This window comes from Colius striatus, chromosome 7 (assembly GCF_028858725.1).
Source record: "Colius striatus isolate bColStr4 chromosome 7, bColStr4.1.hap1, whole genome shotgun sequence".
Lineage (NCBI taxonomy): Eukaryota > Metazoa > Chordata > Aves > Coliiformes > Coliidae > Colius > Colius striatus.
Genome location: NC_084765.1, coordinates 2,959,482 through 3,031,212, shown reverse-complemented (window position 1 = coordinate 3,031,212; position 71,731 = coordinate 2,959,482). Strand labels below are relative to the sequence as shown.

The following is a 71,731-nucleotide window of genomic DNA, read 5'->3' as shown; positions in this document are numbered from 1 at the left end:
ACATTTCCCAGGAAACTGACCATCAGCAACCATTCCCATTCAGGCAACTTCTTGAAACAGAGATGTAGGTGCTGCACAAATTTCAAGTATTTGGTTCAGGGACTTAACAGAAACCAGGAAGAATGAAAAAGCCCCTTTTTTATCCCTGCAATGTAGCTAGAACCCTTTTACCTACTGATGTGCCAAAACACTCTTTAAAATTAACATTACACTCTTTCCTCAACTTCAGCTTCCTTCAACTAGCAACCTCTGCACACAGTCAGCTCAAGCCTTTTCAAAATGCAAAGCAGAATATCGCTGTGTAAGGATAAAAGAGAGGAAAGGGACTGGCCTTGCACAGGGAGGCGAGCAAAGGGAGGAACTTGGACAGAAGATCTAGGAGAGCTGGACTCGTATTCCTGCTATCAACAAGATAAAACAAAACATTGTAAGCAGAAGCCAGTGCCTCAACTTTTGCCTTTGACCTAGGCAAAGCCAAGAAGGAGACAGGCTGTTTTGCCTTTCTCCAGCAATCCACTTTTCCTCAGCACTATCTGTTCCTTTCCCTATTTTTGTTATACTTTAATGTGAAAGATTAAGGATTCTGCTTTGTAAAACACCCCAATTCGGGCAAAACTTTGTATTGAAACTTCAGCACATGCTGAGATCTTTACCTGAGTCAAAGAGCCAACTGGGCACAGAGAGCACCTATGCTCTGTGTTTTGCAACTACAGCTGGCTTCAAACAAGGTCAGATTCAGATTAAACATTTCTTCTCCAACGAGAAAGTGAGGGGAAAAAAATGAGAAAACTCAGATTAAAAGTCTTTCCAGCCATGAAGAGTAAAAAGTGACCCCATCCACACCTCCGATGTGTCAGGTAAAGGTAACTGTAGAACTGAGATGTGAACTGTTCCTGTTTTCTACAGTGAAAATGCTGACCCTGACATTTCTTGCTTGGAACACTGACATAATCCATGTGATATTTACATTAAGTATGATGAGGATCATTCTTTTTTTTCCTCTTTTCTGGCACGTGTTGTCACCAAAGGAATTAAAATACCTGCTTTAACTTTTCTGCCACCTTAATTTGCTTCCACCATGTCATCTCCCAGTGTCACCTGATTGCTTAATGTCAGCAGGGTCACTTTCTGTCAATATCACCAAGTAGAATTGTCCAGGGTATTAAATATGCTTGTATTATACATATAAGAGGAAGAGAAAAAGTGATCCAAGCGTTTCCTGTACAGTGAAAAAAACCTGAACATTGTTTCATTTTCATTGTGACTAACTTGTCAAAAACGTTGCACTCTAGAATAGCCTTTAGTCCTGACCCTGAATAACACTAAATATCAGTTTTGCATTAACCATAACTAAAGACTGTAACCACCTCAGAATCTGACCATGTGGCAATGCCACCAGCTTTCACCTGATTCTCTACTAGGGAAGTTACTTTACCCCTTTCTCATGGCTATACAAGAAGAATCTGACCCAGGGCTTGTAACTGTAGTGTGTCTTGCACACTACACTAGTGACTCAAGTCACTCCTTCAACCGACCTGTTGCAAAACACTGTATGTGAGGGCTTCCTGATGTGCTTTGGGCAAAACCAGATAGACTATTTCAATCCTAGCCTGTATTAAATGGCAGCCCTTCAGTAAATTATGTCTACATCTTCTAGTGGTCCTATGTGTGTCACATTTCCTGCACTCTTTGAGAGATCCCATCTTGCTTACTACACTATGAGTTTCAGAGCACAGTCACAACCCTTTACCTGTGAAAGCAGTAAGTTGTCCCAGGTATCCTCACAGTTCAGTTCTTTCTTGATGAGCTTTGGTAAAGTTTATTATGAGCCTCAGGAAAAACTAATTTCCCTGATAATTAGATTGAGAATGGAATTTAGCAGAGCTAATTTACCCCCTGTAATTGTGAAATCCTCATGCTGCCTTCTCTGTCAGCAGATCGGTGGAGGACCTCTTAACAAAGTAATGGTAAAAGGAGGAGGGTCTCCTCTAAGCACATCTGGATTAAGAGGATGATTTACTATCCCCACCCCAAACTCCTATTGAAATGCACAATCCCGCTCCTCACAAAGGACTAGTGTTTCTGCTGCATATTTAACTGGAATGGTAATATAGTCAGTCGCATAGCTGAAGATGTAAGAATTATATGATTGAGCTAATTGCTTCCAGAGGAAGGAAACAGAAAGAAAGCTATAAAAAGGTATGCAATATTTGAAAAACAGAGAGATTTTTTTTCCCCCCAAACAATATGTGCAGAGCTTTAAATGTCAGGTGGAACATAAATTATTAACTATCCTTTCTTCTAAACATACACATTTCGTATCTTCTCCACCTATTGCTTCATGCTAATAGCTTCCCCAGTAAACTGCAGTACATACAGGTGGGCAAAATGACTGTGTGTTCTGACTAATTAGTTGTGGTTAGCAACTAACTGTTGATGCTGTTTTCAACCTTGCAGCTTTCTAATCTTGAGTCACTGAGTGTGCAAAGCTGCATTAACACTTCTTTTCTAATAGCTGGACCAGTAGCTGGTTAAAGTCAAAGGAAAGATTCCCATTAACTTTAGTGGTCTGTGAATCAAGTTCTTGATATATATATAGAAGGCCCCTGAAAACAGTTTCATTTTTTTAATGTATTGTCTCATTTGTTGAATAGAATGGCTTACTGCCCAGTGTTATGGCACTTCACAATGACTATTCTTCCCACCCATTCTCCTTCTCCTCCTTCCATTAATCAGTGATGGGTTGAATTCAAATGTTTTGGAAGTTCTGTCTGGTTTTGATGTGATGGTACATAAAAATATCTACAAAGTAGTTATTAGAGTGCTTGGTGTGGCTGCATTTGTCCTGGAGAAACCTCCCCCTCCTCTCTGAGAGCAGCAGCACATTTTGTGGGAAGGTTGGCAGCTCTACAAGGTCTTCTTTGAGGCAAGCTCCACTCCCTCTGCCCCAGTGGTACATCCATCATTTTTGGTTTTCCTTTCCAAAATGCTTTTCACAAAAGTCACTTCCTTGTTTCACATTACTCCATGCTTTGTGAATTCAGACTGAAACATGCTGTGAACCGGATCCGTATCTGATGTAAATCAGCATCGTCCTGCTGCTCTCAGTTGAGCTACAAAATCTTGTACCCATGGAGGATCTTGCCCACGAACTCTTCTACAGAAAAACCCAGTTTTGATGGAGTGAGAAAGGGTTCATGTGTTTTGAGATGCTGGCACACGGAAAATACCACCTAAACAGTGCAGTGTTTGACTTCGGATATTAACATTTCTGTTCTGCCTAATGAGATAATTCTGGATGGTTGTTGGGTTTTTTTTTTCCCTGACAACCCTCATATTGTCCATTTCTGGGTATTAGAAATTGGTGCAGAGCAAAAATCAACCAGGCTGCTGACTGCATATGCGAGATCAACTAGCTAAACTAATCTTAGATAAGCGTGTCCACTTCCATTTCCTTATATAACTCACCACATCAAGCACCTTTGAAAAGAAGTTGGTCTAAGTTTATTCAAGGATGCATTTGGTTAGATTTACAGTATTTGTCACTTGTTGGCCAAAAGTGACATAAGAGATTTCAATGGGAGGCTTTTAACGTGGTGACACTGCCTTTAATTTAGCGTAAGTGATTATATATGTTTGACTGTCAAATCACTGTATGTAGCTTTTGTGGTTGAGGGCTTGTTTTATCAAAGAATTCTGCTGAACCTCTTCCAAACCAGAACTCCCATGTGTATAATTATATTGTATTTTCATTATACAAACTTTAAGACTGAAAACATATGAAATGATTATGGGAATGTGCGTTCTACACAACACCACCACGTACTTGTGGGAAGAGAAGTTTATAACATAAACCAAACGTTGTCATTAATACACAGGTACAAGATGCATCCATGACACCCACAAAACTAATGATGGAATAAAGGGATCTGGAAACACTTGCAACTGCACTTCAGATTAAAAGGAATCTATGGCAACCTTGTTTTTGCATTAAATAGCACCTACTTGGTACTCCGTGGAAGTAGATGTCAAAGATTCATAGCCTGTGGCTGAATGGTATTTGTATAGTCAAGTGAGGTGCTTCCAAAACAGCTTTCAAATTAGACTTCAAAAAAATTTATTACTTTGTTAATACATCCCATTGGTGCAAATATAGCTCTGTTAGAGACCTGTTTTAGAGACCTACTTTGTCCTGGGACAGCTATCGTGGTGTTTTACCCTAAAATTGTACACTGGCATTATGTCCTTAGTTTAATTTCATTGTCTTCTGTCACAACCCAGTGAGGCCCTAATTCCAGTTTGAATAGGTGCCAGGGAGACCAATGCTTTAAGAGATTTGCAACAGAATATTGTTTAAAGCAGGATCCAAAATTGTATTCAACAGCAAGGTCTAGCTGGGAGGGATAAGCTGTGTAAGTTCTGAGCAAGCTGTCATCACCATAAAGTCCACAGTACATATTCATTCAGAGGGTTTTTATTAACAAGACTGATGTCCCTGTGTTATAAAGGGGGAACTGAATCACCATGTAGATTAAGCACTTTACCAAGAACATACTAAGCATGTCCACATGATACTTGAATTAAATTCTCCCTCTGCACTCTCATTCCATTGCACTAAATAATAAACTGCCCTTAATTTCAAATATCTTTGGTAGCTCCTTATGTAATCCCCTTTTTTTCTCTCTGCCTCAGTAACTTTTTGACTAATGGTGATCCACTAAAAAACAATCCTCAAAAGAAATAAAGACTCTAAAGTGTATATGCCATGAAAGCAAACCATTTTATGTACATATATATATATATATATGCAGATACAAACATACTCACATAGAGAGTGAGAGATACACACAGGACAAACCAGAGGACATATCCATCATCAGAACAATCTATGAGTCACCTAAGATAGATGCTAACTCTTTCAAGGCAATCCTATACAATAGATCAATAAACAGTATCTTCAGTTAGTGGCTGGGAATGTAGACCCAGTCATCTACAAGCTACAAAATAGGTCAAGGTATAATGGTGATAACTTGCCTTATCGTCATGACTGTCATCATCTGTAAACCACTGACAAGCACACTCATGTGGGCTCTGATTCTTTCCTTGGGGTGGCACAGAAGTCATCGATGTCACAGTGCTGTAAACCTGAGTGGAAAATGAGGGCCAAGCTCTAAAAAACCTCTTTGGATTATAATAAACTTTTAAAAGGACAACAAATGCAGAAAAATATCTGAGTCAAATGAACACAGGACTTCCTAATCACCTGCAAAGCCATCTGAAGACAGTCTTGCAGCCCCCATGTAGTAAATTCCTCCATGGAGTTCTTAAAGTCCCCGGCCTGAGTCACTTTGAGCTCGACCCCTCTTCAGCGGAGATCGTGGAAGCCGATGAATCACCGTTGAGCAGTATGAATGTTTTCATAATCTTCACTTGAAGGAATGTCCACTCAACATCTAAGCTAATGACAACTGGATAAGGGTGCAGATGGAATGTGGTTCCCACATTTGGAAACACACAGTGATGAATGTGTTCTTTAAGTGTGTTTATGTTTGAGAGACTTTGCATGCAGGCTGTCTTCTCAATAGCATGTTAAACCCTGCTCTCCAAAGAGAAGAGTGCAAGAGGTAGTAGAGAGGGAGGACAAGAATCCAAGAGGATGGAAAAGCTGCAAAACACACTTCTTTAGAAGCGGTGAAATTGATTTTGCAAGGTTTGAAGAGCCTTTCTCAATTAAAGGAAGAACAATAAACTCTGATAATTGTTTCAAACTCACTACAAATTGCTAAAGGTTGAGGGGTCTGGCGTTGCAAAACAAGATACCTTGTTTTCCAGCATCTCCACAATTAATCTAATTTCCCAGTACATGATGTGCTCAAACACTGAAATCTCTGAAATCTTTGCAGATGACATTTTTTTTCCCAGTTTTTAAAATTCTACTGATTTTACACCCTTTCCTTCCCTCTCTTCCATATCTCCATGTACATGCCGATGTCTGCTGTCACTGTTGACAGTTCAAATTTGTCTTTCAGACAATGATTTTTGGTATCAGGGAGGAGTTTGCAAGCATGCTGTATTTTAGCATGGCATTTAGGCCTGGCTCCCATTGTGTGAGGATTTCCACTGAAGACAATCCATTCACATTGGGTATTCTGCAGAGCCAGTTCTGCAGTTTCTTATCGTTTCTAGAGAGAGGACAGATTAGAACTAGAAACTTAACAATGGGCTTGCAGATAACACATTATTATCCTCAGCTTTTCTCCCCAAGCTCATGTAAACAACTTCCTCACTCCCAAAATAACTGGCAAACTACCTTTCCCCCTCCTCATGCTTATGTATTCCTCTGCACTTCCTGATCTCGTTGGGGATATTTCAGAAATAGCGATTACAATGGTGTTTCCACTCTGAAAGAGGAAACACTGGGTGGGAGGAGTTATGAAAGGCACAGAGGAAGCAAAGCTGGTTTTATAACATCTCAGGCTTCACTTTTATAGCAAATAGGTGGGAATGTGCCTGGGTGAAATCTGCTATTGAGCCATCAGAGCCCCATCGCTGTACAGTACAAGGCCAAAAGTGAATATGCATAAACCGGAGCGTGTGTGGCTCCTTGCATCATTCAGCACAGCTGACGCTGACAGGCAGCTCTAAACTGTTGAACAAACTGAATGAATCAAGGTCAGGCCAGAGTCAGCAGCAAGCAACCTCCCTCCCTCCCTCTCCCTCCCTCCCTCCTTCCGCGGCTCACTGATAGACGCAAGGTACCGACTGGATGGCTCTTTAGCGCGGCTTTGTCGCAGAGCCACCCTGCAGTAGAAGCTACTCCGCCACGTGTTTGTCAGCAATCCAAAGGGTTTAATTCCGAGCTTCTCCATGAAGCCAGCAGCAGCGGCCGGGCGGAGGGCTCGGGCAGGGCTGCGGGAGGCAGAGCCGCGCCGAGCCGAGCCGAGCCGCGCTGCGCTGCGCCGCGATCGCTTTCGTGCGTCTCCACCTGCTGGCTGCCGCTCCTCGGACCGCGGCGGGGGAAGAGCGAGGATGAGCCAACCCGCACGACGTGGGGGGCTGGGGAAGGGGGGCGGGGGGGGAAAGATTGTTTTCTCACCCGATCAAGAGCAACATCCGACATCGCGAGGGACAGGTAGAAGGTCACCGGGATCTTTTTTCAAGCCGAGCTTTTCAGCTTGTGAAGCGTCTGTTGAGAAGATAAGCACTAAGGAAGACCTTTTTTCTTTTCTTTGGAAGGATGGAAACATTAGTGTTTTGTTTCACGACCAGAACCAGATGCTTAAGGATGTTAACGTGCTCTCACTGACACGCTGAAAGAGGGAAATTGTTTATTAATATCTGGAAGCATGATCATTCTGGGGCCCCTAGTTTAGTTTCTGTGTGGTTAGGAAAGCAGTTACTTAGCAAATGCAGGCGGGCAGCTGTTTCAAATGGAAAGGAATAGAAATGATTAATGACTTCTATGCTTTAAAGAAATGAACCCACAGGATTTCTTTCTTCTACTGTGCTGCCCCGCTTGGTCATTTCTGTCATGTGCCCTGGGACTTTTTTTGGAAGTTTTCAATGGTCTGCCGTGAACTGCTCTTTAGAAACTTACTGGACCAGATCTGGAGCCAGACAGATGCCAGCTGTGGATCTGATCCATTTGTACATACATTTACAGACTCTGAGCACAGATTATCAACACTTGATATTCCATGAACTTTGTCCTGCAGCAGCAATAGTATATCTTGCTCTCAGGCATGGCAGTGATGAGCACAGTATTAAATCCTATTAAGAGCGGGATCAGTGTTACCTCTTTCCTTTTGTAGCCACATTTTATTCAGGCTATATTAGACAATGGAGAAAGCAAGGGGCACTCTCAGGAACTGAATACAAGGAATCAACCCTTCCTCTGTTAGTCATGTCAGATATCAATATGGATTATTGCTATTTTATCATCTTCTACACTTCCAGCAATAGCTTGGTTTTGTCCAGCCTGAGCTGCTAACTCTCATCTCTTTCTCATGTATGCTTTCATTTAAGCTTTCAGCTCTTCCATGCATAGCATCTGAAGGTGGAAAAGGTTAAAAAGAGAATGAGGAAGAGAAAGAGGAATATGGAGAAAAGAAAAAGGAAGGCTGTACAAAACACAGATGACATTTTCACTGAATTGTTGACAGCAAATCATCCAGCCAATTTTGTTAAAGTAGTATTTACTAGTAAATTGTAAATTGTAAAGTAAATTGTCCTCTGACTTGAGGAGATTCATGGAATTGATTGAATTTACTTCTGTTCAAAAAGGTATATAATTTGAGCCACTAAAGGTTCTCTGAAATGTGAATGTTTGATATTGCAAAACCATTTCAAAACCAGTGGTTCATATTCCCAAGCAAGAGGAACAGGATGGTAACCTTAGAAAATGGTGAAGGTGTCCATATCTGTATAATCAAACACAGCTAAGCACATTTATTACATACCCATACAAGTAACGTTCCTGGCAGTTCAGCCTATTCAGTTGTTGTTAGCACTAGAAATCTGACTAAATTAGCTAGCTGTGGGAACTCAGAACCATCAAGTAATTCAGAAGGTATAGGAGTTTAATACATCCTGATTGTGTCTAATACCTCAGCTAGGCACAGGCATTCAGCTATAGAGAGTTCTCAAAGATTACTTTAAGACACAGCAGGACTGGAAGATGATATTTCCTTGTCTGCAAGTATATCGCTCTCAAGTCATCTTTTCAACACAGGAAGTTCTCTGCTACCTGGGGCAACAATGTGCACTTGGACACAATTACCCTGCTGTCTGATGATATTTAAGAATAAGCCACATAAGGCTTTCTTACAAAGCTGTCAAAAGGCTCAGCTGATTACTTGAACTAAGCCTGTTTAAAATACCTGAATAAACTGATGCAAAATAGAGGCATTTTTTTTGCACATAAGAATCACATGCTCCCTATTCATCACTTATTTCCAGTGTAGGAATAAAAACCAGCTCAAATGAACAGTGTTTCTGTATCTCCCTGTATGTGTCTGTCAGGTACACCCAGGTGAATTACTACTGATACCCTTCAAAGTTCATAGACTAAGGATGAGCTTCACACATGTCAGTACACAAAAGCACACATGGAGGTAGAAATTCAGCTCTGTGTTCAATCCACTGTACTGAAAGCAGAAGTTGGTCCAATAGCCTGAATCTCCTTTCACAGGCTATTTTTGAAGCTGATATAATTCTGGCAGGAAGTACAAGCGCATGCATGTGTGTGTGTGGGTATCTGTGCTGCTGAACGCCATGTGAGGGACGGATCTTTGTTTTCTGAAGTTGATTCTTACTCCTGGTTTTCTTTGTTTGGTTTTCTTTTTTCATTGTGAGACACTTCCTGAAAACTTCTCCCTGATAATCCTAGAAGGTGTAGTGTCAAGCACTGAGGTTTTATTCCTACCTGGATCAGCCAGCTGACGAGCATATGAATGAATTCCTCTCTTGTTTTCCTGACTCCTTTTATCTTTCAGGCCAGTGCATCACACAAGAATTTAGTGTGTGCTCTCATTTGACTCTGTCTCAGTTAACACAGTATTTTACTGTCATAATACAAATTCCTTTAAAATAGTGCTCAATTGAAAGTCCCCCTGTAGTACAGTATTTCTGCTCTGCTCTCCATCCATGAAAAAGCATATGAAAAAAAACCCAAACAGGCTGTGAAATACTTCTTTTTGTCCACCAAAGCATTTTGATGCTGAGCAGAACATTAGGCAGGTGAACAGTCATGTGTATCATTTGCAAATAAGTCATACATCAGTTGGTGTTCTCAGGCCACAGGGTTGCACTCCCAGTGAAGAAATACTGATTTTGAACATTTCACTAGGAGTGCCCTTATTAGTGTTTGTTTTGGCAGGAGTATTCTTGCCTACAAATCCTTTGCCAGTCTGAGTATAATTATAATAATAATAATAATAAAGTATTACTATGGAAAATAAAAGTCAGTGGGAAACTGATTGAGAAGCAATTCAGAAGTGTCTGGTGGGCTGTACTTTAGCTTAGTAGTGACTGCATCGTATTGAATGAGAGACTATGAAAATGAAGCAAGGAAATCAGTATGATGTAACAATCTGTGGAGAAAAAACAAAAACATGTCTAAAGCTGCCGAAAAGTTCGTGCATTGCTCGTGGTATTCATGTAAAAGATACCTGACAAGACAGGCAGCCATGTACATCTCTGTAAAGTCACTGGCAAGCCAGTGTGAATGAGTGACTGTGAGGTGACTGTTTACCATGAAACTCTTCTTGGGGCTAGAGTGGTCTCACTTGAGCAGCACGAGGTGTCAAAGGCAGCACAATGCCAGGCCAGTGACACCTTGCTTCTAGCACAGACCCTGCCCCTCTTTTTTTCTATTCTGCAAGCTGAGGCCTGTAAGCACAAGGGGAGAAGTAAGCTTTAGTCTAGCAGCGTAAATACCGAAGTAACTTACTTCCCTGGCTGCAACAAGGAGGAACCATGGAAGGAATTGCAGCTCTCTGAGTCATACTTCCTCCTCCTCAGAGTTTCTCTTGGAGTAGTGCAGCTCTGCACCATGCCTTAGGCTGACATTAGAGTTAAGCTTGTCCATCCTCTTATCTGCAAACTGATAGTGGGAGAAGGAGAGAAAGAAGGGAAGACAGTAAGGCAGTGGATTATCATACCCTCAAATCTCCCAATGGCAGCTCTAAATATAGCCAAACAAGTAAAAATCTGTTTCTGGAAACAGCACAACTATTTAGCTCCCAACCCTTCAAACAACATACATTTAAAAAAAACACAACCCCCAAACAAAAACCCAAACCAAAAAGCCCCAACCAGTCCTCTCCCAACTGAGATCCTGTATGTGGAGCCATGTTAAGCACATTCTGATCTCCAGCCAGAAAGAGAAAAATTCCCAACTGCCACACCTACCAGGGTGTGACTAGAGACTATCAACTAGTTTATATTTGCACTTTGATATCCAGCACATGCTTAACATCATCTGGTGTATCCTTGGAAGAAAAAAAAGAAAATAGCAACAAGTTTCAACATAGAAATTGTGTTAGATTAGGAGGCCAGAATAAATACGAGCCAATGAGTTGTAGGATGACTTGAGGTAGCGTAGAAGATCTCATCTTAGAAAAATAACATGAAGGCAAGCACACTGGGGATGAAACACACAATGAAAAAACATTCCAAACTTCTAATTTGAGAAAAGATTACAAATAAAATAGGCTTGGGCATGCCAAGTGTAAAATCTTTTGATATGGAAATGCAGTAATGGTTAAATGAAATGGGCTGAAAATCTATGTATCAACAGGCTGTAATGCCTAGTTGGATCGTCCCATGAGAAAAGCAAATAAGGAGTAGTAGGAGAATATACAGACACTGTTAAAGCATATACATACCTTCTGCTTTCATACCTCAAGATAGAGTCCTTAGCTAGAGATTCTGAGAAGTTAAAAAGCCAGTATGAAAACGCACCTCAAATAATTCAGGAAACATGCCCCGAGACCCAGATTTTCAGGACTCATCTAGTGTGTTCAGCCTGTGATATATTAAAGGGACCTGGTCTCCAGAAAGTGAAGAGGAGCACTCTGGCATCAGGCTCCCCTCGTGAGCATCTTGGGCTGATATCCCCAAACAGCTTCTGAAAACCTCAGCCCAGGCCACCAGCTCCTGGGAGGGTGCTCCATAAGGTACGTATTCATCACACTCATGACAATGCTGCTGTGAGAAAGACCACCAGATTGTGCTCTGTGTGACACTGCCCAACTTCAATGGGCCCCGTGTGCACCCAACTTGAATGCAGAATCCAGCCCGTTACCGTTACCTCCAATTCATTTCTCTCTTTACTCACACTAGCCTTCTATTGCATTATTGCCAATGGGCATGTCGTTACTGCGCCCTACGTGTGAGTCACACATGCAAGTGCCATGGAAATTAAACTTCTTGACCTGCTCCCATTTGCCTCTTTGATGTCAGTCTGAATAGGCATTTTTGACTGGAACATAGTTTTAATTTTGAGAGCTGGCAAGACGACCACAATCTTTTCTGCAAGGAAGTTCGCTGAAGAATTCTTTGTTGTTCTTCCCGAATTACTTTCCTGAAGAAAGAGTGTCAGCAAATAGCACTACAGGAGGCCCAGATTATATTTTCCCCATGTTCAAAATGCAGGAAAGAGGAAAAAAAAGCAATCATGTTCCTGTTGACACCAGCAAATACACAGTCCTAGCCATATCGGCCTGAGCAAGTGGCAACATTTCTATTAATCTGAGCTGAGAATGGAAAATGGTTTTGATTCAATGCTGAGGACTTTTCTCCACTGTGGCAATCGTGGACATCTTGGCCATGTGCAACCCATGGGGCAGCTGGGATGAGCCCCAAAATCCAGAGGGGAGCTGGAGTATGAGAAGGTGTTGGGACCTGAGAGCTGCCTTCCAGTGGGAGCTTGAGGAAGGTGAGAGAGGAACAGCAACGTGAGTGCACAGAACTCCAACCCTGCACTCGGGACCCAGGCCTGAGAGATGGAAAGATCCCCTGAGAAGCAGAGCTCCGGTCTCCTCTGTGCTGTTGTGCAAAGCACTGTAAATCAGGAGGTGCTGCTACTTCAGAGACTCAGGGCTCCCACTGCCAAAAGGATAGGTAATGTGCAAGGGATCCAGGACCAATATTAGATTTCCATTGGAAATGATGTGATGTTTTGATGAAACACCGTCGAGTCGTCTGCTTTGAAACCTACAGTTTCCCATCTCACTGTTGCTGACTTGTTTAAAATAATAAAAACAGAAAGCTTTCCAAGATGGACTACTCAGGGGCCAGGGATCAAAACCTCACTTGTGTTTCTAAAGGCTCTTTCCATGTTTGGAAACCTGGTTCTGGCATTCATCAAACATAGAAGACTCTTTTTTTTTTCACTTAGCCAGCCAGGAGATCTCAAAAAGGGAGATGTCTAGGCCATCTATTATGCTGCTAGTATTTTCCCTTGATTCACAATATTATTCTTAAAGCTGCAGGGTTTCAGGTAAATAAATATTCTGGGACTAGAAAATAAGCAGGTATTAAAATTATACATCCATGCTATCAAAAAAGAAGACTTCTTTTCAGACATATGGCTATCTGGGAAAAAATATTGTTTGATACACTGTTCAGTAATTTTTCAGTTAGGCTTTTCCTAGAATTTTCAGCCTGGAAAAGAGGGAGGAAATAATTATTGTATATTAATTAATAATAAATATGAATTATAAGTTAATACTACATATTATATAATAATGATGGCCAGGAAGATGGCACAGGTATTGACTTGTTGGAGCTCCAGAGGGACTCAAGGACTCACATAAAGTCATATTTTATAGCCAAACTGCTGGAAAAGTAGATTTGCATTACCAAATCATTACAAATAACTCTGCAGTTAAGGTTACAAGAAGAACAGGCTCTACTTTGAGCCAATTTTTCAAACCTCCTCAAATCCACATGTATAACTGATTGACTACAAATTAAATCTATTGAAGCCTGGAATAGAAATTTGAGGTTGTTTTGTAAAGATGTTGGAATATTACTTTTGAAGCCTCCTGATGTTCAGCCTTCTTCTGAGATCTGTTTTCTGCAGAGAAAGGGGGAAAGGAACTTTGAGAACCATGAACTAGTTACATCACTGCACAGCTTGTCTGGAGACAGAAGATGAAATTATAGATGAAGTTAAAACCAGCACCATTTTATCACTGATTTTGAAAGAACCAAGGTTTATAGAAGGTAGAGAGAGAAAGGCAAAAGCAATTATCTTGGGTTTAGGTCTATAACTCTTGAAGATGCCACTGCAGGTTGTCTCTTTAAAAACATGATAGAGTCACCATACACTGAACACTCTATATTTCTATTTACCTATTTTCTTTAGCTGATAGAAGGAGTCAGCAAGCAGACCAATTTCTGCTTTGATACTGTATTCTGTATTCTATAGGTATGAGCACATAATGCAGAAGAAGCTAATCAGGAAAAGGTAATGGTGACAAAAGCAATTTAGCCAAAGTATTTGCAGCGTAAGTTTTTGAGACATTTCCAAGAGATGAGGCTATAAGTTGCTTTGATCTACAAGAATGGGCTATTTCTGGACTTACAAGATACATTTGTTCCCCTTGCAATGAGATTTTAAAAGTTTTCTCTACACAGCTGATTTCCAAATGTACACAAAGAAGGCAAAGCTTGGCTCCAGATTTGAGGAAGAATGTACAGGAGCTCTTAGACCAAGTGAAAGCAGTCAGCAGAAACGTGGATGCCCAGGGATTTGTGCCTTTCAGGCCTTGCATTTTTGCTAGTGAAACGTCATTCGTTAACACAGAGAAGTGATGTGTCTCACAGTGGTGAGATGGACAGGACACAGGCTCATCAACAAGACCAAAGCTCTAGCTACTTTGTACTGTGCTGCGTTCACAAAAGAAGGAATTTGGTGTAGAGAAACAAGACTTGCAGAGCAGTCCTGGGTGTGAGAAGCCTTCTGGTAAAGGAGTTTGTGTTAGAGAAAGGGTGGGTAGACTTGTAAAGTGGATGCTGGGGTTCTCTGCTTCTCAGTCCTGCCAAATAACTTTTCTACAGTGTTGGGCAAAACAATTCAATTTCTCTGGGCTTGCTTCTGTGACACAGAGATAAGAAAGAATGATTTCTGTCTCCAGTCTTTTGTTTCTTTTGTCTATATGAACAGCAAGCTGTTCAAGAGCAGGGCTGTATCCCGACTGAATGTATTTGCAGCGCTTAGTATGGATGGCTCTCCGTCTCAGCTGTGGCCTCTAGGCACAATGGTATTACAAAAATAATTAACCCAGAATGTGTATTTATTTAGTTAATTGTAAAAACTTCAATCAGGATATTGGACCTAATTTTAGCTCAGTGTAAGTCAGTTCATACTCCTTGATTGGTCTGTTCTTTCTAAGCCTATTTCTTGTGACAATATTAGTTCACAAGCAGGATGTCAACATGCACATGGTGACTTCTATTGTTTGGGGTGGTTGGGTTTTTTTTCCTGTGAAATGAGCAGGTGAGGATGCCTTACTGCCTGGAAGTTAACTGACTTAGAACATGTTTTAAATATATACCCGATGCCTATCTATTTCTGAAGATGTAGAAGGATACAAATAAACAAGTTCAGGAGGAATTGCTTAATTACTAAGAGGTATGCTCAATGCATGCTGAATCACCTCCACAAAGGCATCCTCTTGTGCCTTATCTCACTGGCACAATGTATTTATCTTACTGGGATAAAACCGTATTTTCCTTGAGAAAATCTGTCAGAGTACAAAGCAACAGTTCAGCACCCAATGAAGCCAAGCAGAATTAGTTCTGATATTTGATACCAAGAAGCATCAAGGACTTGGAAGACTTTTCCTGTGGCTGCTGAGCACTTTCTCTCAAGTGCTGAGCATCCTCAGTCTCAGTTGTGTTTTCGTATCTTAGCACATACTGTTACCTCACAGTTTTCACTCCTGACATATACGACTCTTTCCTGTTCAGTTCAGAAAGGTCACCCAAATGTTTAATTACAGAGTGATGCATATTACCACTGCTTCCCAGAATGCTGTGTGGTATACTGAAAGAATATAGAAGCTCACCTTTGACGGTGAATTAACGTTTAACAGAAGACTTATCACGTGGTTCCCAGTAGCATCTCAGCTTGGTGTTGCATCACACCTATTTTCTGGCTTTTTTAAAAAGAATTCGATGACTTGTCCTCTCCAACAGTGTTCAGCAAGCTACAAGTTACACAGAGACATCAGAAGTCTTTAATGCAGGTTTTCAGAGTAAATGAAACCTTTTTTCGGTGTGGTTGCCTTTGTAATAACAGTCTTCTTATTTGTTGGATACTTATGTAACGTAAGATGAAAAGACATTTTATAGCCTTCTGGCAAGAGGACTTAAAATTAACAGCATACCTGTGGCTGCCCTAAGCCAGGGAGGGAGTCATTTTCAGGCCATGGGAAAACGGCAGTTTTGCATCCTTCACTTCAGACTTGCTGGTATTCAGTATTTCCATAGACTTGCTTTTCATGAAAGCATCATTATCATGCACAAAGAGAAAAATTAAGTAATTGATCCTGATGAAAGAACAAGAGACCAAGGTGATAACTGTCAGCCATTAGCATTTCCCCAAAGAAAGTGGTGGTTTAACTTATTCTTCTATTTTGTATTTGCGTGCCTGGCTAGGCTCTCACATCACACAGAGCCCCATGGCTCTCCTGGCAAAAGCTGTTGACTGTCTGATTACCTCTGCCAGCAGAGCCAAAGAGGTGAGGTGCACATCCAGAGGTAGGAATCTTCAGCCTCCCGGTGGCTTTATGGGCCATATCCTGCCAACCATCCCCAGGCAGGCAGACTCCCACTGAATTTAAAGGGTGTTTTTACAAAACAATCAATGGTCCTTCCAGCTGCCTCCCTCCCAATATGCAAAAAGGAAAACCACAGAAAGATAAGGATCTGGGTTTTGATCTCAGCCTTACTGGGCTAACAGTAGGGTAATCGAATTGACTTCAGCTGATTTATTCCTTCAGCCAACTGACTTTCACAGGCTTTGGGCTGGGCCTTTAAACAAAGGTAAACTTGATCAGAATCAAGCCCAATCACAGTCATGCCCATTCTTGCTTTGAGTATTTGCCTTCCACAGCACAGCTTCTACCTGGAATCCAATTGACCTCAGCATAAAGTTTTCTTATTTAAAAGGTAGTTGACAACTATTTTTTTAAATGTAATTAACTCTCCATTATAAATGCAGAATGCTTCTAATCCTTAAAAAATGAGTGTGCTTGGCCACAGAACTTCCTACTCATCCCCATCGATGACCAACAAATAGATACGTCAATGCTCCAGTCCCCAAAGTAATGCAGCTCCTGAAGACATGCCTCAGCTCGTGGGCTGGGATATTGCTGCCTGCAGTGTGGAGCACACTGTGGCCAGAAAAACCACCCATGCCCCTGGGTAAATACTTGGCCTAGTAGCCTGTCCTGAGCATTGGGCTGCTCTACTTAATGCTGCTATCAATACTTGTGCTAGCTAGTTTGGAGCAGGTCTGGGGAGCTGTTAGGTGAGCTGCCATCACCTCAGGGGAAAGACAGAGTTCATCAAAGTGGCTGAATCTAACCTTTGACTTCATCCCAGGGCTTTCAGCACCCACGGAAGAACCCGATGGGGACGGCAGAGGAAGGTTTTTTGCTCTTCTTGCCCTTGCCACTGGAGGCAGGAGGCAGAACGTGGAGAGCACAGTTTACATGAAGGATATGTCAGGCCTTCAGCTACCATCCTGTCTGGAAAAACAACTCTGCTTTCACAAAAGCCTCGGGAGATCTGTAATGACCCCAGATGGCTGAGACCCTGGTTTCAAGGCTCAAGGAAGTACGCAACTCGTCAGTATATTGCATCCACCAGGGATCAGACAGGCTAAGGCTAATACTCCCACATGAGACATGCTAATACTCCTCTGCCTCTTCAGCCTTTGTGTTGTTTGAACCTCTTCTCTCAGCAGCAACAATTACCCGAAATACTAGAGATGGCAGCGATCAGAAAATGACTCATTATTGAACTAGCCCTGTCAAGCAAGATAAATACAATTTAGTTGTTAGCTAATCTATTTTTGTTTGTGTTCCCAATTCATCCAAGACACTGATTACATTGCAGTCTATCATGCTAGCCTTAAGTGTAGGTTGTTACAATGCTCTTTGCTTTGTGGAGAGAACATTTATGAATACAATAGCTGTATTTGTCTGTCAATATGACACGACTGCTGATGTTCTGTGCATCAGCTCTCTGTGTCATAACATGTAGAATAACGTTTTGGGTTTCTAGGAGTTAAATTTCCTCCCTCCATCTCTATAACTAAAGTTTTGTGGCTTGATACTGCATTGAATCAATCAGCTTTGGGCTTTGGCCTAAGAAAGAAGGCCTTGTAGGATGCTTTCACACCTCCACTCCACACTTTAGCAATGCAAGGAGCCCTCAGGGGTGCTCAGCACCTCCTGAGTTCTCCTCCTGAAGGAATTCAGGCTTTGCATTTGAGTTATTTATTTGCATTGTACTTCCTCTCACTGTGTTTTTAGTTTTGTTTAGCCTTTGGGAAGGCTATTTATGGAAATTTGAAATTTTCATGATAAAGAGAGTGTTTTGCAATTAGAAGACAAGGAAACCATTGATCTTGATAATAGAGAGAGAAACTTTCTAACTTGCAGGGTTGGGAAATCCATTACAAATTGTCAAACTTTTCAAACCAGTAAGTAGGCAAAGCAGCATAGTAAAAGGGAGGTGAAAAGCATCAAAAAACATGCCATCTTCTTCTGTTTGAATTTAATACCAAGCAAGTTGCCATACCAGATAAGGCATTCATCAGCTGTCACATTGTATGAGTCTTTACAGTCTCAAGTAAAAGATCTCACTACAGTCACTTCACTATCAAGCCTTTTTCTGAGAATCAGAGGAGATAACTGATTCTTTTGAGCAGGCTGAGAAAAAAAACAACCAAAACCCTGTGACTTTGCAAAGCTCCATCATACATACAACAGGACTTCCACAGTAAAGGTTTCTGTTGCTTTTCCTAACTCTGCCTGCGATATTATGCAGAAAGGACTGAAACTAAAATGTTAGCAATGCATTTACAATACTTTGCACCCCAGACAGCTGTGGACATTTTTCAGGAGAGGTATGAACACACACTTACTGCCCATCATGCTCTTTGCCTTCTACTGTGGTCCTTTAGGTCTTTTGTTGCATTTCTACTGATTGCGAGAAATTCTTGTGGAGCCTCCTGGTTAATCATGATATATGTTAAACAAGCTGCTAACTGATGTGGGAAACCATTGCAAAGATATTTAGCTGAGACAGACAGCCTATGCTATGTGTATAACCTCTTTCCATCTGATAGTACTATCCTTTGGTATGGGCTGTGTGGGAGCCTGTAGTTCCTATCAGCCTGAGCTGATGGTTCATGCCACATTTCTCATGCAGATGATTCTGTCTCCCAGATTTAACCCTTAGGCTAGACAAGACTCAGAGGATGGCATGAAAATGAGTGAAGTAATTTTAGTCTCCCTCTTGAGTACATAATACTGCACTGTATTGCTTCTTGGGTACATTTTGAGACAAGAGTTTATTTTTCTCACCTATAGCACAAGATATCATGATTGTTATCATTACTACTATTACATGATATCATTTAAACTAGTCCAAAACTGCATACCTGTGTGCAACTCCATCTCTGCCTTGATCAGCTGAGCCAGATGGATGAGATAACTCTGCCATGAGTGAAGCCAGGGCCCCAAGCTGGTTGGGCTCTGTCAGCCTGGAAATCAAGGCAGCACAGAGAGTTTCTAAAGAAGAGGCAGGTTTGGGAATAACAGTCTTAATCTCCCTTAGGTTTGGGAATAACAGTCTTAATCTCCCTCCTCAGCAGACAGGAAAGGAGATCCAGCTTGATTTGAGGACCTGGTTTTCCTAGTAATGAGATGCATCAGAGCACAAGAGATCTGTGTCTGACTGTCTGTTTCCAGACAGCTCCACTGGACTGAGGGCTGGAAGGGTGACAGCACTCTCTGAAACAGCCCCTCAACAGCTTAAAGAGGTGTAACAGACCCGTGGCCTGATCCTTGCCTTCTTCCTACTCCTGCCTGTACTTTCTAGTAGGTAAATCTTCAGAGTGACTTTTCTTGATGGTGACTTGTGAAGGTCAGATGCCTTACGGGCTGTCTGCTAGGCATGCAACGAAAGCCAACATCTGGCTTGGCAGGTCTCCTCTTTATCTTCAGATTGATACCATCACAGGTCACAATCTATTCTGGTTTGGCACTGAGTCTCACTAGACAGTGAATGACTTGAAAAAGTGACTAAAGTGTGGACTTCAGGTGGGTTTAGGCACTGATACACTCACTACTGTGGTTTCTAAGTTATTGAGGACTCAGATATTTGAAGACTGCCTCATAGGTCCTATGGTGTGTGGTCCCTGGAGTGGGACGACAAACTGGAGCAAATTGGCTGAGCTGTGTGCAGAGTCCAGCACTGAGGATAGCACATGGAGCAGCCAGGCACTCTCCTGAGGGCGTTTGGTCCCTCCTCATGTTCCTAACTGACCCCAGATGCCACATCCTTCTCAGGACAAAAGGAGATGAGGTTTCTTGCAGATCTGTGAGACAGCCTCCTGAAGCAGCACGCTCTGGCCTTTCCCTCGCTTGTTGATATTTCAAATAATACTTTGTTGCTCTTACATTTCTGCTGGAAGGATAACAACCACTAGTCAAAAAATATTTTTGCAGCACAGAGGGTGGGCTAGGAGCAAGGGAAGCTGCACTTGCAGATTCCACACTTGAATGTTCCCTTCTCGGTGCAGGAACTGTGCACTCAGAGTCCCACGGGGATTTTTGTCCTGACTGTTTCTCCTTGTGCTGCCATGGGGGAGAACTTCAAGGACTCCAGCACTGCACCACAGTTATCAAAAGGGCTGCTTAGCACCAAAGCATCGGGCATGATCCAGTTCAAAGCTTCAGAAATGCTGGAAAAATAACAAAAGGGGTCAAAATAGCTCAATGTCAGAAAGAGATCCAAGATCTCAGTGCATTCATCAGTGAAAGTCCTTCAGGCTGCCAGGCAGCATCAACACCCTTTACTTCTCAGGGGAAGCCATGCTGAGATTTGTGATGTTTTCTCCTCCCAGATGCTCTGCTCAGAACTGAAATTCTCTTTTTTCATTCTGGCCCTTGATCATCCCAGGACACTTCTCACCAGAGACGGAATTGACTCCCGTGAAACCGTCCTGATCTATGGACTCTGTGCTGACTCACTGCCACGCTCTTCCCCAGCACTCACTGCATGCCAGCGCTGCTGCATTTATTAGTTTGTGAAGTGCAGTGGGATCCTGTGTGAAGAAGGTTACTCTAAACTGCTGCCTGTGCTATAGATCCATCGTTAGCACTGGCAGTTTTCTGTGGAAGAAAATCCCGTGGATGTCTGTGTGGGTTCCTGAGAGCTCCCAGGGAAAGCTGAGAAATGAACCCAAGGTACAGGATGGCAACTTTGCAATAAAAATGAAACCAACTCCTATTTTCACCTGCCTTTTTGCTTTCCACTGAAATGGTTCCCACTATGGAAGCATCGGCAAGGAAGAATATGACCTTCATTCTCTTTTATGGGACAGGAACAGTTGTAGTGAGGGGAAATCGATGCAAGACCTTTTATAATGGTTGGACTTGATAATATCAAAGGTATTTTCCAACCTAAATGATTCTATAATTCTATAAAATAACACCAGAAGAGCCACGGTCAGGAGATAACAAAGAAGAAACACGTCAAAGTCCCCATTCTTTGGCACTTACAGGCTTAATTAAGGAGTAATGTAATCAACCCAGTGATTAATCATAAACTTTTTATCAATGGAGAATGATAGGTGTACTGGCCAAAGACCCCAGCTCACATTCTGCTATCACTCTGCCTTCACTGAGTACATTAACTCAGTCTTTCCCCACTGGCCCGACATGAGTCTGAATTAGCTTCACGGGAGCCCATGGAATTATAGCAGGGGAAAATCAGCACGAGGAGATAATCAGAAGGTAACAGGATCCTTTCTCATACTCTGATACCTACACAGAGTCAAATAAATGGATCTGAATCCATATTCCTCCTGGGTGATATGAATTCTTTATGGCACAAGTAGTGCAGTGCTTTATAGATAAACTACACGTTCCTTAAGGGCACTACATTTCTAATTCCTGAGGCAAGGGTGTGCTTCATCCTTGCTCCCAACAGAACAGAGCGGCATGAAAGACACCAGTGAGGGAAAGTCAGACCTCATCCTGCTGGATAACACTGTTACTGCAGCAGGAGGGAAATGGAGAGGTGGTAGTTTGTCACAAGCCAGCAAGGGTCAGTTTGTCACAGCCAGCAAGGATAAAATGGCCAAGAATTTACATATTCCGATTGTCATGAAAGGAAAATAATTGCCTTCTCAATCCCTTCCTATAGGATCCCTCCTGCTATTGCAAGAACTCCACTGCAAAGCTAAAAGCTGGTCTGTATGTGAACATAAACAAAGCCAGAACACCATACTTTGCAGCAAATAAAGCCTGAGGGGGAGGGAGGGGGGAAAACACCTCTAACTTAAAGTCTACTGCTGATGTAAGAGGGTCTCATTGTAAGAAACTCCCACGCTGCAGCCTTAAACCTTAATGGTCTGTGAAAGTTATTATGCGATGTTTTCAGCGTGCAATTTCATCCCGACAGGACTTTATGATGTGCATTACAGAAGAATACTGTTAAGCTAATCATATTAATACCAAATCTTTGTAATATAATAGCTTCAAACATTTTGAGCAAGGCACAACTTGACTTCTCATAAATACAGAAACGCAAATCTTTTAATGATGTTATTTTCCTACCGCTTCCCCAAGTCCATCTGTTAGAGCTGCTAAAGATCAAGGGCCATCATTTCTGGGTTTTTTTTTTCTACAGACTGAATGGTGGAAAAGACACTGAGCTTCCCAGGGCCTAATTCCACACTTTTTATTCATTCCTAGGGACAGTCTCTTCAGGCGTTATCGATTTGTCTTTCCCTTTTTCTTTTTAAGACATGCCTGGTGCAAGTCATGTCTGAAACAGAATCCCTGATTTCTGCTGCTGCTGACAGATTAAATTATTAAAAGGAATTTGAAAGTTCTTTTTGGGTTTCTCCTTTTCCCATTACTGTTCTTTTCCTTTCTGCATTTCATTCAGTTTTGGTAGCAGAAGGAGCCTTATTGGAGTCACTTTTTCCTTCTGTTCATTAAAATTCATTCTACTCCGTTTGCCTTTGATGAGCAGTTAAAAGAAAAGGAAATAAAAACACAGGTAGTAAATACTGTGAAACACTCATCACCACAGAACTGCATAGATATAAAGAAACACTGATTTTGCATCCTAAAACTGACAAGAAGGGCCCTTTAAGCTTGAAACAGGAGCAGATTCTTTGAAACTTTCCCAGAGAATAGCAGTGACCTTGCAGATCAGATAACCCATGGTCTACAAGAGTTCAAATATGTCATCAAGACTTTATTTTACTGCTTGATGTTCCTTGGCCTAGTTGCTCCAACCAGGCTAATTGCACCCCCACCCCCTCCCCCCCAAAAAAAACCCAAACCCACAACAGGACTATACAACCAGAACAAATGTCAGCAAAGCAGAGCTGGTAGGAGCAAGGATAAATGAGACACTGTGTCGAAGGCTGGATTTTTGCTGAGTGACTGTAATCTGATGGGTACAATATATTAAAACTAAGGGAAACATTTCATTAAAAATATTCTAGGTCTTTGCACAGAGTCTTATCACAAAGCTGTCACAGGCAGGCAGCCAAATGCGTTAGCTGCAGCACAAATGACCATGATAGAAATACACAGGCCCCCATCTTCCTCCTTCCACAGAAATCTTTCCAGAAGGATACCTGGGGCCCTCAGACCTTCACTGCCTTTAAATGTTTGCACTGAGAGACCAAGATCTGCTATGACCACCCTGCAAGCATTGCCTCCCTAAGCCCATGACTTCCTGGTGAACGTCCAGGAAGCCTTCACCTTCCCAAGGGGTCACCTGCTTTTGTGTCAGGTCTTCTGAACAGCCTTGGGTTTATTCCAGAGACATATCAATACTTGCCAGGAGACAGTGTGGTCCTCCTGCTTGTAGCAAAACCTTCACAGCGAGACAAACAGAAGGGATGAAACCCTAGACCTCTCTGCTGTTGGTTTCAGGGAGGCTGAGAGGCCACCAGTGATGCTGGTGTGTCTACAATATCTTCTGCATCCCACAATGAAGGGTGAGCACCTCAAAACACCCCGTCTCTTCTCACTTGCTTTACAGACAGCTTGATTACAGTGAGGTATTGGCTTTGCTTACGCTTAGTTATCACCAGGGGGATGTAGGAGCCCATAAGGACAAGAAATAGATGCATCCTACTCATCATGAGTACTGCTCCTCTTGATTCTTTTACTAACAGGCTGTAGCTTGTGAAATCAAACAGCGATTGAATGTTAGTACAAAAACTGACTTCAGTGTATCCCTATTGATTTCAGTACTAAGACCTCTACTTGGATTTTGATGATTTCCTCAAAGTTGTTGAGGAAGGAGCAGTTATTGTCAATGAACTGCAGTTGTTTCACTCCAGCGTGGGCCATTTCAGGGAAGTAAACCAGGAGAAGACTAAATCCCTTTCAGCAACAGTTTCTGTCTAGATTCATTTAGCTTTAACTTCAAACTGTACCCTTAGGCTCCAGTTCAGCAATGTCTTTCAACATCTATTTAATTTTTAAGCATATGAGTAATTCCAGTGTCCTTATTTAAATTTAGGCACATGTTTCAAGTCTTTTCCTGAATTAGCTTCCAAATCATTCCCAATCTGGCCTCATTTCCATCAATGCAAGTCATTGTGCTACATCATTTGATTACTCCAGAAGAAGGAAAAAAAATATTTTCAGCATTTCCTGAGAAAGATTTCTTGCTTTTCAACTAACATTTTGTTGAGATTCAGCTTCTTTAACCAATCCAGCCCCAGCCAGAGTTCAAAATCAAAGCTGGGATTCGATGGAATACTTTGGTTGTGGACAAAATATGCTCAAAGTCTACACAGATTTCAAAGAGGAGAGATAAAGTATGGGGGCATAGCTTTATCATCCATTTCAAGCCAAAATGCAGCCATTCTCCCTTTCCCAACACAGTATTTTGGGAAAATACCTGCACATTTCAAGAAATGCTGCTGTGCACATGTCTTAACACCCATGCATGCAACACAAGCTTGTGTCTGGCAGAGACCTCTCTGTATATTTTGGGCTGGAAATAAATATGAAGGTTTACCTTATTTTTTTTCTTCAGGTGTTTGAATTGTTGGCTCTTCGTGCCCTGTCACTTTGCAGTTGAGAATCTCTTGTCAGATGATCTCACCCAACTTCACTGCATTCATCCAGACATCCCCTCAGCCCCATGCAATCATGATTAAGAGATCCCAGGAAAGCACCCTCTGAATTGTTTAGCTGCATGAAAAAGACCTTCCTGACATAGTCAAGAGAAAGGAGGTTTTACACACATTGACTGAGCTTTACTATTTTCTGAATGACTGGGGATCCCATCAGCAGGTAAGAGCAGACTAAGCAACTTGATAAATCCACCCAGGACCCAAGCTAGGAATCAAGAAAACATAAAGGACAAAGAGAACTTAGAATGGAATGGCATCACATTTTCAATTTTGAGCCTTCTTTACTTTAACAGTGGACACTGATGCTGCCACAAGCTCTAGGCTCTTCCTAGGCCAAAGTCATTTAAGACCATAGAGAATGTCACTATTTTGGAAACCCAGCACCTCTGATGTAGCTGTTTGTTAATCAAAGCTGACATTCCTGTTTTATTTTGACTTTTTAACTTTAATCTCTCTGAAATGGAATACACATTCAGAATGATGATTCCTCCTTTTTTTCCCCTCTCCAAGAAGCAGCATCCACAGTTTAAGGCTGTAAATCTGAGCAATTTAGAAAATGATGTAAACACAAGTGAAAATTAGCCAACAAAAGAAATTCAATTGAGTTAAACAGGAGGCTATTATCATACCTTGCATTCTCCTCTGTCACTAGTTGTACCTCGGTGGAGACCAAGCCAAGTAACAACTAACCAGAGGGGACAAAACAGCTACCGCTGATGTTGCACTATTCCAGACACAGCAAAAAGGATATAAAGTAAATAATACACAAAGATGTAACTCTAGGATTATGTATTTCCTCAAAGATACACTATTCCATACTCATCTTTAATCAAATTGAGCTGCGCTGCAAGTAAGTAAAAAAAAAATACCAGTTGCAACAAGGAGATCAAATTAAGTGTAAATATTTCCAAAGACTTCACCAAGACTGTAATCTCATCCTTCAAGGTTTTCAGTTCTTCACTTTACTGATTTCTGGAAACAAGCAGATCAGGTTCCCCAAGGCCTGTCACCCTGTATCGTTATTTGTATTTTTACCAATCTAGTGTAACCCCAGATTCAAAAGGGTACTGTTCTGGATCCACTCCTTTGGCACACACATGAAAGTGCACATCCACACACACACACACAAGGCAAAAGGTGGTAGAAAACCCGGGCAATAGAAGTTTGTTTGATTGTAGTCATTAGTGCTATGCATTACAGGTTCAATCCTGCTCCCTTTGATGTCGATGGTTAAACTCCCATTGAATTCATGTGCTCTGAAAAATGCCTGAGTTTTGCAAATTTATCATTTTGTCATCTATGCTTCAGGTCAAAATTATAATCCAGTGTTTTAGGCTTGGCTTTGAGCCAAATGATTTTTACTAAAGGTTCAAAGAACACATGCTTGTCCTTCAGAGAGGTGCCAATTCACTTTACAACCAAGAAGTAGAATGGTTGAGGTTTTCAAAACCATCTGAGGGATGCAAACATCTTGCAGGTGACTACAACAATCTCAGTTTCCAGGGTCTCACTGCAGCAAACAGTAAGGCTCTCCTCTTGCTGGGGGCATGACAGTGCCTGCCTGCTTAGAAAGAGTTGGGAAAGTAATTTGCAGAAGACCAGAAGCAAAAGAGACTTTCCAGGATTGTTCATATAACTGAACTGCAGCTCTTCCAGTGAAATATCCTCAGTCCTAATCATTTACATCATCCAGTCCACTCCTTTCAAAATGAAGCAGGTTTCCTTCCTTATCCTCACCTTCTCTCAGTTCCTGGTGGAGAGCATTGCGTGGTGAGATATGTGAGGTACTAAGAGGTAAATTCTTCTGGTCATCATGGTTGTTCATCCAAAAGGATTCAACAGCAATCCTCAAGAACTTCTGAAACAAGGCAGACGAGTTTCCTGAAGATGAGACTTCATGTCCACAGGAAGGATGAGACAACAGAGAAACAGTTTAGGTGGGTGATAGATGCCGACAGCACTTTGATTTTGAAAACCTCTCCCTCTGTCCCAAGTGAATGTACCAAGATCTGGGATCTTAAAGAAGGTGAGATTATAGGGGAGCAACACACCCAATTTACTCAAGAAATTACCCCTAGAACTGCCAGTGGCTTAAACCAGAGTTAAGAAGTGCTGAGCACCTCCAAGAATCTAGCCCCAGAGGTTATTTGTACCGCTTTTACTCTGAGAGTTTGTCACAAAGATGTGGTGAACAGATTTGCCACTTTCAGGCAGGTGGAGAAAGAGCAGACAGGGCAGTGGACTGAAATAAGAAGTGGCTGGATAGACTTACTTCTGGGCTCTGGGACTGCTGGAGAACGGCGATGTCTCATTTGTATTTAGACCAGAGGGTCACAAAATAAGCCTCTGTCATCACACCTTTTTACTGTACAGAAAAGTGCACAGGGACGTGTGCTGATCCCTGCAGCTCTTTCTGGAGCCAATGTGTTTAGGCAGGAAGCAAATCTGCCTCCATGGAGCTGCCCCACCAGCCCAGCCTATCTGATAGTCTGGATCACGTTACTAATGCATCTTTCCTGGCAGGGGGAGATGAAGAAACTGTCAGAGGATCACACCTAAGACATTCCTGAAATAGCTTTTCTGTAGTGTATGTGATACATACTGATTTACTGGCGCTTAGCAGGAATTATTCAAGGTACTGTGCAAAATTTGATTAAGGCTTTGCCACTAATGACTAACACAGCACGGGGATCCTTCCAGTAATCTGTCCCCTTACCCCAAGCACATCACCACATCAGCAATCTGCCCTGTTACAGCAAGTGGCTATTGACTTCAGTGGGAGCAGAACCAAACCTATAATCACCACAAAACATCTCCTCATTTTTTGTTTTGCAATCTTGGTGAAAAGAGATATGAAAACCAGTAACACCATGCTTCAATATGCCACAACAATGTGCCTTTAAAACTGCCTTGCAATGCTACATAGAGGAAGTGCTGGTTTGGGGAATGGAGAAAATGTTCCATCTTGTAAATTGAGTTTAAATGCTCTATGTGGCTAAGATGGACTTTTCCACAGCTCACAAGTCCATATCAAACACCGTGGTCCAAGCTGGTCATTTTCATGCTGCAGGTTTACTAAAAGGTACTATCAACTGAGAGCTCTGGGTTAACAGTTCACAGCAGAAACTGAAGCTGCTGTTATAAAAAACCAAAATGCTGTTATAAACCCAAAATGTTTTCCACTGAAACATTTCCATTTTGAGGATGTTGGTGCATAAAGATATTGGCTATTTACCTTGACGCTGTCTGTCAGGCTTCCTTTGGTACCTCTCCTTCCACTGGCTCATTTCTGGCATAGCCAAACATGAGGTTTCCCTTGGTGAAGAAAGAAACAAAACCAGCTCTTGTTTCCTTCCTTTTTTCTTCCCCTGTCCTTAGCCCTGTTGCCTCCCTTGTCCACTCTCTTACCTCCACTGTCCAAGCTAAACTCTGGAAGGCCTGTCCCTGCCTGTTAGCTCCCATCTCTTCAGGACGCCTGGACTGCTCTGTGTCGGGCTCACCCTTGCTCCCACCCAGGCTTCTGCCTCTCCCCAGCTTGGTGGTACTTCCCTGCACAGAAATCCTCTGTGAACTTTGCTCCTTCAAATCCCTCTGCAGGCATCGTATGTTGTGCCTCCATTGGGGCCAACATTGTGGTCAGAGCTGGATGGAAACGGGCGACAGCTGCCCTGCTGATGGAGTTCACAACCTACTTCTTCGGTGATGCCTTGGAGGAACATCTCATCCTTCTCTGCCAAGGGCAGATGGTCTGTGGATCTCTCAAATCCATACCAAAGATCCCACTGAAAAACGTGCAGCTTTGGTGCGGGCACTGTGGGTGCACGTTCCATGGGAAAACATGGCAAGGGGTTGGGGGAAGCTGTCCTCGGGCCACTCTCCTCACTACAGCCTCCGGCACTCCAGGGATCTCATCGCCTCTTCCCCCATCGTATGTTAGGTCACCTCCTGCCTCGTTAGCAGGATATAATGAGAGGCAGCGGCGATGGGAAGCAGGTGACAGGCGGGAGAGCCGGGGTGGAGGCGCCCGGGGTTGGAAGCCGCGGCCAGAGGGATGCCGCTCCCCCGGGAGCTGCTGCTGTTCCCCTGCCCGTTTGTGCCGGTTTAATCCGCTCTGGGCCGTTTCGCACCCACCAGAGCTCTGTGTGTGTGTAGGTCTCGTTTCCCCGCCGGTGCCCCCGCGGCAGCGCCGCTGCGCAGCTTTTCGGAAGATTACGGCGGGCGGCGGGGGCGGCACGCGAGGAATGCGCGTCCCCGCGGAGGGGGCGCGCGCGCGCAGGGCTAGGCGCACGGGAGCGCGCGCGCCCGGCGGGGGCGTTGGGACGGGACGGGACGGACGCCCTTCGCTTTTTTTTTGTTGTTGTTTGTTTTCTCGCTTTTTTTTCTTTGCTGTCAGCGGGGCCGGCGCGGCGGCGGCGGCGCGGGGCGGGATGACATCATGAGAAAGTGCCGGCCGGGAGCCGCGGCCCCGCGGGGAGGGGAGAGGCGGAGAGAGGCGGCGGAGGCCGGGCAGGAAGGAAGCGCCGTCGGAAGCCCCCGGGGCGAGAGCGACGGCGGCAGCTCGCAGCCTCCCCCCCACCCGGGAGCAGCGCGGCGCGGGCGCGTCGGGCAGCGGGGCAGGAGGCGGCAAGCCCGTTAAACACGCACCCCGGGGCAGGCGGGAGGGGAGCTGCCGTGCAGGCGCCCCCCTGGTAGTCGGTGCTGCCACGGGACGCTGCCCCGGGGGAGCTTTGGAGAGCCGGTAGCGCGGGGCGGGCTCAGGCAGGGACCCGGCGTTGCCCGTCCCGCAGCCGCCGAGCGCGCAGGTAGCGGCAGGGGCGGGACCGCGGGGGCTGGCGGTGCCGCCCCCGGCCCGGGCAGGTGCGGGGCCGCCCGGTGCGATGGGCCGAGCTGCAGCCCGGAGCTGCCACCAGGGCGAGCGAGGTGCGGGGGCCGTCCCGCCCCGACCCGTCCCGTCGCGGCTGCGGCGCTTCTGACCAGCCCCTTTGTGTCGGCGGGACCGGGCGAGCCCCGCTCCGAGATCTGCCCGACCCGCCTGGTAACAGCCCCGCGCCCCCATTGGCTCGCGCTAATGGCCGCTTCCTGCGGCCGCGCCGCCCCGCTCCGCTCGCCGGGGGCTACCCCGGGCCCCGGGCCAGAGCCGCTCCCGCCGCCGGCACCGCCCGACGGGGAGCCCCGGTGCGCCGGGGAGCTTTTATGAATGAAACGCCGGCCTCGTGCTGAAAGGACGGGGGGGAGGGAAACCTATCCCCCGCCCTTCCCCCATTGCTCACCCCGACCAGGAAGGCGAGGATGTCAGAGGTGTGGGTGCAGCGTGGGGCTGCGACAGGGTGCACCCCCGCGCCTGGGCACAGGCAGGCGACTCGGATGATGGACGTGGCCGCCAGGAGCTAATGTCTGGAGGCAAAGAGATTCAGGGGCCTGAGGCCATCCATACCAAAATTCCCCAAAAGGCTGTCTCTGCACCCCCGAACCAGCTTTCCCAAGAAAAGTGTTGGAGGTGCAGGGATGTAAGTTAAACAGGATGCCCTGGTTGTGCACCTTGGGCAGACCGAACTCCGTTCCAGGACTGCAGGGTCATAACATGTTTCTTCATTAAAAATTAAAGTCTCCCTGGCCAACTGAAGTTGATGCATGTCCTGGGTACGAAGCACAATAGGCAGGGGACAGCTTCCTTGCTGAGAAGCCTCCCCAAGTTTGCCCCACGGGCTGCGACGCACAAGGGGAATTGAGATTCCCCAGCCCTCCGACATCCTCCTGACAGGCGACGGCAAAATAGAGACGAATGGTCAAGCAAACGGGTAAACTGGGAAAGATGGGCAGAGATTTCATGCAAAAAGCTTACGTAAACACACAACTGTGCAACAACATGCCCTGTGATCTTTGGCACTGCTTTCCCCACAGGTCATGCAGAAGAGATGCTATGTGACTCCACGGCATGTTCTCCACAGTCAGGAGGCCCTTCCGCTGCCCCGATGCCCGCTGGCAATGCCACCACCTGCGCCCTTCCACCGGTAAGGGATTCCTGCTGGCTGTGCTGCACCCAAGTGACGCCAAAGCACCCAGGCCGAGGTTAATCCCAGTGCTCAGGTTTTGAGGGGCAGGCGAGCAGAAGGCAGCGTGAGTCCCAATTTATGGCCTCCCCACTTCTCCCCACTCCGTTTTAGTGCCGGACCAGTCGTTCCCGCCATGCATTAGCGCGTTGGCTTCATCCTTCGGCGGGCCGCAAGCGCTCTTATCAAGCCCCTCAAAAAGCGAGGAGTTTAAAAGAGACCATGTTTTTTCCTTTTAATTAGAAACCACGCAAAGCAAAGTGTTTTCAGGTCCAGGCAGTTCAGCGAGGGAACGGGAGTTATTTACGGTGGGGCCCTGCCATCGCGCGTCACGCGTGGACAGGCCGTCCTGGCAGCGCGGCGCGGCAGATGAGGCCCCGGCGGCTGCCGGCACCTCCCTCACCCTCCCCGCCCCCCCACACTCCCTCAGTTCAGTGCTGGAGGAAGGTCTGGACACCATTTTGCTGCTCTGCTGGGATCTTTTTTCCCTTCTGGGTGGCTGTGAGCGGTGGGGATGGGGGTGGGGGTGCAGAGCGGGGCCTGCCCAGCGTGCGCTGTGGCTGGCATGAGCTGTCACCCAGTCCCCTGCCCCGTTTGGAGGGTGAAACTGTCACAGTGAAAGGAAAGACGTAACCCCTCCCAAACCCATATATAAGAAAAAGCACCATCTTGGCAAAGGGGGCACCCCATCTCCTTTAAAATTCCTGGTGTGCAGCAAAACTACCCAAGGCTGGGAAAAAAAATATAGGGCTGAGGAAATGGGAGAGAGCGTGTCCCTTGGGATCAGCTGCCAGGGCCGGGAGTGCAGGTTGGGAGCCTTTTGAAATGACAGATATCACAGGTACACGTCCTTGATGGCAGAAATAATAACTAAGTATTATTAATGCTAGGTAAGGAACAGCCACACAGCGGTACTGCCCTGCTCCCCCTCCCCAGCTCCCCCAGGAAAACAATCCCAACGGAGGCTCCCTGCATGCGTATCCCTGCGTGTCTGTGTGTGGCCTAGCCCCATTCATCATTTGGCTCCCACTGCAGAACTCGCTCCATTTTTAAAATTATGCATGATACACTGAAGAGACAATTTGGGTTTCCCCCACCTCTCTCTTGCCCTTGAAGAAAGCAAGCCCTTGTCTCATTTGCATTTGCATTAAACCCCTGCTCTCTATAAGCTAAGCAAAGGGGAAGGACTTGAAGCCTATGGGATGGCTTTAGGGCTCTGCCCCTTGCTTTTGGCTCTCTCTCTCTCTCGTTCTCATTCTCTCTTGTGCTTTGATCTCTGCTTAACAACAGTAACGTCACAGGGACTATACAGGAGAGTTTTGTTGGAAGTTAGAAAGTTTTGCAGCCTCCAGAGGGCTGTAGCGGCAGTAGCAGAAGCAGCATCCAAGGGACTCCTGGAAGGGGAAGAGAGAGGGCGAGCGAGCGACTGACTCAGTCCTGCTGCAGAAAACTGACCCGAGACGACGGAGGCAGACATGGAACATCAGCTGCTGTGCTGCGAGGTGGAGACCATCCGACGAGCCTACCTAGATGCCAACCTCCTCAATGACAGGGTGCTGCAGACGATGCTGAAGGCGGAGGAGACCTGCTCGCCCTCCGTCTCCTACTTCAAGTGCGTGCAGAAAGAAATCTTGCCATATATGAGGAAAATAGTTGCCACTTGGATGTTGGAGGTTTGTATCTTGCGGGGATTTTCTTTGCAAGCTTTCGGCACCGAAGGGCGTTAAAGCCGCAGAGCTGCTCCCTCATCTCCTGCCGCTCCCGGCCCCCCAACCACCCCCCCCCCCCCTTCCCCCCCGAAATAAGCTCCCCGGCGTGGCACACGTTGCTTTGGCTTCGGAGACGCCCGCCTGTACCGGAGGGGACACGGGCCGGGGGCTGCGATCACCGCCGCCGTTATTGCCGCTTCTTATCCCCGCTGCAGCCGTCCGGTCTGGCTGCAAAGGGGCAGCGGACGCCCCCCTCCTTACCCTTTCCCCCGCGCCCCCCCCCCCCCAACATCCCTCTCCCGTCAGAGGGGTCGGGGGGTGCCCCGGCACCTTTCCGGCCGTCGGGGCACGGCGGTAGCGGCGGAGCGGAGCGAGAGCTGAGCCCGCCCGGCGGAACCCGCCGCCGCGCCGGGGAGCGGCCCCGGCTGCCGAGCCCCCGGCCGCGCCGTTGCGGGGCCGCCGGGAAAAGCTGCCAGATCAGTTTTTTTCTGGGGATTTTATTTAAAATTAATATCCGTGTACACGTATGCAAGTGGCTGCCGGTGCCAGTATTATGCGCCATCTTTGTTCTTTATTTTTTATTTGCAAAGCAAAAGTGTTTATTAATTGAGAGGAAAAATTAAAAAGGGGGGAGGATGAAAAAAAAAAAAGTCCCGGGGAACAAGCCAAGGGTGGGTGTTGCGGGGGGGAGCGGGGGAAGGAGGCCGGGGAAAGAAGGTCGGGGGCGGGGGGACCCCGCTGGGGCTGCGGACGGGGGGGGGACGGACCGTCCGGAGGGGGCTCCGGCATTTCTTGGGGGGAGCTGCAGGGTGAAAGTTTCTTTGTTCGGCGCGAAGAGAGGCTGGAGCTGTGGTCACCCCTCAAAGGCATGCTTGTGCCGCGGCGGCTATCGGCGAGGTCGTCTGGGAAAAGCGAGTTGGAAAGGGCCTCGTTCCGTGGCGGGACAGGGCTGGGGGGGTCCCCAGCGGGAGCCCCAGAAGCTGGGCTACATTTTCATGCCTTTTCCAAAGCCCTGTGCGCCCGCGATCTATTTTTAATTAATTTTTGAAAGCGCAGCGCCCTGCCTTGCTCTGCGAAATGTCGCGGCCGGCTGTGCTACAGGGCGAAAGAGGGAGGCGGTGGATTTCACTTCGGGGGGCTTCCCCGGAGCCCCCCAGCAGGACCATCGGCACGGGGTTCGGTAAAGGACCCCCGCCGCTTCATTTTCAGCCTTTTTTGAAAGCTCTAAGAATTTTTTAAATATTTTTAAATATTTTTTGAAAAGATGACGTCTGGGGAAATGAGGCTGGACGCCACCTTTGTGTCTCGAGCAGAGAGAGGAATCGGCAGCACAACGGCAAATTAAATGAAAAAAATAAAGCGGAATAAATAAATCCGGGGGCAAGGCTGGCTCTGCACCCCCTTCCCAGACACGGGAGCTGGCATTTTCCTCGCCTTTTCTTTTTCTTGGCTTTTTCAAAACTTGGTCTAGGGGTTGGAAAGATGGGGATAGATCTCCTCATCGATACTCCCCCCCCCCCCCCTTTTTTTTACCATGAATCGCCTGCGGATTTCTAACTCCACATTTCTCCTCACTTTGTCACTCGTGACTTTCTCTTTCATTTTCTTTGATGCCTTAAAATCCTTTCTTTACCCGTTTCCCCCCCAACTGCATTTTCCACTCTCGTCTCCTTCAACCTTGCCCTGCAAATCCTGGGGGGTGAGGGTTGGGGAGGGGTGAGGAAAACCAGGGTGGCACAAGCCTGGCTTTCGCTTAGATTCAATTATTCTTCAACGATTTCTCTTCTTTCTTGCAGGTTTGCGAGGAGCAGAAGTGCGAAGAGGAAGTTTTCCCCTTGGCGATGAATTATTTGGACAGATTTTTGTCATTTGAACCCCTCAAGAAAAGCCGATTGCAATTGCTCGGAGCTACCTGCATGTTTGTGGCTTCAAAAATGAAGGAAACTATTCCTCTGACCGCAGAAAAACTGTGCATTTATACAGATAACTCCATTAGACCGGATGAATTACTGGTAATTTTACGTTTAATCACCTCAGGAAAAAAAAAATAGTCCACAACACAAAACATACCCCCCAGAACCAAAGCAAAAGCAAAAGCAAAGCAAAGCAAAGCTGCCGGTTGCAAAGCCCCCGACAGCGGGGCAGGCGAGGAGGGGGCTGCCGCCGTGCCGGCGGCGGGTGGGAGCCGTTCCCCGGGCTTGCAAGGAGCTGGAGCCCCGGTGGGAGCGTCTCGGGAGCGGTGCGGAGTGGGGTCGGGACGGGGGTCCGGGGCCGCCCCCTCCCCCGCCGCCCCCCCACCGGGGGCTGCCCCGGCCGGACCCGCCGCCACCGCGCGGCTTTGGCGCCCCCTGGCGGCGCCGCGGGGAGGCTGCGGCGGACGCTTCCCGCTGCCCCCCGCCCGCGCCCCCCGCTCGGGACGGGGCTCCGGCGCGGGAGGACACCTCTCACTTCCCTCCGTCCAATCCCACCCCGTCCTAAAATCAGCCTCCCCCGGCCAGGGAAGCGGGCTGGGCTGAGCGCTGTCCGTTCCGGCTGTGGATGCTGCTTGTGTGAGCGGAGCTAACCACATTTTCCCCTCTTCTCCTTCCTCTTCTCTTCTTCCCCCTTCCCTCCCTCTTGTCTTTGCAGCAAATGGAGCTGCTTCTGGTGAATAAGCTGAAATGGAATCTGGCTGCAATGACCCCCCACGATTTCATTGAACATTTCCTTACTAAAATGCCTCTGGCAGAGGACACCAAGCAGATCATCCGTAAACATGCTCAGACTTTTGTGGCTCTGTGCGCTACAGGTATGAGCCCTGCACGTTAAGCAAAGCGTGTTGCTCCCCTACAGGCACCTACCCCCTGGCTTGTAAAGCTTCCTATAGCTGTGGTCTAAAGCGAGCTCACAGAGCTGCGGGGAGGTAGTTTAAGCCCCGATTATTGCCCCTTGTTTGCAGAAGGTGGATTACTTTGCAAAGGTAAGTTTTCTTCCAGAAGATATTTTGCTTCTGAGTTGACTGTGTGTTGTTGTCGGGGAGGGAGAGGTTCTCCCCCTTGTCTTTGTAGCTTAGCTGTGGAGTCCCAGCTCAGCGTGGCACGATTTCTTCACCTCTGTACGCCGGGTTTTCTCTGGGGGCTTCCTGCCCGTACGGGGAATCCCTCCCCGTGCAGATTCATTCTTAAGTTTTTAAAGGCCAGGGGAGTTTTTGCTTGTGAATAGCTCCGCGTGGGGGGTTTTAAAACTTCCTTCTTCGAGTTGCCTCTTCCCCCCTCCCCCCCCCAACCCCGGCCCATCCTCCGTGGCTGGTGGATTGGAGGAGGGCCACGCGGCGCAGAGGCTTTTCCTGGCACAGGACCGAGCCGCTGCCATCTGCACCCTTCTGACCACGTGCTGTGCTGAAGCCATGTGCGGGGCCGGCCTCCAAAGGCGCCGACTGCTCGCCAGGCCAGGTTTGCAGAGGCCTGATCTTTGGTTTCAAGGGCACGGTGCGTGTGTGTGCGCGAGCGCGCTGGCTCTTTGAAGTCCCATGTTTGCATGTGGACCGCGTGTGTGTGCGTTCGTACACGCACCGGCTTTGCCCGCTGATCCCGAGCAAGTGGGAAGGAAAAAAAACAACAACAAAAAAGCCAAAAAGATCTTTTTTAGAAGAGTCTCTCTGTTCTCCAGATCGAGCTGTTCCCACAGGACAGAGGTGGAGGAGCAGGGACAAAAGGAGTTCTAGAGGGAAGAGACTCTGTTTAACAAACAAAACGTGTTCAGCGCGTTTCCTTTTAGTGTGGCGGGACCAATCCGGGGATGGCAAAAGGAAGAAAAAGCAGCCAAAGCAAATGTTCTTTCGCAGTAGCACGTAAAGAGGAATGCCAGACGCTCTGTTGACACTGATAAAAAACTTAGTGTAAAGGAGATACCAGTGCTTTAGTAAATGTTAATATTCAGTAGGAGTTGTGCTAAAATAAAAAGAGATCAAGCCTGGATTTGGACTTGAGAAGAGGGATCCACACTTGAAAACCTCGCTGGGATGTGTGTGGTCAATGGCACAAATTTATGTTGCGTAGTTTTGTTTCCCAGAGATGGATTTGGTTATAAAAAGATTGAAGAAAGATTGCAGGCACTCAAGAAGAAAAATTTTATTGCACAGAATCAGCCCTACTGCAAGGCCTAAAGATAGAACGACCGAGCCTTAAAAGAGAAATTTATGTAAGCACTGGCATTGCTCTTCATCTGGGGCCTAAAAAACGACAGCGTAACGGGCAGTTTGTAAGTTAAGATTGCCTGTGCTAATGCTTGGTGTTCGGAGCACTACAACCTTCAAACAGCCTTCAAACTACCTGCAGCAACAATTTGGGAAAAAGCAGACTGTTAACTCTCCGTGCCAGATGCTACCAGATAAGGCTGCTGCGGTTCCGAACGCGTCACTTGCTCAGTTCGAAGCTTCCTCGGCTGTTAGCTGAAAAGAACAGCTACCCGGCCTCCCCGTTGGATATGGGGATGTTTAACCTAGGTTGTTGTGCTGGCAATGACAGGGATGAAAACAAGAGTAGTTCAAAGGTTGGACACTTGCTAAGAGTCCAGTACTTTGATCTACTGTCGGTGTTGTTATGTTTCTTTTAGGAAGCACATCCAGAGCCTTTATTTAACGCTGCTACACGCCACAGCTGGAGAATGGATCAGTAAATGAGAACCATGTTCTGGGAGTTTTACTTAGCTTTTTAAGAAAAGCCAGTGCTGAGCTCACCAGGATTGGGGCCCTCTTCAGCTCCCTACTGCAGTTTGGGAATATTGCCTGGGGAAAAGCGCGCTCAGGAAGGCAGCCGCTAGGCTCTCTCTGCTTTTACTGTTATTTTTGGATGTCGGGATTTTCTCTACCTCTCGCTTTCCTCATGACTTCTTTGTTGGCTAGTGAAGATCACATGTGGCTTAAGTAGCATCTGGACTTTGCTTTGCTGTTGCTGGGTTGTGTTGTGTTTCCCCCCTTGCCAAAATGAACCTAGATGGACTGCAAATGCGTTGTGCTGCCTGGATGCTATGGGGCCCGATCCAAAGTCCACTGGAAACACCAGCACTTGCTTAAGTGGCCTCGGGGGCAAGCGCAGTATGTCCTTTGCTTGAAGTACAGCCCGTGTCCTCTGCTCTAAAGGAGGGTGTCCTAAGAAGAGACAGCAAAATAATGGCTTGCTTAGAAAGTAACCCCTCCCTACCAGTTGGCTTAGCAAGGTGAAGGCTGTAGAAGTGTTTGCAGATGAGAGTGTGTGTGTTTGCTTCAGCCAGAGAAGGTTACGCTGCAAGGTGAAGTTGAGGGGAATTCCTTCCTGAGCTCCCTCTTCAGTTGTCTGGATTTGTTTTGATTTGGTTCGGTTTTGAAAAATCCATTTTTCACCAAAGGATGTCTTTGTGCTGTGGTAGGTTTGGGAGAAAAAGCAAAAAAAAAAAACCAAACCAGAGAGAGAAATTACCAGGGGTTGTTTGAAGTTAACACATAATTGAGCTTAATGAATGGGGCTTTGGCATGGCCGAGCAAGGCAGGGAGAGCTCAAAAGGAAGCAGGCCTCTTTTGGCCCAAGTTAAGACCAGTGTTGAGGGAGAACTGCAGCTCTATACAAGCATGACAATGAATAGCAACAAATATTGGAGCTTCAGCATTTCATTATGTTCCTCTGGTTATCAAAACATAACCAGGCTCCTTTTATATGATTATTATTGCTATTATTATTGTTGCTGCTTTCCTCCTCTCGGATGGAGAAAGAAAGATCCCCCTTTGAAACAAGCGGGTTACAATTCTCCTATTCTCTGGCCTTTACAAAATTGGAAGTCTCAAGGTATGTGACCAGTTGGAACCTGTTGCATCTTGCAGCAAGTGATTTATGTTTGCAGTTTTGATTTGCCTCAATGAAAAGATTTTCATTCATAGCCCCCAGCTCTCCAGACGGATGGAATTGCTGCTCCATTTAAAAAGGAAAAGGGGTGACTCGCCTTGTTAGGAATTTTTTTTAAAGCGCTGCAGCGCCTATATGCCTGCTTTGTCCTCCCTTCAGGGTGGCTGGCATTCTTCTCTCTCCTCCCCCTCCTCTCTCTCTCCCTCTCTCTCTTTTTAACAACGCTGAAGTTGTTTATTCTTTTTGGATGAAGTCTCAGATAGGCTACTGGGGATGTGTGCTTCAATTGATGGGGCCCCCTACCCCATTGTGGCTGTGTCAGGTCTAATTCATCTCACCGAAGCCCCCTTGTTCCTGAGCGCTCAATAGCGCAAGATGAGGCGATGGAGGCTGACAATGATGCCACACTCTTCACTTGGGGGCATCCAATTACAGGCGAGAGGGGCCCCCTGATTAATATGCTGAAATTAGTGGCCTCTGCCACAAATAATTCCTTGTTGAGTTGCAACAAAAAGGCAGTCCATGCTGCTTGTCTGGAGTGGTTATAGGGACAGACACAAACTGGTCATTTAAACTTCATTATCACTTTTCCACCTTGGAAAGAATGAGGGTGTGACTATGAATTCATGTTCTTGTTTACTGCTCCGTTTAAAAGAAGAACCCAAATATTAATCCCAAACATGATCCCGTCAGAACAGACTCATTAAACTGACACATTTTGGTCGTGTTCTGTTTGTGGAGCTCAGTAAATAGAGTCGCGAAGGCGCTGCCACTGTTACCCCTCTTGAGCAACCCGGCCTTGGTGGAATACACCAAGGGCCCACTGAAATCCCTCGTCTCTGAAGCCCACCTGCAAGTCTGTGTTGGTATTTCAGTTAGGGGGCTGCTTTTGGAAGGTGTACGGTGTGGATAAACGGTCTGGACTCCTTGGATATTGGGGAGGGTCAGTCAGAAGGTTGCTGGAAGGTGGGTGTTCTTGTGCCTGCCCAGAAACGGGTCATTTTCCAAAGGTTCACAGAATGCTGGGTGAAACGCCCCTTTGAAGGTGGGTACTGGTCTGGGCTACCACAGAGCGTCAGAGGCGTGTGAATAGATTCGGGAGGTGACTTTTGTAGAGTCCTTAAGGTTTCCGTTTCGCTGGTAAAAAACATTGCCGCACGAGTTGTTTTACCATCATGGAGACGCGTGATTTCATACTTCAAACTTCCACTGAGCCCTCCAAGCTGTCCAGCCCTTTGATTTCATTCAAGGGTTTGACAGCTGGTTTATATTTTTTCAAGCCAGAGGAAGTTGTATTCTGATAAAAAAACCTGAAGGAATGTATCTCAGGTTCTTGTGTATAACGTGGCGTTTCCCTTTCTTCCTCCCCAAAACAGACGTTTACTTGTGCCACTTCCTTTGGGTCTGATTGTCCTCCATGGTGTACGCTGCCACTGATCAAACCCATCCCCGTTGGGCAGCAAAAGCCTTAGGGTTAAAACGAAACACCCCAAACAACCAACAGACCAAACCAAAAACATGCTCAATGGCAGAGATAGCCCCTTAAGGAATCATGGGAGTGGCTTTGTGGAGAGACCTACAGCAATGCAGTCTGGAAGGGGGCCCAGCCTCTTGTCAGCATGGTGTCACATCAGAATGTAACTGATTGTCCGCCAATTCTTGGGACCCCCGTCACTTAGTTATGCCACATTTACATTAAATCCCTGTTGCCAGGATGGATGGCAGCCACTGACAAGAGACTAGGTTGAGACAAAGCATTTTTAAGATGAAACCTTAATTTAAATATGGATTATTTGCCTCCTGACAGGGTTAAGCAGTCTTTCTCTTTCCTTTTTTTGTCCGTGGATGTTGTTGTTCATTAAAGCCATATTCCTTTGAATGTCAGTGCAAAGGTTTCAGCTTTAAAGGGCCCAGGGACTCCGTATTGGCGTGTACCTAGAGCCTGATCATGCGAAACACTTCAGAATGGGAGCAGGTTTTCTCAGATGTATAGTGCCATTGACCCCTGTGGCATTATTCACATGAGGAAAGCATTTTAACATTTGAAGAATGGGGGCCCTGCTTATGATAAAAATACCTCGCCGTGATGAATGGCCTCCCGGGCTCAGCGCTTAGGAAAGGGCTACTCGCAGAGCTACAGTCGCTCATGGGGATAAGTGTTTACAGGTTTGGACCTGTAACAGTTTAAAGCAGGAGGCACCTTTCTGCTCACAAGTTTTTCCTTCGCTTTTCGGGTGCAATTGTTGGCAGCTGAAGCTGTGCTGGTAGGGTGTATGTGTATGGGCAGGCTTCTCCTAAAGCAATCATTTCAGTCTCTTTTTGTTTGTTTGTTTTCTCTCTCTTCTTTCTTCATACAGATATTAAATTTATTTCAAACCCACCTTCCATGATCGCAGCTGGCAGTGTGGTAGCAGCTGTGCAAGGCCTGCATCTGGGGAACACTAACACTTTCCTCTCCTATCAATGCCTCACACATTTCCTATCACAAGTTATCAAATGTGATCCGGTAAGTGACTCTTCCTCTCGGTTGATCTCCTGCCTTAGAGTTTAAGAATGAATGCCTGCTTACTGCATGGTAGCTACTCTGACAGTAAATCTTGATGCAAGTCAAACCCTGTAGTGGGGTTTTTGGGTTTTTTTGAATGTGTTCTTTTGTGTCCATCCTGGTTATTCAGCTGTCGTTACGTTCATTAATAACGCTGCTGCAGTTGGCTGATAGGAATGCCACGTCCAGCTCTAATGTTTGTAAGAGAGGTGTACCTGACAAAGCAAAGGAGACCCTGCGTGGATGCAGGACGTGGCAGAGGCTGTGTCTGGTTGTAGGTAATTAAACCAGGAGTCCCATGTAAAACAAAACTTGGAAAATAACACGAGGAAATAGTTACTGAGACCTTGTGGTATCTCTGACCATCTTTGACCATTCTTGAGGCTTTTTCTCTTGTGCTAAGTGGTGTGAAAAAGCCCTTCTTAAAAGAGTTCTAATGATCTAATTTGGTTTATTACGTGATAGACACGCACAGTAGCCGGTATTGAATTCCTTTTTGGAACAAATGCTTGTCCCACGACTTTCTGACAAGGTAGATGGTCCTCACAGGACTCTCATTTTGCCCTGCAGCTTCCAGGAGATGCACATCAGTAACTAGTGAGCAATAAACCTTTCATGAGTGAATGGGCCAGGAAGGGAGCCTACAAGGAAGACCTAAAGTCAATGATCCATGTCATAATGGTGTGTGAAGTTGGGGCAGAGTTGAGCTTTGTTTTGTAACAATGTGGAAGACCAATAAATAGATGCTTTTAAAAGGTTCTTGTGAGGTCTCCAAGTGCTGGACAATGAGTCAAATAAAGACAACTCTGTGGCCAGAGGCAGAATCTTGGAGATGCTGTTCAATTATTTTACATGTTACTAATTTGAATACGTAGAGAACTCTACTAGTCCAGGCACTGCAAAACTAGGGTTGGATAATTGGACTTTGCTGACAGGATTGAGTGATTTCTGGAAAGATGAATACATCATAATTCATTATTCACCAAGGGGTATTTTACTTTTGAGAGACCATGTGAAACAACTGCTGGCAAATATCTCAGCTTATTATTTTGATCACCTTCCCAACGCCCCTGCGTCGAGCACGTTTGTTTCTGCCACTTAGATTACTGCAGCTAAAGTAATAAGAATCCAGTACCTAAACGTTAAATACTGTTCAGAACTTCCAATGCTGCTCCGTTTGGTAATGTACACGTGAACAATGTGGAGACTTCAGCATATGGCTGGCCACTAGCCCAGTGGGAGAAATAGGTACCAAGGAAAAATACTAGGCCTAACTGCTATCTACTTCTGACAGTATCTGGTTCAGTGTTATTTAATCATTCCTGATACAGAGCATGGAAGTAGATTCTCTCACATCTTGGAGAACGACACCGTGTCCTTATGTGACTTGACTTAGTTGATGACAGAGCTCTTTTAAAAGAAAAGAAAGTCCTTTTAGCAGGAAGGAGAATTCTCTGGTTTTTTATTGTCCAGAGTCATCACGAGGGCGCAATCTTGTATGACCTGAACTTAAAAGTTAAGAGCTTTAAAAGGAAGTAATTCCCCTCCAGCAGTTAGAGCAGTTGGGAGTAAGGTTTTTGTGTAGGTTGCTACAGAAAAGACGCATCATAAAATTACATGTATGTGTTTGTTACGGAGTAAGGGAACAGCATCTTTCACTGCTGTTGCTCTGAGGGTGAGCAGACTGCTTGGTTTCATATACAGCATGATTCTCCTGCACAGAGAATTTCCTGTAAGATGTGCCTCAAACGCTGTTCCTGTTACCTTATTTCACCAGCCTGTGTGTGAAGTTTGTGACTCCACAGTGATGGTTCCCCGTCAGACCGCACAAATGAACGTGCTTGATATTGGATTGTCTTTGAAATATGAAGAGCATGCATTATAAACATGGCTAACATTCTCCCTGATTATCTATTAGCTAGAGCAGCTGGCCTGTTGGATTTCAGGTTATATAATTACACTTATTTTACCTTTAGTCTCCAAGAAAGCTGAATCTAAAGTAAAACGAATATCACCTGATTGGAATTCCTTTATGGTTCATGTTTACGTTGGTAGGAGTCCAATTTCCCATTTTGCCTTTGATCAGGGGTAATTAGAAGTCAGATAATCACAATTAGAAGTCTTGGGCTGTCTTCCATCATTCTATTCTTGACCCCATCATCCAAACAGATGGAATTTTACCTGACATTCATTTCCAGGCCAGAAATTTGCTAAACTAGATTAGATTGGGTTTCCATGCTGTCTGTTAGTGCATTGGAATTCGTCTCCTGCCTGCCCCTACTCAGAGGCACCTTCAAACATGTGCTTGTTATCCAGAACGGGTCAGGCAGTAACAAAGGATTTCCAAGCAGTTTCTTTTTTGTTGATGTTGTTTGTTTCCTTTAGTATCTGACCCTGGAGTCTGATCATGTCTCCTGTGTGTGCTGAAGGTATTTGACCACATCAGTTAAGCTTAGCAAGTCTCTTTTTTTTTCCACCCCCCCCTTTTTTTTCTTCTTTTTTTTTTTTTCACTGAGGAGCTTAATTAATCCAGGAAGGGTTTATGACCTTGAACAAACTGTGGGCATTGAAAATTTGGGTAGCGAAGCAGAAAAGTTGTTAGGAGAAGTTATCAGAGTAATGCAGAAAGTTTTGTGTTTGCTTTTCAAGTGTTGAGAATGGCAAAAAAAAAAGCTTTGTGGTGAGGTTGTTCACAGTGAATTTTATATTTTGCAGTTGTTTTTTGTCTTAGTTGTGATATATTCCTGCAAACAAAGCGATTCATCTCATAGTCACCTGAATACGACACGAACGAAAATGCCTAAAACAGTTCATACGGTTCATTCAGCTGTAGCTTGAGATCTGAGAAATTGTAAAGATTATGGGTTTTAAAAGAAACACAGTTACAACATGCTGTACTCTGAGAATTTCACAGGCAAAAAACCACCCTCTGTGGTCAAAAATCACCTTTAAATTACATAATCCTATGTAATTATTCATGACTGGACTCCAGAGGGAGAAAGTCTTTTGAATGGTTGTAGTTTTCAGAGCTGAAACGTGCTATATGCAAATGGCTTGGATTAAAAGAAAATCAGTCAAACAAAAACCTCACCAAGCCCTCTCCACCATAAAAAAAAAAAGCAGCAGCCAACAGGCTTCGTTTTGCTCTGGAAAGAAATTGGCTTTCAGTTTGGAACACTGGACATGCTACCTTGTTCCAACAGAATGATCCTTAATAGTGCCTGGATTTGTAAAGCCCCACATGCCTAAACCTGGCTTCATACCTCTCTTTAATACACTTAATTCCAAATGTGAGTGAGGTACGTGGGACAGGACATGCAAGTAGAATCCTCACAGCCAGGATTGATCTGTCATATCTTGAGAAGGGGTGAAAGGACTTCACAGAGACCTTACTGTGAAGGCCAGAGGTATGCAGCAGCCAAAGGCATGATGACTTTAGGATATGAGGCGTTTCTTTTTGTCATTTAAAACGCTGTGTGTCTCTGTCAAGAGGAAATATTACACTAGGGTTTAAACCAGGAAAGGTCATAGGTTATGTGTTTTCAGTGAGCTGTAACTGATGGTCTGATCTGCTTAGAGGTAGGATTAACCTCCCTCTCTCTCAGAAAGGACTTGCAGAGAATTGTTTGCTTGGGTTTCTAATCTTATTTTACCCCAAATGCCATGTGCCCTTATTGGTGGTAGAAGAGATTCTTGTGGTAGTGGAATCAGTGAAAAGCTGGTAGATCACACAAGAAGCCTCTGAATGAAGGCAGAATTGAAACTGGGAAATAAAGAAAACAGCAGGCAGGTCACCCTCTCAGGAAAACAACATTCATTCTCAGTCATGCACATCCTAACACTTTTGACGGCAATTTATCATGGAAGACTGGGTTCACCGCAAGGGCTAGCACATGTCATAGGTTAAATCAGAAAAGGCAATGCTGAAAGGAAACTTCAAAGTCCTTAATACAGGGAGTTAAATATGTTGGGGGTGGGGGGGGGAAAGCTGACGATGTTTCTTATAAATATAGGCGTAAACAGCACGCTGGAGGGGTTTGGGCAGAATGTCGTGTGGTTTGTTTTGCTTATTTAAGGCGCCATTTCTGTGTCATTGATGGCTCTGAAGGACACAACTGTAGCATGCAGAAAGTTGGACAGGTTGAGCTAACAGGCCTTCTCCAATTGTGACTGCTCTGGATGGACAAGTAGAATTGGTTATATTTACTCATGGAATGGTTTAAGCCTGGGGGGAGTTCCCCTTCCCCACCATAGACAGGATCCTGCGTGGGGCTTTATGCTTTTAATTCACACCACAGTCTGTGCAAGCAGCGAGGCCCTCACACCCTCCTGAACACTCAGCAGGGCTGTGTGCACACTGAGCTCTGAGAAAATGCTTTTGAAGCAAGGGAGAGAGATCTCCCCCTGACTGGAGATTTCAAGGTGAAAGCTTGGCAGCACTGTGTAATGCACGGCTAGAAGGTGTCCAGCAGGTGCTCCTGAAAGGTCTCTCTCTCCAGTTCGGGGTCATACAGTCCAGTACATTATTTCTGTTCAGATGCTTTCAGAGTTAGGAATCTGTTAGTTAACTTGAGCTGCCCAATGCAGAATACAGCAGCAGTAGGCAGGCAACCTTGGGTATATATATCTAAAAACATATATATGGCCCTTTTATCCAAGAACCTCGTATTATCAGAACTCAGCCTGGGATAATCACTGTTTCTGCCCATCACTTCTAGTAGACTGTACTGCCAAAGTGTTTCTGTGGTAAAAGCAGAAATCACAGACCAACTCTGATCCAGCCCAGTGCGATGCCTTTGCACCTCCACTCATTCCATTTTCATTCACACTGTTGTCCAGTCAGGCTGTTGGTAGGGTTTTTTTCCAAAAGGTATAGAGGATGGTGAGGTAAAAGTTAGTATGAATGGACCTTTACAGAACTGCCCAAGTGTTAAAAGCATGGGCAGAAGAGCAGTAACTGGACAGGTTACACCCCCTTACTGCGTGGAGGTCCTGCCCGGTTAGTTAGGACACGCATCGTTCTAGTGCAGCCACATTCAGCTGTAGACCTGTAGGCTGAGACTAACAAAATGTCCATGGGACCATGTGTGGAGATGCTCACCAAGGGTATGAAACAGATGGCAAGAGGTAGTTGAGGTCTGGATCCAGGCTAACATCCTGTAGAAATGGGGTACTTCAGCCAACCCCTTCACTACTCGATAGTTTCTCTTGCTCTTCGCACGCTCCTTTCAGTCAGCTGCTTGTTATATTTCCCTTGCTTTTTTTTTGGTCAAGAAATGGCATTTGGTCTGTGACCTTCCTATTTTTCTAAAGGACTCTGGGTCTTTTTCTCCTTCCATTTCATCTCTAGGATTGTTTACGAGCCTGCCAAGAACAGATTGAATCCCTCCTCGAATCCAGTCTACGTCAGGCACAGCAGCACAACGTATCTTCAGAAACAAAGACTGTAGAGGACGAAGCAGACCTTTCCTGCACACCTACTGATGTGCGAGATGTGAACATTTAAGAGGACTTCTTCTAATGGGTTTGCTTGGCGAGAAAAGCAGACAAAGAAAGGGCATCTGAGAAGGAATCAGCATCAGGATCTCCCCCCCAGAAACCCTTTTCTCCAGGACATTTTTATACCAGAAGGGAAAACCAGTCTTGTTATATTTTTTTCTTGCTCTGTCTCCCTTCCATCTGTGACTTCAAACAAACAAATAAACAAAAAAATACCCCAAAAACTGTCTTAAAAAAAAAATAGTATTTGCATTACCCCCAGGGGTTTGTGCTACAAAAAATAGAGGATTTTATACAATAATAATCAACTAGTTTTTATATTAAAGTGTTCTTGTCTGTATGTTGTAAAAATAGGCATTAACACACAAAATGTCTCCAGGGGAGGTATTAGATTTGATTTCTTACATATAAAACCAACCAACCAACCAACCATTTTTAAAGTAGAAGAGGGTTTTGTTTTGTTTTGTTTTAGATAGTAAATGAAATATTCCTTTTTTTGTTTCCTTTAAAAAGCATAGCTTTAATGCAGTTCTAGGCTTTCCTGTATCTTGCTTGCTTATGCATTTAGTCACTTTATAATTCCTCTGTAAATGTTTATTTTATTTCCTTAGGTTGGTTTTTGTTTCGTTTGCTTTTTTTTTTCCCCCCCTTATCCTCTTCACCTTATAAATGGTTAAAGTAACCCATAAGTTAGTGGATGTTAGTATGCAGCATTATTATATGTTAATCTCTTTTGGTTTTGGTGTGTGCCTGTGGATTGCCTGTGCATAAGGCATTTGTGTAGGGTTCCAGCTTAGCATTGTTGGGCAAGGCCAATGTACTACTCATACGATACTCTATTATAAAGAGAAACCGAAATAGTGACGTAATATATTATATTTTTGTAATCTTCATATTTTTGTAGTTACCTGTGTAAAAAAAAAAAAAGATGCTGGTCTGACCCCACAGATATTCAGCCTAATTATGGTCAGGTTCAATCCACAGTTCAGTCTTTTTTTTTTGTTGTCGGTGTCGTTCGTCGTCGTTTCGTTTTTGTTTGTTCGTGATATTCTAAAACCATTCCATTCAAAGCACTTTCAGTCCATTAGATATAGGAAAATACATTCTTTTTATTGTGTGGGAATGATTTTTTTTTTCTTTTTTAATGGAATGGTTTGGAAATATATTAAGTGCTTGTTGGCAAACTTGGAATTGCAAAGCAAGTGCGTTTAACTATGGTGTTAGAGGAGAGGTGATTTTGTTTTTGTTTTGTTTTTAACGAAGGTTGTGTTCCAGTTGAGAGAGAAATTGCATTCACAAATTGCCAGGATATCTTTCCTATTCCTTTTCTATAGAAAAGTCTGAAGTTTAGAATCCTTTGGTGCCAACTCATCTTTATAAATTAGGGGCCTTAAAGGTTCACATATAGGACACATAGTTTTTAAGGATTGTTGCTAGATGTTTTTACAACTGAAGGTTTTTAAACACTAAAATATATAATTTATAGTTAAGGCTAAAAAGAATATTTATTGCAGAGGATGTTGGTAAGGCCAGTATGATTTGTAAAATAATGCAATCGCCCCTTTTGGAAAAAGAAAAATCTTTCTACCCTTGACGTTGCAGTTTTAACCCAGCTTATTAGAGGAAAAAAACAAACCCCAAGGACACGCTTCAAACCCAAACCCAAGCAGTCTGTTTGGCCCCTTCCTATACATTTTCAAAAGCAGTCTAACCATGAAAAAAAAAACCCAACAAAAATGCCATAGTTAATAGATAAAAATTGGAGTACTTGAAAGAAGTTCTTATTCCAATCTAAGCCCCGTTTGGTTTGGTTTTTTCGGTTGTTTTTTTATTTAGCTACAAATAGAAAATTTGCACATCTTGGCTATGTTATCTTTGTTATTATTATTTTAGAAAGTAGCTGAAGGGACGTGGACATAGCTGTTGAAGTTGATGCTTGAGGAGAATGTGATGGTGAAATGTATGTGAGGAAACTGCCGCTAAGGTGTTGATTGTAAAAAAAAAACAAGAAAAACCGCAAAAAAAATCAAAACGAGAAAAAAAAAACCTCCACAAACAAAACCCAACAAAAATGGAAAAAAAAAGGAAAAAAAGGTTAAAAGCTAAAAAGAAAAAAAAAAAAGAAAAAGAGAAAAGAAAAGGAGTGGATGCTCCAGTTTTATTGAGCTGCTATGGATAAATTCCCAGCATGGTTTGAAAAAAAAACAAACAAAAAAGAGAGAAAAAAAAATTAACATTGCTTTTCTGTATCTTTGTCATTGTGTTTTGCTGCTATTTTGTGGATCAGTTTTGGTTTTGTTTATGTTTTTTTTTTTGGTTATACAATGTCATATACTGCCATGTTCTAGGTTTTAATTTTCTCATAGAAAATTATATTATTGACATCAATTTTGGTTTGGTTATTTTTTTGGTAGATTTTTGTTATATGTGATCAAGTTTGACTTTAATGTGATTTACTGCTCTATTCCAAAAAAAAACCAGGAAAGGATAAAAAACAATATAAGGTTCCTGTTTCACAATACCTCATACTTCCAAGTTAACCCGTGTCTAGACCAGGTTTTTAAGTGTTTCCTACACACAGTGCCTCAATAGTTCTACTGCAAACGGAAATGCATCGAACGCTGTCCTGAATGGGTCTCGCGATTTGCGACCACGTTGCCTTGAATTGAAACACACGGCCGACATTTCAGAAGATCCGACTCATGTCACCGTTTTGTTTTGTGTCGTTAATGCATTTTTATCAAGCTGGATTCTTTTGTCTGATCTGGGGTTTATTATCATAGTAGTTTTAAGCTGTGTTATTAGCCACATTGATATATGAAAGGTGCATTATAATATAACTCTTGTGTGCCACCTGATGTGGTTCGTTTCCCCCGTCAGTTGGGACACATCATTTGGTATGATAGGTTATCTTCTGGAACTCTTAAGTATTTTGTGTGTTTAATCTGTTATGATATACTAGTTTATTTTTGTTTGGTTTTCTTTTGTTTTTGTTTGTTTTGGTTTTGTTTTTTTTTAATTATAGCATAATGCTAATTTAAAAAGCCTGTAAATCTCATAAATAAGCCAGCTAACAGAGTTGTATGCTGAAGAATAATCTAGCTGTTGCCTGTATGCTGCTAAACCAAAACAGAATTAGAACTCATTTTGAGGCAAATGCAGTTAAGACCCTACATAGTGCATAAATAAAGCATTGCAATGCTACTAGCAGTCGCAGGACCCAGGAGGACTGGATACATTCTGTCCAAATTTCAGGAACATTTCTTACTGCTTACCTCATAAAACACTTTCTGTTTGTGGCATCTCTGTGTCTCTGAACCAAACATGATTATTGAGTTAGTGCTTGTTGGTTATATTATGTGTTACACTGAGTGGCAGTGTGTACTGCAAGTTTCTTTACAATATTGTATGTACTAAATGGCCAAATCCAGATAAGTGGGTTCACGTGCCAACAGAGATGCTTTATTTGTCACATTATTATAACAATCTGTAGTAAGCAAGCGATTCAGATTTGTACATTTTTATGTTGTACTTATTGGCATCACTGGTCTGAAATGCACATTTTCACCAACAGACCTGTAACAGACAAGTTTCCAGCAAAAAAAAAAAAAAAGTCTAGAAATAAAATTGGTAAAACCCAACGTCTGCTTGCTGTTGTCTTTGTTTTTAAGTTACCTTCATGAATGCTGACTGCTAGGAACTACCTGATGCAGTGACTAAAACCACAGGACATTTTCTGGTTTTGACTCTGTGCTTTGATAGTTGAAGTGCTGAAAAACCCTTTGTTGTTATTTAAGGAAACCAGAGGCGTTTTTAGCCCTGGGTAGGTGGCTGCCTGTCACTCACAGCAATGTGTGTTTTCACAGAGGGTAAGAGCTACAGATAGATCTATATAGATTATCTATATTTTAAATTGCTGAAGACTTTCTTTTAAACATCAAAAGAATTGCTCAAAACAAAATACCACGTAGTGGCTCTTGTCAATAAAAGGTGAAGTAGGTGTTGGGCAATACAGGATGCTTGTTCTGCATTTATCAGGGTAAGGTTTTGTGTCCTAGAATACAGAGGACAGTTTTACAAGCAGTAAGGTTAACCTGCCTTCTCCATCCCTTCCTCTCACACACAGCTTTTGCATCTTACTGTTTTATCACTTAAGATAATAAGGAATAAACCCCCAAAATGTAAAAGCCTACTAAAAATACCTAAGAGCTGGATCTGTGAGGACAGATGTTGTGTATGATTGTAAAGTAACATGAGAGAAAGTTAAAACCTGTGTCTAAATTCACATTCCAGAATATCTCTGAAAACTGGGGATGCACGTTATCAGTTATTACCAGAGCTCAACACTGCAGAAAAAGCTTATTCTTAGTGGAGATGGTCAAGCTTCTAAGCAATGTATTTGACCATTTACCCTGTGAAAATATTTCTGCCTTAAACCAAACCCTAAAATGTCAAGTGCTTGTCTCTCCTGTCGCAAATTAGAAATCTATTATCTGCCTCCTGAGTCTCCCATTGACTGAACTTCACGTTACAATTGATTCTGTGCAGTAAGCACAGCAAAGGAAATGAAAAATGAAACTCCTGAAATAATACCTAGCATCTTCACCACAGACTGGTGCTTAAAAAGTTGGGTCTTAGTGCAGTTACCAATAGATGGGAAACCATCTGCATCGGAAGAATTCCAGCTGAGCTTGTTTTAGTTTGTCTGTTTCCCACTCGTTTCAGACAGAAACCTGAACCATGTGGCCTACTGTAAAAATCACAGATCAGGGAGGTAAAGTAATATCAGTACATTGTGTGAGCTGTAATTTTTTCCATTTGAAAGCAGTAGCTGCTCAAGCTGGTCACGTTACAGCGGTGGGGCACCGAGAAAGATTTGCCCAGCAGCGAAAGATCATCTGAATTAGATTCACGAGGACTTCAAAGACAGATCAAGACAAAGCTTAAATTTGACTTGGTCAAAATGGACTCATTGTTTTCCATGTAGATCTTTTATTCTGCACAATTTCTTCCTATTTTAAAGGAAAGAAAATGAAAGAAAAAATGAAGAGAGGTTCATTTCTGTATCACTGATGGCTAACCCCTCTGATTTTATATGGTTCAAAATCGAATGAAGACATACTTCTGAAATCTTGATTTGGGACAAAAATCATATTGCTGATAAAAACTACTAACTGAGAAATGTAAACCTGCATTTTGATGAACACGTTGAGTGGGTCTTGCCTTTCCTATCTGTTTTATAAACTGTTAAACCAACCACAGTGTTGTGTGATTTGAGTGGGTTTAAGCCCACAGAGCCAGCTCTGTTATTTACGTTTTCCTTCTCCCAAACATCATCTCTAAATGCAGACTACTAAACTTGAATAGCTGGGTGAACTATGCCAGTATTACTCACGTTGCAAAGGGCAGAAAGACAAGAATGCAGCAAGAAAAACAATTTACTATAGGCTGTACAAAATATGCATGTTCAGCTAGGCTATGCTGTAGCTTATTAAAGGGAAAAATACTGTATTTTTTTACATCAGATTGAGATGTGGACACAGAAAAACCTCCAACAGACCTCCAAAATAAATCCTCGATTCCACTGCTGAATTGAGAGTGATTGGCAAACTCAGACCTTTTATGAACACTTACATGCTCTTTATTAAAGAATAAACAAGATCTGTTAACTGTAAGAACTCAGAATCCACTCACATTCAAGCTTACCTGGCATTCTAAGTGACAGAAAATTCCATAAGATAGAGGAGAAAGTGAAGCTTGGAGCTATTATTTCACAGGAATCATAGGAATGACCCAGGCATGTGGGCTAGATACCCTAATAAAGATTCCTGGCAACGTCATTGAAAAGCTACAATGGGACAAAGGCTGTAAAGCTATAAATGATGGCATTTTAATGAATTGCTGCCAGCATCATTTGATGGGAAATGTAGCTCTTGAGACAAACGGGGTATTTTTACGATCCCACAAATATAACCGATAATAGTAATTGCATTGTCATGGCAAACATAGATTCCCATCTGCCTTTTGACTGAGTTCCATGCCATATTCCAATCAAATGATGAGAAAGGGATTGCAGATTAGTCAGCTGGACTGCACTGATAATGTGAGATTCGCCAGACTTCTGTTCCTTCAGGTCAAGGAGTAGAGATTTAGGAGCAGAAGCTACCCTTTTGTTTCTTCAATGCAACAGACATTTAAGAGGGAAAATGGAAAGAGTTTCTCGATGACCCTGTTAGAGCCCTACTCATATCTGTCCTACTTTTTGCCTGTGCAGAGGTGACATTTTAAAGTCTCCCGTTTCAGAGGAATCACAAAGTATTCACAGCCATCATTTTTCTGAGAACTCTTCGGTGAAGAGGGAACTACTGACAGAAAAACTATGTGCTCACAGGAAGTGAGGAATAAGGCACACAGGCAGCATTGCACACCACCCCCAGCACATGGGCAATGGATCTGCTCCTGGGGTACATACCATCACTTCTACTGAAGTCCTGAAGCTGGTTTTAGTGTGGTTTTCAGAGCATCAATTCCTCCACGGAATAGCCTGAAGCTTTTAGGGGGCAGGCACTACCATACAGAGACCAACAGCTTTTTAGCTGTCTCAAGTTGCCTCTCTGGACACAGGAGGTTGTGTTTAGTGGCTGATAGAGGTTCTTCCCTCTTACAGAGATGAGGGAAAGAAAAAAGATCCATCTAGATGGATTTCATCTCTCTCCTCCTTATAATTATGGCTTATGTTACTTTTCTTAGTTATGATAATGTCCTTGAAGTGTTCCTTCAGATAAAAAACCCCCATGTAGCAATCCACCTCAAAACCAGAATACGAGTCTGTCCACTCATTTGAAGACTGCAGTAGAAAATTATTTCCCCATCATATTCAAAATATATGCTAATGGACAGCCACAGTAAAATCTTCACTGTCAACGTGTCTGTCAAGGGGTGAAGCCTACCTGAACGCCAAAGACTTCCCAGTCAAGCAAGACCTTGACTACATCTGCTCAGCTGACTAATCTGGCATGAACTGAAAAACAAAGAAGCAAAAGAAGAACTTCATTAGGCAACTGTTGCTACATTCACACTTTGTAACACAGCTGGGGACAGGAGATAGGGACATCCTCCCCTTCAGCAACTGGCCTTAGATATAGAAGTCAGAGAATGGCCTGGGACTGATTGTGCTGGCAACAACTGGTTAAAAGGGTAACCCCTCAGGGTTAGAGAGAGCTCCAAGTACCGTATCTAGTACCGTGTAGTACCGTGAAGAGAGCTCAACCAAAGGAGGAATTGCTATATGCACAGGGCAAACTCCAAGCCAGGACCTGAGATGTTGACTGTCTGGAGAAAAGGGTCTTCCTTCTCCTGGGTCCATGTGGTGAAGGTCTAGGGCTTTGATTTGTGCACGTAGTGTGTGCATCACTGAATGGAAACTGCTCTCTGCTCACCATCCCCAGCCTGCTGAGTAAATACATTTCAGATTACATGTTGCTGAGTGGTGTGGTTTTGTTATTGCATCCAGCCCACCTGACTGCTCTGTGACACTTGCCTCAATCCATCTGCAAGCCCCGTTCCATTAAATGCTTGGTCTCCTACAACAGCTAAAACGTTCCTCACCGCAATGATGTTATTTGTAACATTAGCACTGCGCTCCAAGGAGCTGAGCTGGGGAAATGGTTTAACAAGGACCACTAAACCACCACTAGAGCATTACAACTCGCCTGAGCCAACACCAAGGGAGTGACCTGGTGTCCTAAGTCATTACTCTGATGGCAAACTGTCTGAAACGGCCTAGTGAGCTTTTTGATGTTTTATTTCTCCTTTTATTAGATTTTATCACTATTAGATTGTTTGAATACAGGGTGTTATTTCTGAACAGCTTTTTTTTTTTGCTCCTTGAAAACCCAGGGGCCCATAGCTCTTTACACTTGGTTGCTGGATACTTTAAATATGAAGATCAAATCTGCAAATGTATACTGTTAAATATAGCTATGCACAGACCTGACTTCTTCCCAAGGCTTCCAGAAGGCATCAGCAATTATTTACTCAAAACTAAACACTATTTCTTATAATACACTTATCTAATGTTTTTGATTCAAATTTTTGTAGCTGTTTCAGTCTTTCACTGTGACCACTTTCTTCCTTTTAGGCAATACATCTATCAGCCACATATTAATTCAGGTTTCTCTTTTTGTGGACACCCATGGACTGCAAAGGATCAGGAGGGTTCCTCCCTTCTGGAAAATATCTTTCTGTTTGTAGCATGTGTGGAACTGGTGTTAGGCAACATCCAGTAGTTTGCCAAAACAGGTAATTTTGAAATCAGCTAACCCAACAAGCACCACTACATGCAGATCTCATTCCCTGTCTGAGGTTGCCATTATCAGAACATTTAACCATGAGAAATAAAGATACTCTAGAATTCAGGATCCGAACAGAAAATACACCTGGAGGTGTAACTGTGTTAGGCAACCCCTTGCAAGGCTTGTCTGCCTTTTTGAGAAGACTTTCAAATGGAAGCCACCATAAAACAGTATCTACACATACCCTTCTTCAAGGAAGTGAAAGAGTTCATCTGCCTTCATTTCTTCATGATAGTGCTCAACAGAACTGCCAAGTATATGTAAACCCTCACATTTATGGAAACACAAGTGTTCTCTTGTCCTCAGATAAGTTTCCAATCACCTAAATAGAGCCCTCCGTGTTTTTAGATCCCTCTCTAAACCTGCTTAAGGTGTCTCTGGGGATCTCTTTCAACTTCTTTCATGCCTCTGCTGAAGAACTTCGGGCAAATCACAAAGTCAAAGCTACTTGAAAAAGAGAATTATGCTACAGGATGTTTCTGAAACTTGTCCTCCTTGCTTAAGAGAACTAAAAGAAGAGCGAGACATACAACTAAAGAGAGTCAGACGCTCAACATGTGGCTCTATCAATGTGAAACAGGGTTATGAATTCCCAAATTATGCTCAAATGATTCTCCATTCTCCAGCTGCTGTGGACACGACACAGAAAATGATGCCAGAAGTCCATGTGGTTTTAGGTTTACAGTGCACTTGACTAAATGCACCACGGCCAGGGACTCCTCAAGAAGGAAATACACCACAGACATAACTTCTAGTTGTGCTTAAAAGTGACACACTACTACATCAGTTCTTACTCTCAAATAGTCATTTGGGTTTTTACTTGTATTTCAGAAACTGTCAAGTGCTTATTAACAATAACTTCTGCATGTGTGTTTTTTAAAGGAGGTAAATGGAGTCTCAAAAATTCAATGTCTACACATACATTGCAAGAAAAAAGAAGCAAGTTTAGAGAACAATGTAGGCATGTGTTTTTAAACTACTGTTCGTGCAGTCTGGTCAGGACTGTGTGACACAGTATACAGTGTTTTGTCATCCAAGGAATGTCTTTGATCAAGAGTTTATGCAAGAAGGAAAAAAAAGCCATGAAACCCTAATCCGTTCCCACAGTCCAGTAAACGTGAGCTGGACAAACAGTGGACAATAGCAGTAAAGCTTGGTGCTGGAACAATAGCTGCAACTAAAAAAATTAAAGGGTTGCTGACTCACAGTTCCTACTATCAAGAAAGATTCCATGCAGGGCTGATTATTTCCCCAGAATCCTGAAGATGCTGAAGGTTAAAAAGTGGAATTACCATTACATTGAGATAAAGCAGCAAAATATGCTGCTAAACAACCAAAAATGAGAGAGATGAACAGTGATGTTGGTTCTGTTGAGTGCAGTCAGGATACAGAGACTGAACAATCCATCTTCCCTTCTGCCTAAACATTTTGCTAAAATAAACACCATAATTTTATTATAAACAAGTATCAGTTAAATTTTTTCAGTCATGATGCCATTCTCTCAGATGCCATCCATACAAATCCTGCACAACTACAATCAAGCTTTCCAATTTGTTAAGAAAAAAGCTACAAGCTATTTCTTACACCTGTTCAGAAATCTTCTGTGGGCAATTTTGCCATGCCAAAAGCTGATACATAGTTATTAGTCAATTATTAGTTAATTAATTCATGTATATGAAATATGATGGAGCAATTAAAAAGAACATGCAGCAAGTTACTTCAGAACCAAATCAGCATTCATAAATACATGACAGGGCTCAAACTCTCTCTTGCATCTCTCTGAAACACAAAAACTATATATTTATAAACTTGTGAACCTGATCGACTGAACAACTGAAACTCTTAATTTTATCTCAGTGTAATCCATCTACTTAAAAAGAACCAATAAAAGTGTGCCACCTTTCTAGGAATCCTAAAGACACTGACCAAAATGTGTACTTTACTCACCAAAAAATAACCCTACAAAACCAGAGTGGTTATACCAGTCTTTTCTTTTTCTTCCTCTCAATGGTGTATATCTACAAACCCAGCAACAGGGGTTTGCACAGGTTCTAGGTGCATACTAAAACACATCATTGCTTATATGTTTCATCCCTCAATAACAATCAGATCCAAAAGTCACATAACCAAACAAGGCATGCCAAACTGGGAAGCCAGACTTTTCTTACACATCCACATGTACGTTTTCATAACCTTGTTTCAGAAAAACCTAATAGGATTTGAATGAGACAGACTACTCCTCCAGAGCTGATTTTCAAGGAAATAAATGCATAACCAGATGTTTTTTCCTGATTGATTTCAAAAATCTGTTGATTCCAGACACTCTTTCAAACCTGAAATTCATCCCCTTCACATCACAGTTTACAAGTGGAAAGGAAGTATGCTGCTGAAGGAAGACAGAAGTGTTGTACTCATTCATTTTACTAGGAAGCTTTAACAAACTCCATTCCTTTTTTATTAATTTACTGGACTGATATGGTACCATGACCCAGATTTACATGTTCTAGTGATGGCTAATTTGGTATTAGCAGCTGATGATCCTATGCCTACAAGACAGTACTGAACGAGCAAGCAATTCACCAGGGAATGCACTCACTGTCATCAGTTTACCTTTCTCTGCTGATGCCTCAAAACTATTTCCTGTACTCATCACATATCATAGAAAGAAAAATTACATGTTTCCTGGACTGCAATGACTTCAGTACACTAGCAGTAATTAGCTTTGTGTCCAACTTTCAGCAAAATTCCCTGTGATCATGAGAGATGATCCTGGAGAAACAAAACAGGCCAGAACGCAGCCCAGGCAAGTCAGAAATCTGTAAGTTAAATGTTTCCAATATTCCTCCCCAACAACTGAGCAGTAACTAGAGGTGGTGAACACAGAGGTACATTTTTAAGTCGTAACAACTTCAATAATTTCAGCAGAAACTTTCCATCTGAACTGTTCTTAACAGATAAAGCACTTCTGCAAAATTGCAAACCTGTTTGACAACAGAGCACAAATCCACAATCTCTATGGCTCACTTTATCAATAACTTTATGACCTACAAGATTGGATTTTCCCCCTCCCCCCACCTTTTCCATCCAGCCTTTAGAGCAATACTTAAGTTGCACAGTCAAACATTCACATCAGGAAAAACTTGAATGGCTGTGGTCCACAGCAGCTTTCTTCAGCCTCTCTTTGCACAGAGCTTCTAAAAGGGTCTTTAATTACAGAGGAACACTTGCTTCCACCACAGTCTCTGACCATTCAAGACACAAGATGAGTAAGCTGGGTGTGAAACTAATGAAGTCATCTGTAAGAACTTGTTTTCATTTCTTACAGATTTTAGGAAGATGCTGACATAATAGGAAAGGTATTGAAAGAAAAGAAGCCATACCCTTACATCTCACAAAATTGAATACTGGTTTTTGAAATGCTGATGGATTTTTTTTGCCCCAGTAGCATTCTAGTTGGCTCAAGCACACATCTTTCAGAGGTGTTTGCTAACTGTAACGTTCCTCATTTTCTAGGTGACTGATCTGAGAAACATAGGCAAAATACAAACATGCAAAAAAGTTAGGCACTCAACCACTCTTGATGTTGGCAAGAAGCACATTCTGAAGCACTTAAGTACTCAAAATGCAAAACTTTTTGGAATGAGTCACATTAAGACATCTCATAGTGGTTCAGGCAAATGAACATTCTTGATGTAGCCTGGGTTTTAACTCCTTAGTTGTAAACAAGGTATAAAAATACTCTTACAGGATGCTGTGAAGAGTCCATTGTTACAGCCCTGAGTATCACAGAAAATCCCACAACCCTGTTGCATGAAACAGTTAAAAAAAATTGGCACTGAAGAAAGTATATGACCACAGACCCAACAGAATTGTCAACCACACCTCATTTAATAAACACCATCAGGCCCATACAAGACATGAAACAGAAGATATTCAGAAATATACAGACTCGTGGAACAAGAGACTCCCATCAGTATGTATATACATATGGAGCTAAATTCAAGGACTAACAGCCCTAAACCTGGCATATACCAGTCTGAAATCCTGGTTGCTACAATCTTTAAATAGATGTATATACATATCTATTTATATCATAGTTTATTCTAGCAGTATTATTTTGTTATAAATAAAATTAAAGCAATACAAGAAAATTAGCCAACAAATCAACTTTCCAAATCAGGCATTGACCTCTTGATCTGCAAAGACTCTTTCTCTCCTCAGGCAAATCAAAATCATTTTGGTTTTGATAATAGCTCTAGAGTAGCACTTTGCATATAATTTACACATCATCCATTCCTGTAGTCAAATCCCTCACAGATACTTTGAGCTCTCACATGCCTTCCCTTGTTTCTACATATATTTCTTGTACACCAGGTACAAAGATTCCCCCCAAAAAGCTGCATTTTAAAACACAAAAAGCAGTTTTTACCTCTCTTTGTACTATCATTCAGAACAACTATGAAACTGCTATTTTTAGATCCAGATCCAAGGGGAGTTTAATTAAAGCTTAATTAATGAACTCCAACAAAAATATTTTGAGTCAGTTAATCACCAGCAAATATCTAGAACCTTTCATTAATCTGAAGTAAACTGGAGGGAGCCCTGGCACAGGCTCCCCAGGGAGGTTGTGGAGTCTCCTTCCTTGGAGGTCTTCAAAACCCACCTGGACATGTTCCTGTGTGACCTGATCTAGGTGAACCTGCTTTGGCAGAGGAGTTGGACTGGATGAGCTCTAAATGTCCCTTCCAACTCCTACCATTCCATGATTCTATGAAAATAGTTTGATTTGCAAAAATAAACTAGTTTGTAGATGCAGAGACAACTTTTCCAAATTTGGATTTCTCTGAAGCGATTATAAAGTGCAAGCAGCTACTCCAGTATGTGATCTTTTTGTTTTGTGCCTCCCTTTTTACTGAGATTACAGGTTATGGCATTTTATTTTGCTTCTATTTTCAGGCACCTGCAGTTTGGTGCTTGTGCTGGCTCCCAGTGGTTTGGTTGTACAACAATTAGAAGCTGGCTGTACAACAATTAGAAGCCAGCTGTACACCAACTGCCCTGAAGAGACTGTCGATGTTGTCATGTCCCTTCCAAGATCTCAAATGAGCAAACAAGCCACAGATGAATCCTACCTCAACATTACTTTCTGTCAAAGAAACTCCACCACTTAATTACAAGAGCTGTATCTGGCACACATTATGTTCTGTAATCTGTATTTTAACAACTTCTATATAGATATCTGTGAACTCTGGAAGCTGTTTCTTACACACAAAGACCTTCTCCACTAGATGGCCCTGACACTCACCGTTTATGAAAGCTATTTGAATACTTTAATGTATAAGACAATTAAACAAAAGGATATACACCCGTAACCAGTTAAGAAAAACAGACAACAAGTAAAAATTCATTGTAAAATACATTTTTATATGATCTATTGTTTAAATCATCATTTTTAAAAAGTCATCTCTATGTATTTAATACATATGCACATGGTTTAAATGGCACAAAGTGCTGCTGTTCAAGGATATGGCCACATGAAAATCTGTCCTTCAACTTCACCTGGATACTTCCCAGCTTCTGATACCCAGGGTAGGCAGATCTGTCTTTATGAAGCTCCACTATGCCATGTGGACTTGGCCAGACACACACACACATTACAACTCAAGGAAGTATGTATTCATTATACAACTGTTTTGCATATGGTATGCAAAGATATCTGAACCATTTTCCAGGTAAGATAACTGACTGTATTTCTCTTAAACTAACCCAGTTGAATACATTTAGCTGACAGCATCCTTTTTTCTGAATGAGGCTAAGAAATCTATTTTCAAGACTGGAAAATAAAAGGTCCTAACAAATACTAGTGTCAGTGTTACAACTCTTCTGGTAGTCACATTTCTCTCATTGATCACTGAAATTGCTGGCTTTTTGGAGGTTTGGTAGGGTTCCCCTCCCACACACATGCTGCATCAGTCTGAAAAGGAAAGTGTGTGTTTCCTATTCTGAGCTGCTGCGACTTCATAAAAGGTATCTTAATCTTTCTTCTCATTCAGATTTCACTTGTCATTCTACTCTTAACACACAAAAGTGTTTCCCACTGCAAAGTCTGCAGGGGACTGATTATATTTTACTTCACCTGTAACATCTACACATTGTGTAAACTGAATGATCTGCATACACAGATTTTTAAGCACCATAGACCCTTCAAATAAGGAAATTCTGCAAATGTCTCTGTTTTCCTTTTTAAGAATCAATCCATCGGTGCAAAGCCAGTGAGGAATTAAAGCAAATATTTCTATTGAATGGGTTTACCAGTAGTGTTTCAGCAATCCTAAATAAAACCTGGAGACAATACATGTTAAATGACATGTGAGAAGTACTACTGCAAGTTCAATGGGTTTCCCTTTAATATCAACGGTTTTCTTTTCCTCTTTAGTATTTAGCACCTCTTCACTGTTTTGATATTGTATAAAATAAGAGTCGATAAAACACTTTTCCAGTTATCTGTTCTCTTAATGTTTCTTCTTTGGTCATCCACATTTATCTTCATCTGCTACATTCAAAATGTCAGTGAAGATCTTTCAGTACTGATTCTAAAATCAGACTGAACATTTAGCACTGAACAAACCTAAAAAAGAATACATGAAAGCATTTCAAAGGATGTGTTCTCCAAGAAGAATGTTCAACAAATCTCATAATTCCTCCATTTCTCTTCCTCTGGTCCCACTTGTAATTAATTGTCAAATAAACTTCTCAGTCTTCATGTTAACAATGTTTTTCTTTCATTTGGCATCTCAATTGGGGAATTTTCAAGTATTTTCACTTCATTCACCTCACCACAAGCATCATCACTATGACTGCTCTCGACAAATACTGTGTTTTAGAGCAGGTTTACAGATGAAATATTTTCAGAAATTAATGCCATTTTTGTGCTAAAATAACAACTTAATCCTACAAACCTGTTTAAATTTGCCTCTGATTTTTTCCAGGTCTTCTTGCAACTTATCGTAAGTGGGGTCTTCATATGGGAACTTCTGAATCATCCTTACTAATAAATCCAGAGCCTTTATCTTTTTGCTACCAAAGGGAAAAAAGGAAATCAAAACAGAACAGAAAAAATAATGAGTCTAATATAGTTTTCTCAATTTGTCAATATGATAATTATACTAACACTTAAACACAATTCAGAGCACAGAACTTAGCCCTCCATCCTTCTTTAATTCAACTTCTCCCACGTAGCTCACTGAAAGTGATACATATTGAGGTCATGATCAGAAATTAAGTCGTAGCACAGTTGACAAAGTTAAGGTTCCCCTTCTAACTTACCTGTCAAAAGTTAAGAAATATTCAAGAGTCATCAGAAATAGTCATTACATGATTGACCAAAATAAGAAATGCAATAGAAAAAAAAAGCTCACCAGAACACATATCAAATCAGACGACAGTATAGTGGCAATTCCACCAGATAAGCTACTCAAAACTGGACAGAAATGTGGAGAAAAGAATAAAAGCCATTAAAAAATGTAGGCTGGAAGCTATCTAGTTCACCTTCTGTGAGAGCTGGACTAACTTCAAAGCTAGATAAAAGTTGCTCAGCACCACCTCCAAATAGATTTGGAAAATCTACAAAGATGGAGCTTCTAGACTCTCTCTGGACAACTTGTTCCAGTGCTTAGCTGCTTGCACTGGAAACAATGTTCTCCTACTGCCCCATCAGAACTTAACTTGTTTCAAACTATGAAAGCTGCCTATTGTCCTTTCACTGTGCACCTCTGCAAGGAACATGTCTCCACCTTATCTAGAACTTTCCCTTAAGTGGCACAACTGGGTATCTCCCTTGTTTCTCTTCTGCAGGCTGAAGAAACCAAATACCCTTATCCCCTTTTCAGTACCACATGGTCCAGTATATAACACCACCACAGTGGTTTCTTCTGCTTTTCAGCATTTGTCATGGGAAAGAGGCAAAACTGGACACTGCCATTTGGAAAAAAAAGATTAAAGGAAGAGTAATTGTTTCTTTCTTTTACCTTACCTGTTCTTCTCATCTGTGCATTTCTGAAGCAGACACCGCCATGTCAGTGCAAACCCAAGGTAGCAGCCAATCTGTGAATTTATAAGAATGTCATGAGGAAAAAAACCCCTCAGTATGTAGTATAAATAGCCAAATGAAAATAAAGCACTACATTGTATCTCATCAGGAAACAACTCCCTGGATATCCAAATATGTCTTTATGCTGGAAAGCTGAGCAAATTAGGGTAGGATAAATGAGAGCAGTCTGTGTTACACACTGTAAGAGTCAGAAAACTTCTTGTAACAATCTGCCTAGCATCAGAGCATAACATATTTAAAATGCAGCATAAAAAGCAATTCTGCAAAACCATACTTTACATGCTTTCAGCTCTTACCTTTATTTATTATTCCTTTGATTTATTATTTGAACTCCTAACCTATTTAAGATGTTTTGGTATTTGGTTTTGTGGCACTGTTAGTTGAAGCAGCCCACAACACACAGCCCTGCTGAAAGGTGTACCAGCTGGGCTAAGGGAGCTACCAAGTCAATCAAAGAGAAAAATCACACTTTTTCCTGAGTTAATACAGAAACAATTTTTCCAACCTAACTCAAGAGGGTAGCACGGAATCAGAAAGAAGCCTGAGGAGCTGACTAAGCTAGCCTTGCTGCTTTTCATTACAACTTTGGACACCCAATGAGATGGGAACATAGGTAAGTTCATCAGTGCACCAAGTGGAGAAGTCATCTGGAGGCCCTTTCAGAAGTGATTTTGCATTCACAGAAAAACAATGTAGATACCTGAAACAAAAATTATCTGCCTTCAAGAAACCAAGTCCATCATTACAGCCTCATCATTACAGCCTAATCCCACTTTGGTCTCCACATGTTTATCTGTACATCTGCCATTTAAACTTATAAAACACTTTTGGCCTCGTAAGCTCCTGTGGCCTGCAACCACTTCAGCACAGAGTGGGAGTGTTTGGTAGGTCCAGATTTTTGTTTGTTAAGACAGACCGTGGAGGCTTTTAAGGCCATAGCATGGCTTTGGGATTTAACATCCCGTTAAGTACTAAAGCATATTTGAAGTGTGGCTTCCAGTTAAATTCTCTTTGATTAATTTGCACACTCCAAAGCTGTCCCTGCACATTTAGCCACAGACTTCTCAGTGTAACTAGCACTGTTCTACCACAGAAGAACAGTGCCCATCTTCTGCTTGAATCCAAGCAGATACTGTGTCTAAGCCTGCCTGAGAGAGATGTCCCAAAACAGACACTTTAACATCTTACTGTAATTATCTATCAAGCAAGGCCAGCATCAAATCAGCATCATGATTTTGCACAAGACCAAAAATAAGATGACAGATTACCCAAGTTACTCCTTCTCTCATTTAACATGATTTGTTGTCTGTAATCCGACTGTCTTCTGTATCTTCCCCAAATCTAAGTAGATGACAGCACTTCTCTATTACAATCTGTCTAGGAGCATTTGGCATAAAACTGTCCAGCTTTAGAGGCTGATGAACATTCTCGGCATGGAACTACATAGTTGTGGCCTAAGTAGGAAAATATTTCCAAAGATAGCAAACTGTCATGAGAGTCACCCTTTAAGAATTTGACAGTTTACCTTTTTCACTTCAGAGTGGATTAAAGCCACTGCCACCATTCTTTCTGTAGGCAACTAACTTTCTGAAACCTGAAAATATCAAAAGGGCAAATTGCCAAATCACCCAAAAGTCTTCAGTGAACAGATCTGCTAGACAGATTTAGATTTGTGATGCTGTACTTGAAATATGGCCTGCCATGAATCCTGTAGTACAGCTTCCCATCAAAGATTGAAAAAATGCAGTTTGGGTCCAAAAATACTGTAACTACATTGAATAGCACTGAATAGACACCACGTTACAATAAACTTGAGCTGGATATAAGAGACAAGGTAAGGTTATTCTCCAGTCCTTTGCCTTCTAGGAAGGCTTACTGATATCTCAACAAGGTGTCTCAACACTCTATATTCTTCCTTAACACTGAGCCACAGGAGATGGTACAGGGGGGCTTTTAGCCACAACCTTGAGTTACAAAAATAAATGCACATTCCATCACTATTTTTTCCAAGCAAGCCTGTTGGATTTTATTCATTTCTTCTTATCCTCTCTTTCAAGATCAAAACCACACATAGTAATAAGCTCCATCTATTTAACTGTTCAAACTAAACCACCATCTTTAAACCAGTTTTATGGGTCCTACACAGTGGTGTAACACAACAGACCTCAGATTACCAATGTATCAGGTTTTGCAGAACAACTTCTGTGCTACAGTAACTTTTTAATGACAAAAACACTGTGATTCTTAAGTACTGTTGCATTTACCTCAGACCCAACCTTGGCGCCGTGCAGCGATCCGTACCTCCTGCCCTCCACAGCCCCGGCGTGACTGCCCTCAGCATACCCCTCTTGATACCCCTCACCGTGAAACCTGGACAGACAGAAGTATTAGGCTTTTGTTATCTGGAACACAAGTTCCATTTAAACACAAGGAAAGCTATTTTACTGCTCAGTTGAGGGAGCCCTGGTCCAGGCTGCCCAGGGAAGGTGTGGAGGCTTGTTCTCTGGAGGTTTCTGAACCTGCCTGGACACGTTTCTGTGCCCCCTGATCAAGGGGAATCTGCTTTAGCAGGGGGTTGGGCTGAGTGATCTCCAGAGATCCCTTCCAACTCCCATCATTCCATGATTCTCTAATTTCATATCAAACTCTCGCTGCACACAAGCAACTTACTAAACCAAAACATGTTGTATCTTATCTGAAACACAACTGTCCATATTCGGAAATATCACCTAACATTGGTTTAAATTAAGATGCCATTATGCACACTGTGATCTTTTCAAACAAGTTTACATCAATCTCCCAAGAAGAACAGAACATCCGCGCTAATCACAAGCTCACAGCTCCGAGCCGAGTTTTCACACAGGGGAAGAATCGAGACCGGGCAAATCGGCCGCCCAGCACGAGTAAAGCAGGAATTTCCCTGCTCTTCGCAGGGAGGCTCCTCGCCTCCTTCCCAGGCTCATTACCCGTCCCTCGCCCCACACTTTTTCCTTCCCAATTCCTGTCGCCTGCTGTGGAAGCTCCATCCCAAGCCTAGGCTCAGGCTCAGACACAGGCCCGGGCCCAGCCGCGGCGCTCTCCTCTCTCCCCTCTAAGCCGACAGTTACCGGTGGTAACTCGTGCAGACACTCGCTCCATCCCCACTTGCCCCCCTAGAGGTCCCCGGGCCGCAGTGAAAGCTCCCTCCACCAACCCCACCTCTCCTCGGCCATCACGATCTCATCAAACATATCACAGCCGGCAGACGCGGCCGCCATCGCGCCGCCAACCCGCGGCCGCGCGCTGTGCATGCCGGGAAACGACGGCGAGCCGGAGGGGCCGCGGAGAGGGGCGGAGCTCCAGGACGCCCTTGCCCCGCCCCCTCCGCCTCGCCCCGCCCCTCGCCCTGTCGGGCTGAGGCGCAGCGGGGCCAGCACCAGGGGGCGCCCTCGCGCTGCCAGGAGCGCCGCGGCCGGGGCGGGGGGGGGCGTATGGGGAAGGGCAAAAACGATGGATTTGGGTCTATTTTGACACGTGAAACTCTCGGGAGTTGTAGCACCGATTAAAAAAAAACACAAACGGAACCGAACTACTGCCGGCAGATTCTTGTGTTCTATTTCTTTGAGCTTCTTTCCGGAAGGTCCCACCTGTGCTGTGCTGTCGGTCCGTGCAGACACCGGAGGGGCTGGGAGAGGCTCCTTTCCGTCCACACCAGTCCTTGGGCTTCGGTACAAACCGGTTTTGCTTTGGCCTGAGACGTTTCTGCTTTTCAGGGAGTGCGTTTTTGATGCCTAGAACCCCAAATGTGAGTATTTCTGATGCAAACACCCAAACCACTCATCAGTGTGCCATTCTAGGCTGTTTGGTTACCTTTGATAGTACAGATCAGCACAAGTTAAGGAAAGGTATCCATACTTATTTATAAGCATGAATTTTAATGCCAGCTTATGCTATTGTTTTCCAGATACTTGGTGAAAATGCATCTCTGAACACATCAAGGTCATCCATCAGTTCAATTAGGGGTACAAGGGGTTTGTTATCCTCCAAATCAAACACAGGAGGGCAGAAAGCTCAAAAAAAGACAGCTTTAAAATCCAAAGATGGTTCTAAAGTAAAAAAAACCCGAAACTGCATTAGAGTGAAAATTAAATCTTGCTACTAAAGGTTTAGATGACCAGATGCACCATCAAAGTTCATTAAAAATGCTCCATCACAGCAGGCTTTGCTGGTTTACGTAGAGCAACTGTAATCAGCTGGCCAGCTCCTTTTCTGTGTAAATTTAAAGCATAGGGATCACTGGATCTCACATGAAATCTCTGAAGTTGTGAGTGAGGGTGAGGGAGTAGTGGAACAGGCTGCCCAGAGGGGTTGTGGAGTCTCCTTCCTTGGAGGTCTTCAGGACCCGCCTTCACATGTTCCTATGAGACCTGATCTAGGTGACCCTGCTTCTGCAGGGGGGTTGGGCTAGATGATCTGTAAAAGTCCCTTCCAACCCCTACCATTCTATGATTCTATGAGTACCTACCTGTTCCACAACCACAGAACCACATGCAAAGCGTGTCAGTGGAAATACAAGCTATCTTTGAAGATTTCCTCTAAGCTAGTAGCTACAATTTAAATCTTGCTTTGGAAGTAAATGAAAAAGAAGTTCTTTGATCTCAGTAGATCGTGGGATTGAGGAAAAATGCTGAAAATATAATAATGTCCTGGCAAGAAGGCTACAGGGCACCGCCTTCATTTGGGGGCATTCCTCCATACCTTCAACAATCAATCTCATCCAGTGCAGTTCCTGATAAACTTGCTGTGTGCCTAGACTGTCACAAATTCACCCCAAATTCAGAGTCCTAATGAAGTCTTTTTTTTCCTCCCATTCATTTCTAAGGGAAAAGCACCTCTGCTTTCATTGTGTTTGACACTGCCCAAAAGGAGGGTTGGCTTCAGTGTGTTTTGTGAAGAGAGAAAGTCCATTTAGCTAATTTATTGTGTCGTTCTCCATTCATATACAAGGCACACTGACAGAGTAAAATCCCAAATTTCCCACAAATTGTCCTTTCAATACTTTAAGCAGAGGTAAAGTTGATACTAAGGCTCTCAAATAAAGGATTTACAGCTTTTTACACTTACTCAAAGTGGAAATGAAGATGGCCAGTATCTCCTTCCCTACAGCCTTCCCACTACTCTAACAGCTAGTATTTGCACATCACAGCTTCCAAATGAGACTTCACAAGGAGACACTTGACACGTGCCCTTTAAAAACCTTTTAGGGCTGTAAAATGTGCTCTTGCAAATGAAAGCACTGCAATTATCCTTCTGTCTTTGAGAAACTAGCAGCCCGGACACATCTAGTGGATGGTGGTGGTGGTGGTGTTTACATTCCCACAGAACCAAAGACAATGGTGTTTCAAGGTTTTGCACACCAAGTTCCTGACCCAGTCAGGTGTCTGATGGTAGGGAAAGCATTTTCCAGTAATCCTTCCACCTCAAGCTGTGATCTTGTCAGATTTTATAAGCAAAACAGCTGGGTTTGGTCAGAGCTTGGATGAGAAACCTCCAAGGAAAACTGAATTGTTGCAGGAAGTGGTGAGGGTAATTTAACTCCTGGCATTCTTCCCTCCCTCTGAATAAATATTGAATCAGCCACTAACCAGGCTGTTACAGTAAGAAGCATTGTGCTGCTGGTGGAAGATGCAAATCCAAAGGTGTCAGCAAACAGGGTTACCAGAGAGCTCAAGATGCTGTTCACAAATGTGAAATTGCTCATCTTTGTGCTCCAGAGGAATATTCATGAACAATGATGTCACATCTGCTTAAAAACCCTCTCACTGGTTCAATTAAACAATGTGCCCTCTGAAGTCCCTTATTTTTTCTGTTTCCCATTGAAATGGTGCAAATTTTTTAGTAGAAAAGTAAAAGCTGATATTTATTTTGGTTTCTGGCTTTGGTGTGTTTTGGTTTTTTTTTAACATAATGTTCTTAAAAGATACATAATGTTCTAAAAAAACATGTAGTGACTGAGAAAAACTCAAAATTAAAAATAGAAAATCAGAAAGCCCCAAGCCTGAAAACCTCTGGGATAAAACTACTTGAAAATCAGGACTATATCTCCCATCACATGAGAAGCAGCAATGCTCCGGATGTGTGGCAGTGGCTCAGCACGAAGAAGAATGGGAAACACCATGGGAGATGTTTGCCAGCCAAGAAATCCACAATTCCTGTGACTCACAGAGTTTCCAAATGGAAACATTTGGTCTCTTTCCTGCTAGAAATCAACATCTTTTTTTTTTCAGGCAAAAATAAAGCTTTCTCCCTGGCTGCTGTTTAGAGTGTGGTTCCCAGTTGTGAAAGGGAACAGCTTTCCACCCACAACATATTTCTTCCCCTTTTTTTGCATTTTCTAGGTGGATTTTACACAACTGAAGGAGAATCAGAGAAACCATACCTGATAGAGGCTTTTTCCATCTCCCTGAGGAATCATCTCTTCTGAATAGCTGAGGACCAGCAGTCCTTCCAGTGTTCTGCACCTCAAAGGCTGTGAGCAGTGTGAGCAGAAGGGTTTAACAACATAGGAAGGGTATGTTTTATAGAATAGATGCAAATCCACAACTACTTTATTGCAGTTGAAGTATAACTGAAAGTGCTTACAGGTAGCACTCACAGACATAGCTCTACAACTACCTTAAGGGGGAGTTGCAGCTAGGTAGGTGTCCTCTCAGGTTTAAAGCAATCAGGACAAGAGGAAACAGCCTCAAGTTGCACCAGGGGAAGGCTTAGATTGCACATTAGAAAAAATACTTACATGAAGGGGTTTTCAAGTACTGGCACAGGCTGCCCAGTGAAGTGATTGAGTCACCATCCCTGGAGCTATTTAAAAGACTTAGAGACATAGCTTAGTGGTGGGCTTATCAGTGTTATGTTTATGGTTGGTGATCTTAAGGATCTTTTCCAATCTAAATGATTCTATGGTTCTATTCTATGATATAATGATGAAGAAAGGGAGGAAAATACAAGTACACACAGAGATTAAGACTGAGCTTCACTTATTTTCTGTATTAAGAGAATAATAACCTAGGAACTTCTGGAGAGAGGCCAGCACAGGGCCACCAAGATGATCAGGGGACTGGAGCATCTTTCATACGAGGAAAGGCTGTCGGAATTGGGACTGTTTAGTCTGGAGAAGAGGAGACTGAGGGGAGATCTTATTAACATTTATAAATATCTAAAGGGTGGGTGTCAGGAGGCTGGGACATCCCTTTTTTCTATAGTATCTAGCAACAGGACAAGGGGTGATGGAGTGAAGCTGGAACACAAAAAGTTCCACTTAAATATAAGAAAAAACTCTTTCCCTGTTCAGGTGAGGGAGCCCTGGCACAGGCTGCCCAGAGGGGTTGTGGAGTCTCCTTCCTTGGAGGTCTTCAAGACCTGCCTGGACATGTTCCTATGCAATCGGATCTAGGTTGACGTGCTTCTGCATTGGGGTTGGACTAGATGATCTCTAAAATTCCCTTCCAACCCTATAATTCTATGACTAGATGGGGTGATCTTCATATATCCCGAGGTCAAAATACAATGAGATATTTCCAAAAACCTTCCTTAACAGAGACACTTTTCTTAGTCTTACTATTTTACATGGAGCTCATCAGTAACCAGCAGCAGACAGAGCTGAACTCCAGCTTTGACATTCCCTACCTAGCTTTGGGAAAACGTCTTTGTTGCTCTGTATCCTTGTCTGTCGTACCTCAGCTTCACAAGGGAGGCCATCTTCACATTACTGCTGTGAGCCAGATGCCATGGTTTGCTAAAGCTCCTTGAATTCTCTAGACTAGAGTGACAAAACAGTCAGCTGGATTTCTGTGTTGAAGATGATTTTCTTTTTTTATTGCAAATGTACACATTCCACTACTGATACTGCACAGAAATTTAAAAAGCTATTGTTTGCTAAAATTTCCTGATTACAAAACTTGACAAAATTTGTTACAACTAAAAAAACCCACCTTCAGGAGTATATAAATAGAATTTTGAGCATAAATAACAGTAACAAAATAAACCAATGTATGTATTCAATAAATTAATTATAAATATTGCATTGGCAATGAAGTGCTAGGTCAGAAGAACACCAGTAGAGCTTTTTTTTTTGCATAGAAATCTCTATTACAAATGAATCTTTGGAAGTAAGTAGAATCCCTGAATCCTTTTCTCACAGCATTTGTTTTCCCTTCTTCTTTTTTCATTGGTTTCACCTTGGATATTCCTTCATCAAATTGTTACAACAGGAGAACAGAACTGAAGATATCAGACATCTGCATTTTGGCCATGAAGTACTCAGGGTCCCTTCCTGCAAGAACAACAGCGTGGCTGACCCAGTTCTGCGGCATTTAAGTCACTAAACTGTCTCTCCACTGATTCCCACGAATGCAGAATGAAGCCTAGAAGGGACTTGAAAGAATTGCTGATGGTTAAACACAAAAACCTATTTAGCAATTGATTTGACCTATACATCATCCATTTTCAGCCTTTCTCTGTTTGCTAACAACATACATGCTTATATACAGGAGAACCTTAATTTAAAGGCTAATTGGAACTGCTCATTCCCTACCCAATGAACAGACAAGTTAGTTCTGTACACTCTTCCACCCACATGCTGAGTTCTCACTACCACTGATGAGAACTCTCTGTTGGATGATGCTGATGTCACAGTGAACATAAAT

The 71,731-nt window shown here is 43.4% G+C and overlaps 2 protein-coding genes across 2 annotated transcripts; one reads left to right on the top strand and one right to left on the bottom strand.

The window, feature by feature from the left end:
- The first annotated feature begins 30,875 nt into the window (after positions 1 to 30,875).
- CCND1 (cyclin D1) lies at positions 30,876 to 50,217 on the top strand. The gene is made up of 6 exons (XM_062000671.1): positions 30,876 to 30,936; positions 32,266 to 32,648; positions 34,481 to 34,696; positions 35,313 to 35,472; positions 40,897 to 41,045; positions 46,435 to 50,217. The coding sequence occupies exons 2-6, from the start codon at positions 32,451 to 32,453 to the stop codon at positions 46,588 to 46,590; spliced, it is 879 nt and encodes a 292-aa protein (XP_061856655.1). The 5' UTR covers positions 30,876 to 30,936; positions 32,266 to 32,450; the 3' UTR covers positions 46,591 to 50,217.
- An 8,589-nt stretch (positions 50,218 to 58,806) lies between these two features.
- On the bottom strand, positions 58,807 to 66,326 carry LTO1 (LTO1 maturation factor of ABCE1). Its single transcript, XM_062000672.1, has 5 exons — positions 66,246 to 66,326; positions 65,312 to 65,417; positions 62,970 to 63,040; positions 61,897 to 62,014; positions 58,807 to 61,565 (listed from the first exon to the last, which is right to left on the bottom strand). Exons 1-5 carry the CDS (start codon positions 66,302 to 66,304, stop codon positions 61,497 to 61,499), a joined length of 423 nt encoding a protein of 140 aa, XP_061856656.1. The 5' UTR covers positions 66,305 to 66,326; the 3' UTR covers positions 58,807 to 61,496.
- Between the last annotated feature and the right edge of the window lie 5,405 nt (positions 66,327 to 71,731).

Excerpts from the sequence above, each read along its gene's own strand:
- LTO1 (XM_062000672.1), bottom strand. The coding sequence starts at position 66,304 with ATGGCGGCCGCGTCTGCCGGCTGTGATATGTTTGATGAGATCGTGATG. Across the intron at positions 62,015-62,969 it reads TGCACAGATGAGAAGAACAG|CAAAAAGATAAAGGCTCTGG; the intron begins GTAAGGTAAAAG and ends TCCCTTTGGTAG. Across the intron at positions 61,566-61,896 it reads TCAGAGGCAAATTTAAACAG|GTTTGTTCAGTGCTAAATGT; the intron begins GTTTGTAGGATT and ends ATTCTTTTTTAG.
- CCND1 (XM_062000671.1), top strand. The coding sequence starts at position 32,451 with ATGGAACATCAGCTGCTGTGCTGCGAGGTGGAGACCATCCGACGAGCC. Across the intron at positions 32,649-34,480 it reads TTGCCACTTGGATGTTGGAG|GTTTGCGAGGAGCAGAAGTG; the intron begins GTTTGTATCTTG and ends TCTTTCTTGCAG. Across the intron at positions 41,046-46,434 it reads AAGTTATCAAATGTGATCCG|GATTGTTTACGAGCCTGCCA; the intron begins GTAAGTGACTCT and ends TTTCATCTCTAG.